The 72,089-nt window shown below is 36.3% G+C and overlaps 1 non-coding gene across 1 annotated transcript; it reads right to left on the bottom strand.

Moving 5' to 3' along the window:
• Positions 1-45,601: 45,601 nt before the first annotated feature.
• LOC115895919 lies at positions 45,602-45,707 on the bottom strand. The gene has a single exon (XR_004055980.1). It is a non-coding gene; the product is annotated as a U6 spliceosomal RNA (small nuclear RNA).
• Between the last annotated feature and the right edge of the window lie 26,382 nt (positions 45,708-72,089).

Here is a 72,089-nt window from a genome sequence, read left to right as displayed (position 1 = left end):
CATAGTTCTTTAGAAGGCTGTGTATGCTCAGAATCAGCATCCAATACATGGTATTGTTTTTGCCATAGCCAGGATTCACGGGTCCAGGAATCAAGGGGTGGAAGTGGAAGTGGCACCACTTACCATCACTCCTAGTGATCCACTAGCAAAATTTTTGCTTCCTGTTACTGAAACATTACATTCTGCTGGCCTAGAGGTCTTAGTTCTAGAGGGAAGAACACTGCCACCAGGAGACACAACAATATATATCTCCTATTAGTTCTGTCCCTCTAGAGAACCCTGACTAGAACAGTGACTATTGGAGAACATATATGCACTTAAAATATTATGGGATGCAAAGCAGTTCGGGAGGATTGTAGATCGTAAATTAATCACTAGGACTTTAGATCATGAAATGGTAATAAGAAAATCAGTATTTCCCAAAAATTTAACATTAAAGCCTGCATTTTGGTAAAAGGCGAAAGATTTATGCGATCTGAAGAGAAACTAGAGTAAAGCCTGCATTTTGGTTAAGGACTCTAGCTGCTTTTCATAAGGTGATATTAAAAATAGTTAACATTTGTTAAAGGTTTACTCTATGTCAGGGATAATTCTTAGCATGTTGCATGTATTATTTAATTCTTATAATAACATGATAAGATATGTACTGTAAACCAAAAATAAAATCCTAAGCTCTGCAACCAATTGAACAGACCCCTTCTTGCACAAGGAGACCCCAGAGAAACCCTAAAGTCTCAATTCTTGGCCATGACAAGAAGATAAGTTGGATATGCCTTGTAAACCACTCCCTTTTGGAGTTAGATACAAATGACCAGAATTAAGGATAAATTACAGATAGTAAGTCTGACAAAACAGACTCTTTGTGGCAATAAAGTACTAAATTATGAACAGGACTTAATATCATGCAAGTCAATGGTTAAGTCATACCCTTCCAACCATAAAATCTCATTAAATTATTTTCTTTTAAATTAACCCAGTAAAATGTGGTTTACTTTCCAAACGGACTCATATAGAACCACATGAAAGATAGCAGGCCCTGAAGGAAATCAAAATACTTTACCCTAAAATGTATTTTTTAACACATTTTGAAATGACTCTGCAAAGCCATCTTTTGTGGAGAAAACTCGCATCATTAAATCTCCATCAGTGCTTCCAGGCTTTTCTTTTCTAGGACTTTCCCAGGTATAGTAAAGATTAATTGAGAGTCTGACAACTTTGAGGTCTGAAAATAATCATTTACCATCTATTTTCTCTGAGGGCAACTACCTATGAAGCTTCATCTACGTGACAAGAGCCTCGGGTCCCCACAACTTCCTTATCTTAATTCAACCATTCCTTTCTACTGACTTCAAGCATAACTCTCTCAACCAATTGTCAACTAAAGAATCCCTAAAATCCACCTATGACTTGTAATCCTCCCCACTCCCCTCACCCCTCCCCCACCATCCAGAGATGTCCTGCCTTTTGGGGCTGAACCAAGGTATAGCTTTCATGTATGACTGATGTCTTTGCATGTAACTCCTATCTCCCTAAAATGTATAAAACCAAATTGTAACCCAACCACTTTGAGCAGACTTTCACGTGACTTCTTGAGACTGTTCCCCAGGCCATGGTCACTCATGTTGGCTCTGAATAAACCTCTTTACAATATTTTACAGAGATTTGTTTTTCCATTAGTAGTACTATAATAATTATTTCCATTTTGATATAAATTGAAGCACAGAAAGATTAAGTTATCTACCAAGGTTATTCAGCCAGGATACAATCCAAACAGTTTGGTTTTATTTCCACTGTTCTTGTCCACTATGTAAAATGGCTTTCCAAGAGATGAGAATTATTTTAGCAACAGGGACAAAGTAACTGCTGGGAGTCTGGATACAATATCCTAGTGGTGGTCTGAAGCTCATTGCAATCACCTTAATGAAAATCTCCTTCTCCAAATCACAACATTACCAGTGGTGAATCTGGCACGTCTGCAACAAACTTCATCCCTGCCTCCTCGGAGGGAAGAATTTAGCTGAAGGACATGAGGCAGAATGAGAGATGAGGCAAATTTTCGAGCAGGAGTGAAAGTTTATTAAAAAGTTTTAGAGCAGGAACAAAAGGAAGCAAAGTACTCTAGGAAGAAGGCCAAATGGGTGCCTTGAGAGATCCAAGTGCCCTGTTCAGCCCTTTACTTGGAGTTTTATACATTGGCATGGCTCTGGGATTTGTATTTCTCCTCCCTTGATTTTTCCCTTGGGGCAGGCTGTCATGCATGTTAGCCTGCCAGCTCTTGGGAGGGGCTGCCTGCACAGTGTGTTTATTGAAGTTGTGCACATGCTCACTTGAGGCATTTTTCCCCTACTAGTCAAGTGTTCCTAGGGAAAGGTCATATATCAGTTAAACTCTGTCATCTTGCCGATATGTGCATGCTTGATCCCGCTTGCCCACCTCCTGAGATCTTACAGAGAAGCTGCTGATCACCAACTCCAGGTTTTTTTTAATCTGTTGGGACACTGTCTTTCCCTGGCACCTGCTGCAACCTGACCATGACCCGATGATCACCTGACATTCCTGGGTGGTAGGGACCCTCTCCTCCCTGCTCATGTCTGCTTAGCTGTCTCCTCTAACAATACCTGAATCTTGGGTCAGTCTGTTCTCAGAAGCCTCCACTATCCATGGAATAAGTACCATTCCTTGGAGGTCTGTGAACCTATCTTCTTTGTGTGTCCCCAGATACCTAAGTGACACAAAAAATAAAGTATGGCATTAGAAAAATTAGGGAAATTTACATTTCACTTGCTTAGCTATCATCATCTGAAATGTGTGGCATTTAAAATCTGAAGTTTTTGAATTTTATACATATATGGTGTAAGCTCTGCAAAGAACGTTTATAGCATAAATAAGATTCCAATGAGGATATTTAACATTAGAAGAGTAATATATCCATAGAAAGTAGGGATCCTGATATTAGTCACAAGTTGGCAAAAACCTTATTCCTGACCCTGAAACATTATTACTAATTGTAATATCTGATCCTTTAGTAAATATTTTTCCCAGACTTCTCACTTCCTTTTATTTTTAGAGTCACCTAGCTAAAGTTCCACTGCTTTCCACTCACTCAATTTACACATGTTGCAAACTGGCAAACTGCCATTCATCTACTGTGTATATCAGAAAAATACACCTGCTCTGGTTGTATTCTGTCTACAATTCCATCTCTTCTCTGTTTATCTATTAGTATACACTTTGTAGCCGGGTTTTGCTTCTTCAACTCCTTATACTTACCTAAAAACTTATTGGAAATGCAGTATGATGGTATGTGATGACTTTCAGCAATTTTTACATCAAGATAGACAGAAAAATATAATATTTGTATACTCTGGGACTATTTGATGAGACAGCTCATGTCAGAGACAGTAAGCCAGGGATTCCAACTGCCCTATGCTTTGTCTAGCTGATCTTAGGGCTGAAAGAATCGAATCAACATAACATTCCACCTATTATTTATTTCTACACTTACTGAGAAGTCCTCATGTAGGGGCAAGCGTATGTTGTTTGAGGCCAGATAAATCAGGGTTTGCATTTTGACTTTGCTATGGCATAGCTCTGTGATTGTGATAAAATGACAATATTCTATCATCTGCTTTCTAAGCTATTAAATAGGAATAATAATATCCAAAAGGGAAATAATATTTCTGTGCCTTCTCCCACTGGTCCTACATCCGTCTGTTCCTTTCCTGATTCTCTTCTAGGATAGACGTTGGCAATTCAGATGATGAGAATCCTAAGATATTCACCAGGCTATATTAGTAGTAGCTAAGTTTAAAAAACATGAGCATATATTCTATTTCCTACCTTCTAATCTGTCTTCATCATGAAGTCAGACTGGAGCCTTGAAAGCAGTTGATGGAATGAAGACACAGCCAAATCAGATGTTTCTTCCCCTTAAAAGTTTGCCCAAAAAACTGCATTAAATTTAAGATATTTCATGTTTGAATAGCCACTATGTTACAGACAAGATTTAAGTCATGAGAGTCTTTTAAGAAGTGAATGGAATTTAGCTTTTGCTCTTAATGAGCTTAGGATTTATCTAAGACCAGAAAATAAGAACAATAATTGAAATAAAATTCCAAATACGGTATCTAAGTGTTGATATAGAATGGGGTTGGCGACATTGGAAATGTCTTTCCAGGCAGGAGTGGCTATAGCACCAATACAGGTGGCCTACTGTATGCTTTCAATCTCTTTCTCTCCCTACTTGTGTCTGTATTCTTTTCCAGGGTAGGGGGTATTTCTGTTATAACTTCCAGAATTTTGCAGTAAACAGAACTCTGCGAGGTTGTCCCTAGGCCTGTCAACTCAATGCCTCAGGCAACCATCTATACAGTATTCTTCTCGTACAGTGTCTCATTTGATCTTGGGCTTTTCTCCAAGGCTTACTAAGATCCTCAGGCCACATTTTGGAAAGTGAGGAACACTTTAGTCCCAGATTGCATTTATTCAAGATTCTTCAATCTTGTTTAGTGTTCTAGTGTACTCCCATAGGAGGGAAGAAGGACATAATACCTCTTCTCAAAGTCCCATACTTGTGGCTTTCCCTCTTGTTCATGTTTCTAATCCTATTTCAGGTAACCTGGGCAGAATTATCTTGTTGCTTTCCTGTTCACCATTGATGGCACACACTTCACATTACTATTCTTAAAGAGCTAATATCTGACAAGCAAAGCAAGGCTTTAGAACCCATACCACCTCCTATTCTAAAAGTCTACTTCTCATAAATCAAAATGCTATGCTTTTTAAATGACATACAAATATGGAAGGTAAATTTGGGAGAAGATCTTGATTGGTATTCAAGTATCTTCCCTCAAATTTAACATACACACATGCAAAATAATAGGATTCACTACTGATTCCCAGGAAGGTCAACAGATACTGAGTTTGATGTGTAAGCTTCTCAGATCTAGAGAGAAAGTCAAAATATTATTTTATAGAAATGAAAGTAGGAGTATGTCTCAAAGAGATAGCATTCACCAGGAAGGAAAAAACAAAAAAGACATAAATAGTCCATTCACAGGAGAAAACATCCACAAGACCAATAATCATATGAAAGAATATTCACTTTCAGTAATAATGGAAGATATGTTACATAAAAGCAATAATCAAGAATTATGTGTCTTCATCACTAACATTTATTTTAAAGCATGACATTATTCAAAACTGTCCAAGTGCTGTAAAACATGTATTCTTATCATTGATGTTGGAAGAATATAGAAGTACAACTATTTGGGAAAGTAATCTTAATAAAATATGCCCAGTCTTAAAACCATATATGTTCTTTAACCTAACAATTCCACTTTTAAATATTTATAAGAATACAATTATATATTAAAAAGAGTTTCTCCATGAAAATAATTATTTTATAATTCTATAATAACACTTGAAAACACTGTATTGGACATACAAATCACTTACTAATACGTATCTATTACTTTTAATCAATTGTTTTATATATAGTTATTTAATATATAATGCATAATATATGTTAGTATAATCTTGAATATCTATTATATCATATGTCATATATAGCTTTATATAAATATTATATCACATATGCATTGTGCATATATATAATGCATGCCATGTACATGCACAAAAATTTTATTACTTCTAAGTGATGATTTTTTTTTCTTTTTTTTTTTTTTATTATACTTTAAGTTCTAGGGTACATGTGCATAACGTGCAGGTTTGTTACATATGTATACTTATGCCATGTTGGTGTGCTGCACCCATCAACTCGTCAGCACCCATCAATTCATCATTTATATCTTGTATAACTCCCCAATGCAAGCCCTCCCTCCTCCCCCCTCCCCCCTCCCCCCTCCCCATGATAGGCCCCAGTGCGTGATGTTCCCCTTCCCGAGTCCAAGTGATCTCATTGTTCAGTTCCCACCTATGAGTGAGAACATGCGGTGTTTGGTTTTCTGTTCTTGTGATAGTTTGCTAAGAATGATGGTTTCCAGCTGCATCCATGTCCCTACAAAGGACGCAAACTCATCCTTTTTTATGGCCCAATTCCTTTATTGTGCTCTTTTTTATATTTATGTATTTTCCATGTTTCATAAAGCTATCAAGTGTCATTTCTATAATAGAAAGATAATTATAAAGAAAGAAAATAATGAGCAAAGTTTTTACACATTGGTGTAAATTTGTATAACTTTATTGCTAGAAATTTAAAATGTTGGTGCTGGAACAATTGGACATCCATAAGCAAAAGTAAAAAAGACAAAACATAGATAATACACATAAATATAAAAGTAAAAATCTAAGATTTCTTGGAGAAAACATAAGAGAAAAATCTTACTACCTTGAATAAGCAAAGATTTTCTAGGTAGGGCACAAAAAGTATGAATAATAAAGAAAAATACTGATAAACAATTTTATCAGTATCTAGTGATTAATAAAAAGTTTCAGTGAGAACGGGTTTATTAGATTTGGCATTTAGAACACAATTGATTACTTTTTCCCAAGACGAATTCAAGATTATAGCTAACTTTTATTGCTATTTCAGTGGAAGTGGTTCTTTCAAAGAGACAAGATCTGAATCTGATTTTAATTAATTAATCTCTTAGGGTACTATTTTGATAAGTGCTTTAAGCCAACACTAGTATGGCGATTCTTAATTTTCTTTTAATTCCAAAGGCTGATGTCTCCAGATTTTACTCCCCAAGTTATGGTGCATTTCATTTAGCAGTATAAAGAAGGCAATTTAAAATCCAAGGGCGGCACAGCGAGATAACAGTTTATCTGCAGTCTCTCAATAGAAGTGGGCATGATATGACACAATACCAAACAGAGGTAGATCAGCAAATTCATTCAGAAAAACAAAACTCAGAGGAAAAAGATCAATGTCCCTTTTTCTGGCAAAATGTCTAAAGAGAAGAAGAGAAAAATCATGGTAAGAAGAAAAGAAAATCATAGTTACTTTTTAATTGTTTCGGCAAGGCAAATCCTGTAATTTAAGGTACAAATAAAGAACAAAGTATCTATAATTTTTTCTTTTTTTATCTTAGGTGTTTATTTATATTTTTGAGAGTAATCAAGAAAAAAAGGCTAGAAATTTCTAGGTCCACTATCTAGGAAGATGGGAATTTAAGTGATACATTTACATCCTTGTTGGATTAAAGGAAAAGAAAAATTGGCAAGGGCATACGAAGGAAGCTGACACATTTTCAACAATAAGCAAATTTAGGAAATTTGTTGGTGCTGGAACAATTGGACATTCATACGCAAGAAAAGACACAAAATAGATAATGCAGATACGTGTAAAATACAAAAATCTCAGTTTCCTTGAAGAAAATTTAAGAGAAAGTTTTTACAAGCTTGGACAAGCAAAGATTCCATAGGCAGGACACAAAAAGTGCTAATAATAAATACAATTACTGATAAACTTTATCAAAGTTAATATTTCTGTTTTTAAAAGGCATCTAAGAAACTACGAAAACAAGCCACAGACTGAGAAAATAGTTGCAAAACATATAAAAAGGTTTGATTTATAAAATACATAGTCTCTTTATTCAATAAAAAGAAAACAAGGCAAAAATTAAAAATAGGTAAACAGTGTGACAGATGCTTCACCAAAGAAGATACCTAAATGATAAATAAACACATCTCAACATTACCCCCAATAGGAAAATAAATATTAAAATTACGTTGAGATACTACTACGCTCTTACAATTAAGGATAAAAAATAATTTTAATGGCAATACATTTGCTAATGAGGATACAGGACAGCTATAATTCTCATACACTGTGGGGGATGGGCAGAACAAAAAATAGTACAGCCACTTTAGAAAACAAATTTGTAGTTCTTTATAAAATTAAGCATGTTCTTATCACACAACACAATCCTAACTATTTACTTAAGATAATAAAAGCAAATGTCTGCTCAAAGATCTGTATATGTAAGTTGCAGTAGTTGTAATCATAATTACCCAAACAGAAAGCAACACAAATATAAATGGTAACTAGAGAAACAGTGGAAAACTACTTTACTAAAAAGACGATAACAAGCAACGAACTACAGGTTCATTTGATAACAGAGAAATCTTAAATGCATTTCACACAGTGAAATAAGCCAGACTCAAAAACATACGTACTATATCATTTTATTTATATCACATTCTGAAAAGGGATGGGTCAGTAGTTGCCAGTTCCTGAGTCTAACTGGCTACTAAAGATAATAAAGATACATTTTAGGCTGATGGATATATTCTATATCTTGATGGTGGTGGGAAAATTCATGCCACTGTACACCTAAAAATGATTGATTTTACTCTATGTAACTTATATCTCCATGAACCTAATTTAAAACAAACAAAACAAATTTGCTAGAAAAGAACAAAGAGAACCCCATGAGAGTCAAGCAAGAGATTTCTTGGAGTATATTTCTTGACAACCTTAGAGCAAATTTTTCATTTGTCAAAAGTGTGTAATAGCAGAGTTGGGATTTCACTCAAGTAGGTCTAAAAATACATAAAAAGAGAATCTCTAGAGAATTCTAGTAATCATGGTGGAACTTAGGTTTTACTTCCCAAAAGTCAAGTTCAGTAATATATTTGGCCTACTGTGTCCTTATTTTTAGGGTAATTTCATGTCTCCATTTTCCTGGAACATCCTCATTTATGGTTAATTTAATTAATATAGCATAGCATTTTTCTCTCAAGTGTCCCTATTTGGGCAGTAAAGTACATGGTCACCTAACTTAAATATGTATCCTTTTAGATGTTCCACAGATATATGTAGAAGAATGGCTTTCTAGGTATGGAGTTTCTAGCAAAAGATTAAATTCATGTTTAGTTATCTTAAAAGAGAATATTATATAAATTTGAAAGTTGATCTTATTGTTACAAAAAAGGAAATATGCAAGGTTATGTACTCAGTGTTTTTAATAGTCTATCATACATCAATTAAGAGTTTGTTGAACATACTACAAGTCCTAACCAGCATTTTTTTCTATTCATTTAGTTACTTTTTAAACTAGAGAATTACACCATTATTGAAAATGAGGTCTGAAACCATATTTAGAGCTGGCACCTCTCTATTCCTATCCTGCAGAGCATCAGCAGATAGCTAAGAAAGAAAGAAAGAAAAAGTATGAGGTCAATGATGAGCTCTTCTCCAGAGCTGCTGGAACCAGAGGGATTAATGAGATCATGATACAGATTCTTAGGTCATTGCTCTTAGGTCTTTGCTCCGAGGATGGAAAGAAAACACAAATTAGTGTGGCATTTAAACTATTCATTAAAAATTCCATTGAGAGAAAAAGATGGCCTCTTTTTATAGTTTATTCTAGGTCTTAAAAAAATAAAATGAACTTGAAACTATTACTGAATTCAAATGAAGTTGCCATGATGACAGGGCTAGTATATTGTCCCCACCACTGAGCTACTCCTAAAGACAAACTCCAATGAATGAATTAGATATTGCTTTTTGGTGAGTGGAAGCAAGATAAGCAAATTAAACTATTGGGAAAATTAAGGAATTAAACTACAGTTTTAAAGACCATTATAATGAAGTTTCTGTATAGATATAATAATATTCATCCTGTTGGCTTTCTCTGGGCCTTATTAAACCATACACAATATCAAACGTACTTACTCTTCTAGGACATAGTAACCCCTATTTGCTTGGAAAAGCAATTCTCCAAATCCCTGTGAAAAATCTAGATTCTTATATCTCTAGGTCTAAAATAGCTGGAATTCAAACTGCAATTTGGAGAATTAGACAACCATTAGTAGAGCAGCTAATACTCAGGAAGTGCTGGCACACTTCCAAAGCAATGCTCACATAGAAAGCTCCAGTTGGACTATTTTATGTACTGTTTAGTTATTTTCAACTATTAAGTAGAAAAGGCAACATAATTCACCCCAAGAAACAGGTGAGTCATTTACTGGTAAAGCTGATATAGTAGTAAAGTGCTCCAGGAAACATAGTGAGTGAGCAGGATTTTGGGAGAAAATGTAGTATAGAGGAAATTGCTAAAATATGTACTAATTTCATGAGAAGTAGGTCTTCATAACAAACTTTGATATGTGTTTGTTGTGTAGCTATGTAAAAATAATATGCAACAGAATGCTTATTCTTTTATATAAGAAAAATATATTTTCTTATATTTAATATCACATATAATGAGAAAATTTTCTTATAAGAAAATATGAGAGAATTCTCTATAAGAGAATGTAAGGAATTAGTAACTTATATGCCATGCCAATTGAGAGATATAATAATATTCAATAGGAGAATCAACATTCTTTTAATAAATGAATTTTAACCTTAAATACATTGTTCTTCAAGTACCTAATGTTCAAATATTTTAATATGAATCTCTTCCTAAAGTACCACTGTAGAATTAAATTAAAATATCTTTCTGTTCTTTAAGTAACAATACAATATCCTTGTTGACTATGATCTTTCATGTAATTTTATATTATTAGAATTAGTATTTTATAGATTGTCTTGCATTATCTTACTTTGTATTTAATTATTCTATATGAATTTTAAATTTTGGGATGTATTGATATATAGAACCCATCTTTGTAACACAGAGTTTTTTTAGTCAGCTGGAAAAGTCAATTTAAAATAATATTTGAATAAAACAAAATAAAAACATTTGTTATAATTTTATAATCGATGAATGAAATATGTTGCCAAGTGAGTCTTTTTCCCTCAGCTGACTATATTGCTTCCATATTAATCTCATTTAGTCAATAAACACCAGAGATCATGAGGTATCAGGCTCTGTGTCACCATCTTCAAAGCTATCAAATTATCAGATGACTTCAAAATCTTCCTAAAATCCAAGGTTTTTACCTCAATTCAGTGCCAGTGCTCTGACAAGTGACTGTGAGTATATGTATATATTTGTACTGTATGACTTGTGACTGAATGTTTTTCTAGAAGTTCCAAATTTTCTATATTGGGTAAGTATTTTCATCTAAATAAGAATAAAATAAACCAACACAAACTGAGCCTATCATGCTGAAACCTAGGCTCCGTTGTAAACTAAAGCAAACTAATTTTATTAGGACCACAGAAAAACTCTGAGCAGCCTTTCAGCTGCAAATGGTGGCTCAGAAACTAGGTAGTCCAAGGGAATCTAAAAGCAGCCCAGTAGGTGCTCAGCGCCAAGCCTGCAATAGGAATCAAGGACACAGCACCAAAGTCTTCATGGAATGAAGCAGATTCCACAAGATAAGCTAATTCTGTTCAGGAGACAGTATAGCTAGGGAAATAAAAAGGAATTTCACAAACTCAAAGGTGAGAATCAGTCTGAAAGTGGAGTATCTTTTGTAAATTGCTTAAGGGGATTGCAGAGGAAGTGGTGTTCACAAGAGAGCAAGTTGGAAAAAATAAAGAAATGTAATGAGTATTAAAATTGAAGCTGACATCCAAGAGTTAGATCATCATATTGTAATCATAAGAAGTAGAAGAATGTTCAACCTAAAGCATTTGAGCCTAATTTGCTATATTTAGCCTTTGTTTATTTATACATTCAGAATATAGAATAACAGTGAGAGCCAAATCTGTAACTCACAAAGACAAAGTAATCATGCAAATTCATGAAACCTCTTAATGAATGAAGAAAAAGGGTTTTTGTTTCAGACTCCTCCCACAAAAAGCTAAAAAAGAAATAACGAAAAACAAAACAACAAAGAATGAGAATTTTAAAAACAAAAAGAAACAACAAAAGAAGTCCAGTTACTACCATTCCTGTGAAGTTTCTTCAAAACCAATAAGAATATATTTCAAAAATTATACATTTTGAAAAATAAGTATACAATATAGTATTGTTAATTATAGGCATTGTGTTTCACAGCAGATTTCTAGAACTTGTATTGTGTAATTTGAACTGAAGTTTCCTTTTGCTGCTGTGGGCTTTACCAGATGACATAGGCTAATGTGTATTTTCTTTTTCCAATGGTAGTCATGGAATTAGAGATTCTACTTCCCTGCTACTTTCCCTTATTTTTTTATTTTTTTATTTTATTTTTTTTTGGTGAGGGACTCATTTCCATTTCTTGTTTATTGATATTTCCCTTTCTTATTTTCAAGAATAATACATACTTATTCATTTATTTTTATAATTGTTATATTGTTTCTGAGTTAGGCAGATGTAGGGAAGATTGCAGTCTACTATTCTGGAATTAGAAATCTTAAGAAAATTATATATACAGCTGGAAATAATTCAGTAAATGTAATGAGAACCAGAGCTTTGTCAGTGCTACTTTTATTCACAATAAGAGATGAGCAAAGAAAATTGTTATTGCCCAATTGAAACCACTTATATGGCTAGTTGGTTTTCCTATAATATTATTTTTAATATTCTGCAATGGGAATTAGAGTATGTATTTATTGATTCCAAACTTCTGCTGCTTATTTGTAAAATTTTAAGAGCTAATTAGATTATCTTTAAATATTTGCTTCCACATTGAATTATGCATTTGATATCACTCCAAGTCCATTTAATTTGATAGAATGTCTGGAATCACACCCTATCATGAAGTAAAGCAACCCAAACTCTTGCAAGAAAACAATTTAACTAATGTATAAGTATTAAAAAGGAAATTACATCTGAACGTACAAGGTTGTGTGCAAACCAAAAACCAAGTAATTCAGCTTTTGTATCTTGATATAAACAATATACATCCAACCCACAATGTGACCATTTATGTTGGAGTAAAGATAATAGTTTCCTTACATTGATCTACACGAACATCAAGATTTGCCTTTTTCTTCTCCAGCTGGTGTAGAACCAGACAGACACCCAAAGGTTGAGAGCTCTGATTTAAAGAAGAAAGTTTTATAAACAAAATATGTATTTTTTCTATTTCATTAAAAATATCATTATAGAATAAATCACACAACACCAAATCAATCCTTCTTGAAAGGTACAGCAGATGTGGGAACTGAAGCCCCAAATAGCTTTGTTGAAATGCTGAGATGTCATTTAAAAGTGAATTCATACCTTAAGACCATATAACATTAAAATGTTGTGCTCATCTGGATTTTTCAATATTTCTTATTTGAAATCCTGCTGTCATGACAAGAGGAAAGCATAAATGCTGAGTATGTTTATCAAGGTTTGTTCAAAAATAAAATTATTAACATATACTGAATTCTTCCTATATGCCAGGCATTCTGCTGACACTTAACAGACGTCTTAAAAATGTACTTTAAAGTGGTCAGGATCCTATTCTTATGGTAGGAATAAAATCTCAGTGGAGACTTTCCTCATCCCAACCCAGGTATGTTGACGCAGATATAGCTAATGGTTGAGTCACATGTTCCAAGACAGCAGTTATCAATGAGGTGACTGGATCCAAGAAATTATAAAGTAGAGGCTTGAGCAAATCTACTTTATGCAATTCAGAAGTTCTCAGTCCTTATCTAAAGGGTGTTTTGTTCATTTGCTTATTATTATAATCATTATGATTATTATGCACATATTCCAGCAGTCCACTACATTCTGTGGCATACCAAAGAAGTTTGAAGTCACATCCATCTCCTTGAAAAGTTTAGATAATAGTCTTATTGGCAAGCAAAACACACTAATAACAAAATATTCAGGTCTAAAACCTACAAAAACATACTGGAAGATTATGTAGAACTAAGACACAAAGGCTGAGAGCTTATTTAAAGAAATAAGCTTTATTATGTAGAGGTGAAATAGATTTTGAGATGGACTGAGAAAAATGTGGAAAATTTAGCCTGGTATGTATGAGAGAACCTGCTTTTTGGGTGGTGGGAAAGGTACAAATTTTGTCTCCATAATAAAAATAAGCAGGATTTGTTCATAGAATACAATAGTATAGTAGAGATGATATTGGGGAGTATTAATGCATTCATGGGAGTGGATAAAGTGAGCTCGTCCTGTGAAGAACTTGATTACCAAGCCAATCAATCTAAATATAATAGTACTATAATGAGAAGTTTTCTTATGTAATGAAAGAAGAGAAGAAAAAAAGGAAAATGCTGTTTTGTATCAGACACAATTCTGGGTTTATCTGGTGCGTTTATCTCAACAAATCTGAAAAAGTAGGCATTATTGTGAACTGAGAGAGTAAGACAGGGACTTGTAAACCAGATAAATTACCCAAGGTTAGAGAGTGGATTATGGTAGAACCAGAATTCAAATCCAATGTGTTTATTCTTAACATCTATGTTCTTCCCACAGAGCAAACAATAGCCAGAGATTTATATTTCTGACTCATCTTATATTTCAAAAATACTCATACATACATACACATGTATATGTATATTTCTATATACACACATTTTATGTATCTGTATATAGTCCTCAGTCTATGAATATATATGTGTTTATAATACTTCCAGTGCAAATACATACATGTATAGAAATATGTATATATACATATATATGCACACACATACATATATTCACAGTGAGAGGTTCATTTATTCATTTAACAAACATTTATTCAATAACTAATATGTGTGAGGCAAGTTGAATGACTTAAAAATCTGAACTTTTCCACATCATTTCTGCTAGTTCAAGATTTAGCAAACCCCAATGCTTATCTTATGTATAAAGGAATCTTGGTTTATGCAAAGGAAATAAGCATTAATATACCCTCAAAGTTTTAAGTGTTTGTTTTTTGTAAGAGTATTTTACTATGATATTCATTTTATCTTTTGAGTAGATATCTTTGGTTAGCATTTAAAACAACACTTTAATTTCTTAAAATTGTTTTATTGCTAACCTTCAATTAAAACGTATAAAAGGGTCTGAAAATAAATTTAATGCCATGGATCCTTCAGAGGTCCAGTCATGTAGAATACCCAATTTTTCCCAATTATTACCATTTGCCTCCTTGTACAGAACATCCTGCAACATTTGCCAAGTACCTCTTAGAATCACAATCAAAGACTAAAAGTGAACCTCAATGATTTTTGGCTTATGTACGTAGTGTCTTCAGTAGCAGCTTGCAGCATTGATGTGCGCCAATGGAATGTTGTTTCCGGAAAGTGGGTAAATGAATCAATCACTTTTATGGGCTTAGTCTTTCTCTGCACATCACCTTGCATTATTAATGGTTGATTCAATTTTTCTGGCTAGAATTGGAGTTCTTTCTAGGGTAAGGTTAACTTCAAGTAGCTGTCTTATTATTTCCTGTATTGCCAACCATTCGTATTATTTAGACCCAGAACATTTCATTTCTCTTTTCCCTTTGTTTGATTATATTTTTAATTTCTATGTGAATTTCCAGAAGATACTTTTAGCTAGCTAAAAGAAAACCCCTTGTGGTACAATATTATAAGACAGACTTTGGAATTCGACACACCTGGATTTGATGCCTGGATCTATCATTTAAGCTCTATAACCTTGAACATATTAATCTCTCTCAGGTCCTATTTCCTTGCTTAGAAAATAATGGATGAAATGAACTATTCTATTGGAGCTACTATAAAAATGAAAGAAGATAGAAGTTTTCAGTAGGATTGTTGCCATGTAGTAAAACTTTTATAAATAATAATTTGTCTGATGCTATTGGGTTAAGCCATCAACAACAAACATGGCAATAATTCAAGTTTAAAAACACAAATGGGTCTGAATTAACATTGCACAATGATTTGTTTGTATTTTCTTGTTTTTCCAAATTCAGTGCTATATTCTACTTTCATATTTTGTGAGCAGTTATTAGCTAAACAACTGCTAAACATTTGAGTGCATTATGATTTCACCCATTATGGGGTTTATTTAACTCCATCTGAAGTAAAGATTAAGACCCAGTGAATCTGTGCATAATTCAAATAATATTTATTCACATGTATTGTGTGCTAGAGAAAATGAATGTATATGAAAGAAAGGGAATGAAAGTGAATGAAGAGGAAAACTAAATACAGTCAGGAAAGGCTTGATAAAGGACTTGCGAACTTGAATATGATTTTGAAAGGTAGTTATAATTTCTATAAACAGCTGAGGAAAAAAGCTTAATTTGTATAGTTTGTGAAGGAATGTATATGTTTGTGTCTCACAGAATTTAAAATTAAGAATACACACACACTACACAGAAACTCAGAAAACCTATGCTACTTGCTCGGGTGATTACTACTAGTCAGTGGTAAACTGATGTCTAGTTCTCCTGCTCCTGTTCCAGTATGTTTTTACTGCAATATGTTGAGTGAGCAAGCTTTCAAAAGCTTCTTGAATTATTCATATGGATATGGAAAATCCTATCTTACAGCATAAGGCCATTTCTATTTATAGATATTAAGACTATTAAAACTTTTTTCATATTCAGCCATCTCAATGACTAATTCGTGCATTATCAGTTTTAGTAGTGCCATAACTGGATCTTATAAGTTCGTGAAGGGCAATTGGGTGTGTGGCTTCCCAAATCCCTGTTCAGTGATACCACATTTGTAGCTTAAAACCAGCCAAACTGGTAGTATGTGTACCATGGAAAATAAGGATTTGTTTGTTTTTCTGAAGATCTAGTTGGTAAACACACCACTGGTTGGAATAGTAAATTCCATACAGTGCCACTATTAAAATAGCAAAAAATATGAAATTATGTTTATAACTGTATATAAATTGACTTTAAAGTGAGACGTGGAAAGGTCAAAAAAATGACATCGGTCTTTGAATTAAAATACCAGAAATAGGCGGTGTGCGGTGGCTCACGCCTGTAATCCCAGAACTTTGGGAGGCCAAGGGGTACAGATCACGAGGTCAGGAGATCGAGACCATCCTGATAAACAAGGTGAAACCCTGTCTCTACTAAAAACACAAAAAATTAGTTAGGCGCAGTGGTGGGCGCCTGTAGTCCCAGCTACTCCGGAGGCTGAGGTGGGAGAATGGTGTGAACCCGGGAGGCAGAGCTTGCAGTGAGCCGAGATCACGTCACTGCACTCCAGCCTGGGTGACAGAGGGAGACTCCCTCTCAAAAACAAAACCACCACCAACACCAACAACAACAAAACAGAAATAGAGAAATTATTAGTTTCTACCAGAGGGTTCTCTCATAAGTGGAGAGGAACAGTCTTTTGAAATACAATGCATATGAACTTTGCAATTGTAACAGTTTGTTGAATATATATGTAAATTTACACAAATTAAATAGGAATACTTTACCATGAATAGATACATTTTATCCCAGAAACTCAAGGACATTGCTATTTCAGAAAACCTATAAATCTAGTTTGGTATTCATCAATTGGTGAACTAAGAATAAAATGATTATTTTAACAAATGAAAATAAGGCATTTAAGAAAAAAATCTCAGTAACTAAGATAATGGAATATGCAAGCTATCTATAGAAAAATGCAGGCTGGGAGCTGTGGCTCACACCTGTAATCCCAGCAGTTTGGGAGGCCGAGGCGGGTGGATCACTTGAGGTCAGGAGTTCAAGATCAGCCTGGCCAATATGGTGAAATCCCATCTCTACTAAAAAAGCACAAAAATTATCCAGGCATGGTGGTGAGTGCCTGTAATCCCAGCTACTCAGGAGGCTGAAACAGCAGAATTGCTGAACCCATGTGGCGGAGGTTGCAGTGAGCTGAGATGGGGCCACTGCACTCCAGCCTGGGCGACAGAGCAAGACTCCATCTCAAAATAAATAAATAAATAAATGCAATACTCTATTTTATTCAGGTAAATAATTATAAAATGTGCTAATTCAATACAGTCAATAAAAGCGTGCTATTTTATTTCTATAGACCTAAATCTGGAAGATTATGTTGAAAACATTAACCATTAAAACATTAAAAGAGATCACATTGTAGATGATTTTTATTTATTCTTTAGAATGTTCTGCATTTTTAAAAAATGTCTCTATAGTAAATTATATAGACTACTTAGTTTATGAAAATTATGAAAACAAAATATACTGGAGACAAGAACATATTCATGACAACTACAAAAACTTAAAATATCCAAGAGTGACTTCAATGCGAGAAAAAATTAAAATCAGATAAATTTTAAACATATATGAATAATAAAGAGGACAAGGATGAAGATGAGAAGGAGAAGAGGAAGAAGAAATGGAGAAGTAAATTTTAGCATACAGATAAACAGAATGCCACACACATACTTGTTTAAATAATTTAGGGCTTACTACCTAGGGAAAATGCAACAAAATGTTAAGAGTAGCAACAAAATATATAATTTTAGTTAAACAGTAATATAAATTTTATTAATGTGCTAATGTGAAATAAAAAAAGAACTTTAACAGCAGCCTGTAAGTGGTGTTTTCATATGTGACTGTTTTTCCTTTCATTCAGTTTTTGAAAATATTTTCCAATACAGATGTATACTGTATTTGGAGATCTTATTCCAATTACAGTCATATTCTGAGATGTACTACGAATTAGGACTTCAACATATAAATTTGGAAGGGTGACACAATTCGGGCCACACATTTGGTATGTTCCCCATTTAATTTGGAGAGCCCCAAGAAAATGAAGTATCTGTTAATTTAATGAATCTGCTCAGGTCCTGTGCTCCCTAAGTGAGGGCCACCATCTAAAGAAGCATTTGTGAGCTACAGACCACCAGGGGCACTGCTGCCGTTGCCTTACATGGCACTCCTTCCTTTCCCATAATGCTGCCCCCCAGACAGCTCCATACCAAATACAAAACTGTAATGATTTCCCGTGAACAAGACTTCTGGAAGATTTGTCAAAATTGAGAGAAACGTTATTTTATAAGGCTAAGATCCAGCCTATGAGACCAGCTTCAGAAACATCTTTTTCCTGGCTCATCCCGCCCTTGTGATGCATTGAACTATTGTTGTTTTCTTTATTACTCTATACCAATATCCGTACTATACCTCAGAATGGGCAGAGTATGCTTTCCTGATCCTTGATATTAGGCTTGGCCGTGTGACTTTCCTTGGTCAGGGGATATTGGCCTATGCAACAGAGGTAGAGGCCTTAAATGACTTTATAGGATTCGGCTTGTTTCTTGTGCCCCAGGGATCTGCTGTGAGAAGAGCTTCTCCTGGTAACTGATGCCCTATCAACCTGGTGTCTACAATAAACACACGTGGGGTAAATTGACACCCAACCTACCTGGAGATAGGCCCAGCGGACCCACAGTCTGAAGTAGATTGCCCAGAGGAACCAGCTTAGATTAGCCAAACTGCATTCAGCCTCCTGAGCATGTGAATCAATGCTTCTTGTTGTAAACCATTGAGTTTTACAGTGGTTTGTTACATAGTGTTATTGTTGGTCATGGCCAACTGATACCATATGGGAGAAATGCACACAACTGTCATCCTCAGGTCCTTTCCACCATCCATGTAAAGAAAATGAACCGAATAGACAACTGAGAGCCATCTGTTCATTGGTTCTTAAGACATGCTCAGATTCTAGCGTCAAACTTATTGTCCGAATCAGTGAGGAATTGTATTGTCCAAATCAGTGAGGAATGCAGCTTTATATTATTTCATTATTGAAGGTGAATATCTCAGGTTACTATGAGTTCAAAACATATCCAGGGACTCATACAGCTTACTAGGTCTAGAAGGTACAATAGAGGCCATACTATAACTCTCTTCAATGATGCAATATCCTAGGCACAGAAAGGAAAAGTTACTGACAGGAGGCCACACCATAAGACAGTGTCAGGCTTGGGTCTGCTGTCTCCTAACCCAGCACTCTTCTATTGCAACTTTCATAATTTGTAGTTGGTTATTAGGAAAAGTGTCTTGTGATTTTTTATTTTTATTATTTATTTATTTATTTATTTATTTATTTATTTATTTATTTATTTTTACTGAAAGCTTCCTAAATAACAACAAACTTGTCTAGAAATTTCCTGGACATTAATCGTGTCCGTTATCTTTTCATTTTTGTAGCTTCTTTCAGGGTCAATAAGATGATTTTGACACAGATTTTGATGTGAAACATAACTCAAAAGGAGTATCTTAGTGAAAGAGAGTAAAATCCAATGAGGATAATAAACTACACCAAATATAAAGATCTATAAAGAGATCTGAGAACTTCTGAACAGTCATTTACTTAAATCTGTTAAGTTATTCTACATGCTAATGTGTCATATTAACTAGGAAGATGTACTAAAAGGATTCTTATTAATAGTTATTTGCTCCCTGTCAAGTTTTAATATTTTCAGTTGCTGAAAAATATGTTAGAGTTCTGGGGGGGTGGAGGAGATAATGCTCATATTCTTCCAGGAGAAAATTCAACAATACAAAGCAAAATATAGATCTCTGTGAAGGAATTGTTTGCTGTTATTTGTATTTTTCTACAAATTCTGAAAGTGTAGAATTAAACTCTGAAGACATAGCAATGGGGATAAGAAACAAAATTATTAAGCAAGGTTGGCTTTGTATTCACAGGCAGAATGAAGTTCAAGGTTTGCATGTAGGTTTACCTTTCTTTCAGTGCAAGACACTATTGCCTGGTTTTATGAGCTCAGATTCTCTAGTCAGACTGTCTGCACCTGATCCTAGACTATGCCAATTATTACTTGAATCATCAGAGTAAGCTGTTTGACCTCTGTTTGACAGGTTTCTTCATTTGTGGGCTGAAGGGAATAATGATAATATCTAATACAGAGAGTTGTTTTAAAAGATTAAACTCATTCTATAGGTAATTTTTCTTTAGTTGTACTTGAGATACATAAACAAGCAAAAGTAACAAAGATCTTTGCAGTCATGAAGTTTATATTCTAGAAGTCATAGCCAGACAAAGAAGAAACAAGAACCCTAATAAATGAGTAATGATATACTGTGTACTAGAAAATAATAAGCATGGTGAGAAAAGCAAAAGTTAAACAGAGTAAAGAAAATCAAGTGTGTTGCATGGAGGGGTGGGTTGCAATATTAAATAAACGGATGGACTAGATTTCACTGAGATAATGTATTTTGTGCAATGAACCGAAGAAGGGGATGGAGAAGTCATGCATATATCTGCAGAGAATATTCATGGATGAGAGAATAAGCTTAAACTTCTAATATGGGACCAGGAGAATGTTAGAATGTGGAAACTGAGACTCAAGAAAATTAAATGCCTTGTTTAAGTTTATATGAATCCACAAGAAAGAGTACTTTGACAGCCTGGAGTATAATGAACAAAAATAAGTGTCTTCACTTCTGAGAAAACTCACATAATCACCATCTCCTAAGTATGAGATTCCCCATGAGATCCACTCTGATAATGTATACACCATATAATAAATGAAGGCACTGATTTTGTAGGACAGTCCTTTTCAAGAATGTCCAAGATAATTTGAGATGCTGGACACTCTTATGCTTATCTTCTTCAAGGTTTTAGTCTCAGAAGGGAGAACTCAAATACTCATGTGTATAAATGCTCAGCAGTCCTTCTGGCCCAATAAACAGTTTCCCACTGTAGCAGACAGATTCTAAAGTTACCACAACTATCTTAACTTCTTGGTACTCAGGCCTTGCTATCTTCCCCTCCCCTTCAGTATGAGTGTGACCTGTGATTTGCTTCTAACCAACAGAATACAGCACAGAATATTACATATACATGGTCATATTTCCTAAGATAGTAATGTCTATCTTGCTAGAAAACTGTCTTCTTTGCTAGCTCTGAAGAGGCAAGCTGTCATGTTGCGAACTGCCCTAAGAAGAAGGCTACATGATAAGGAACCGAGAGCAGTCAATAACCAACAGCCAAGGCCAGGCATGGTGGCTCACACCTGTAATCCCAGCACTTTGGGAGGCCGAGCCGAGTGGACTGCTTGAGGTCAGGGGTTCGAGACCAGGCTGGTCAACATAGTGAACCCTGTCTCTACTAAACTACAAAAATTGGCCAGGTGGGATGGCAGGCGCCTGTAATCTCAGCTACTTGAGAGGCTGAGGCGAAAGGATTGCTTGAACCCAGGAGGCAGAAGTTGCAGTGAGCCAAGATCTTGCCACTACACTCCAGCCTAGGTGACAGAGCAAGACTTAGTCTCAAAAAGAAAACAAATTGTAGGGACATGGATGCAGCTGGAAACCATCATTCTCAGCCAACTATCGCAAGAACAGAAAACCAAACACCACATGTTCTCACTCATAGGTGGGAATTGAACAATGAGATCACTTGGACTCTGGAAGGGGAACATCACACTCTGGGGCCTATTATGGGGAGGGGAGAGCAGGGAGGGATAGCATTGGGAGTTATACCTGATGTAAATGATGAGTTGATGGGTGCTGACGAGTTAATGGGTGCAGCACACCAACATGGCACAAGTATACATATGTAACAAACCTGCACGTTGTGCACATGTACACTAGAACTTAAAGTATAAAAAAAAACAAGAAAGAAAGAAAACAAAATGAACAAACAAAAAAACCTAACAGTCAGCAGGAAACTGAGACTTTCAATCTCACAAACTGTGAAATCCTGTATTCACTCAGCAGCCATACAATATTGGAGGAAAATCCTTCCCCAGTGGAACCTCAGATGAGAAACCAGCCCCAGCCAACACAGACTGTGGCCTTGCAGATGACTTAGGTAAATTGTACTCAGATTCCTGACCCACAGAAACTATGAAATAAATGCATATTTTTAAGCCACTATTTTTGTGGTAATTTGTTAGATAGCAATAGACAGCAAATATACTCACTCATCTTACTAGAGACCCATTTAAAGCCAGTTGTATAGGAGGGAACCGAGGAGGTCATAGGAGTATACAAGTTAGATCTGGTTCAAGACAGAACCTGCAAGAGTGGACTTCAACTTCTGAAGACATGGCAGCGGGATAAAGAAGCAAAATTATTAAGCAGGGTTGGCTTTGTATTTAAAGGCAATATGAAGTTCACAGAGTTTTGATTCATTACTCTACTGTGCAGAGCGTAATGAACCAAAACTACCAGGTCCCAGATCACCGAATGATCCATTCGGTGTTCCCACTGCTCACCACATTTGAACTCTTAGGCAATGACTAAGCAATGACTGATGATATTAAAGCAGAGACATTTCTGCTTAATGTGGGACTCCTCTTTGGGACTCCCTATGAACCTGGCTGAGATTTTCTCAGAGTTTCATAGCAGTTCGAGTCTCTTCCTTCATTCCCTCTCTTATTCCCAGTGTCAGATAGTCCTTGTGGTCTAAAGCCATTTCTCTCTCTTTTTTGTTCTGCTCTCCTTTGTTCTTCAAAGGTGCCTCCCCCAGTAAATCTCATGCCTTTCATTCTATCTTGGTATCAGCTTCCCTGACAACTCAAATGGACACAAGGACCTTTTGATACATTTGTGATTGTTCTTAACTGAAATTTCAGCATCAGACTAGGCTACAAAGGCAGTCTCATATAGTGGGAAACACACAAAGAGTCAGCAGAGCAACATTCATCCCCAACTCTGCTACTACCAATAATCCCTGTTAACACTGATCATGTCCCTATGTCCCTTGAGCTTTCTTTTGGTTAAAATCAGAGTGTTGAATTAGATGATCTTTGAGTTTTTCCTTTTCCTTTATTATTTTCACTAAATGTAAAAAGGGAAGCAGATACTAAAAATGACAAAAATAAGCACAGTATAAAAGTGAGGAGCATACACAACTGAGAGATAAAGAAGAAAACAGACAAGGAGAACTGATGAAAGGATTAGAAAAACACACACACACACACACACACACACACACAATACTTTACTGATCACTGCAAACAGTCCTGGTTTCCATCCTGATACTTTTCATTTCTTTTTTAAATTTTTTGGAACTAGTGTTTATTTAGCTGTTATAGTTACAGCGGGCTCACTTTAAGCCATCTCACTCTGCTAGGGAGTTCAGACGGTAAAATCCCCAGGGTTTATCTAAGGTGAAGACCAGTTTTCTGTGCTTTTCTTTTTCCTTGTGTGGTTCCCATGGACCCAGTCTGCTTTTTCTTCCTCTTTAGCTATACACAGTCATTCCCTTGGGGCTCCTTTCCCTCCTACATTTGCCTCCTCAGTGGTTTATCCTTTCTCCAGCTCAAACTTTTCTTGGTACATTCAAAAACAAATACATATCCTTTCGGTTTTCAAGTTTTTACTGCATATTCCTTTGGGGAAACAGTCAGAAGATAATACAAGGACAAACACAGGGGCATTTGGAGTTTTAAGAAATCTTACGAAGTTCATAGTTTCACTGTGCATGGTCTGTAGTCCTTGCTGCTGTGACTTCTACACAAAAAGGCACATTGGATTCAAAGTCTTTTCTCAGTGTTTCCTCCAGTTTCCATTTCCCTCTGATGTATTCCTTTCTCTAACTCTGAAGACCCACTTCTCCACAAAGCACCTTCTTCCCGGTTGAAAAAAAAGTTGGGATCCTGGACAGAAACACATAGAGATAAAACATGTCCATTTATATGCCCACTAGAATCAAATATGTTCTAGTATATAGATAAAAAAGAGTTGTTGGCAGGTGATATTTTCCAAAGGTGACCACGACAACATCTCTCATTCCTCATGGTCTTCTACATGCTATGTGATCATGGCAACAAGTCTTTGAAAAGTGATGACTATGTCTTTTCCCCCTGAATCTAGAAGGGATTGTGACTAACTCTATCAACACAATATTGTAGAGATGACATTATGTGACATTTCAGACTAGGTTATTATAAACAGAAAAACTTCTCTTTTCTCTTTGGACATTTTGCACTGCATCCTCAGAGGCCACTTAAAATATCTGACTGTCTTAAGGCCACACGATGCTATGAGGAAGCCCAGGCCACATAGAGAAGCCTTATGAAGATGATCCAGATGAAAAGCCCAGCTGAGGTCTGAGCCTACAGCTAGCATCAACTGTCTGTTGAGAGGGAAGATGCCTCCAGATATTTTCAGCATCCAGCCATAGAGTGCCCACCCCACCTCGCTGATGAGTCTTTCCAGCTAAGGTCTCAATATGAGGGGAGAGGGCAGAGACAAATGATTTTCTTAGTTTGAATTCATGACATACAGACTTCACAAGATGATTAAAAATATTTTGTGGCCAGCTGCAATGGCTGAGGCCCAGGCAGGTGGAACACCTGAGGTCTGGAGTTCAAGACCAGCCTGGTCAACATGGTGAAACCCTGTCTCTACTAAAAATACAAAAATTAGCCAGGTGTGTTGACAGGCACCTGTAATCCCAGCTGCTGGGGAGGCTGAGGCAGGAGAATTGCTTGAACTCGGGAGGCTGAGGTTGCAGTGAGCCAAGATCAGGTCATTGCACTCCAGTTTGGGCGACAAGAGAGAGACTCCATCTCAAAAACAAAATGAAAAAAACATGTAAGCTGCTAAGTATTGGCATTTTTTATGAAGACACAATAACCAGAACATGGTTAGAAAGAACGCATTCAGTTCAGTTGTGATATTCTGAAGTTATTGTTCTCATTCCCTGCCTAGATATCTGGTATGGTTCTTTTGGTTTCTATTTTTATTTTTTTTTTTTATTTTTTTAGTTTTTTCATTCTAAAACCAGAAATTTGCCTTATTGTCATTTCGTAGACTCCTGATATATCATTTTTTCATTTAACTTACCTATAGTTGTTTTCTTTTCCGTGCAGCCGATGAATATAAGCTTGTTCTGTATACCTTTGTACTGATACCGTATCAATGAAATACATTAACTAGAAAGCATGCTTCTAATAATGGTAACAAGAGATCTTTCTTAAATCTCCATTCCCTACAGTTATTGGACTGAAATTTCTGGCAAGGATAAATTTATTATGTTAGGTAGCATAGAAACCCAAAGCAAATGGGACACAGAACAGTTGTATGTTAATGAAGGGGAAAAAAGGGGGAGTTACCAAAAAACACAGATTACATATAGTTTTTCACACTTCGAGTTGAAGTGTCTCATCTAAAGTTCCCAGATATCATTTGGAGCCTCACAATCTATTAGGAATTTCTTTTTCAACTAACAATAGCCTTATTAGTTTCTAAGTTAATTGATGTTTGGACTCTTTTCAAATAGAACAAATTCAGTGTTGACTTGGTTAAATTATTTCTTTGATACATACAAATAGAAAACTAGCTCTAAACCCATTAGCTTATTGCTGTTATATAACCTTAAAAAGTTTTACAGTTTAGTGAAAAAGAAGCTATAAGTCCAATTGATTTTTTTACTGTAAAATGTTAATTTAGTGTGATAAACTCTGATATTGCTGTTGTATGACATGGTCTTCTCTCAGTGTCCTCTTGCTTCAGTGTGCCAGATGAAAAGATAATTCTTCCAAAGCACATTTTATACTATCAGTCCTTAGTCAGACATATCACAATATCATTTTGTGTGAAGGTATAATTCCTGTATTTAGTACTTTTTTCTCATGACCATAAAAGAATATTCAGTGTTAATAATAAAACTAAGTTAAAATACAGTCACTACACTTCTGTATTACTCAGAGTTCTAGAGGGACATAACTAATAGAATATATGTATATGTGTATACATGAAAGGGAGTTTATCAAGGAGAATTGACTCACTTGATCACAAGGAAAAATCCCATGGTAGGCTCTCTGCAAGCTGCGAAGCAAGAAAGCCAGTGGTGGATCAGTCTGAGTCCCAGAACCTCAAAAGTAGGAAAGCCAACAGTACAGTGTTCAGTCTGTGGCCAAAGGCCCAAGAGCCCTGGCAAACCACTAGTCTAAGCCTAAGAGTCCAAAAGCTAAAGAACTGGGAGTCTGATGTGTGAGGGCAGGAAGCATCTAGAAAAAGAGAAAGATGAAGACTGGAAGACTCTAATTCTGTGCTTCTATCTTCTCCTACTTGCTTTATTCTAGCCACGCTGGCAGCTGATTAGATGGTGTACACCAACTAATCGGAATGAGGGTGGACTTGCCTCTCCCAGGCCACTGAATCAAATGTTAACCTCCTTTAGCAACACCTTCATAGACACACTCAGGAACAATACTTTGCATCCTTCAATCCAATCAAGTTGACACTCAATATTAACCATCACGAGTTCATCCATTCAACTTGAACCCATATGAATTTCCTGAAATAATACATAAGCCTCAAATAAAGACAGTAATAAGCTCTTAATTATGCCTAATGTAATACAGCTGTCCTTCGCACAACTGGAAGCACACTAATCCTTAAACTAAATGCTATTACATAAAGTTATCAACACTTAAATGCTGATATGAAGTCAATAAATTTTATGTCACATGATAAAGGAAATAAACTAAAGATATTTTCTTAGCACAAGTGTATATATGCACAAATATGTTCTTAAGAAAAGGAAGAGGACTAGTTTACAATCCCACCAACAGTGTAAAAGTGTTCCTATTTCTCCACATCCTCTCCAACACCTGTTGTTTCCTGACTTCTTAATGATTGCCATTCTAAGTGGTGTGAGATGGTATCTCATTGTGGTTTTGATTTGCATTTCTCTGATGGCGAGTGATGATGAGCATTTTTTCATGTGTCTGTTGGCTGTATGAATATCTTCTTTTGAGAAATGTCTGTTCATATCCCTTCCCCACTTTTTGATGGGGTTGTTTGTTTTTTTCTTGTATATTTGTTTGAGTTCTTTGTAGATTCTGGATATTAGCCCTTTGTCAGACTGAGTAGGTTGCAAAAATTTTCTCCCATTCTGTAGGTTACCTGTTCACTCTGATGGTAGTTTCTTTTGCTGTGCAAAAGCTCTTTAGTTTAATTAGATCCCATTTGTCAATTTTTGCTTTTGCTGCCGTTGCTTTTGGTGTTTTAGACATGAAGTCCTTACCCATGCCTATGTCCTGAATGGTACTACCTAGATTTTCTTCTAGGGTTTTTATGGTATTAGGTCTAACATTGAAGTCTCTAATCCATCTTGAATTAATCTTCGTATAAGGGGTAAGGAAAGGATCCAGTTTCAGCTTTCTACTTATGGCTAGCCAATTTTCCCAGCACCATTTATTAAATAGGGAATCCTTTCCCCATTTCTTGTTTCTCTCAGGTTTGTCAAAGATCAGATGGCTGTAGATGTGTGGTATTATTTCTGAGGACTCTGTTCTGTTCCATTGATCTATATCTCTGTTTTGGTACCAGTACCATGCTGTTTTGGTGACTGTAGCCTTGTAGTATAGTTTGAAGTCAGGTAGCGTGACGCCTCCAGCTTTGTCCTTTTGACTTAGGATTGTCTTGGCAATGCGGGCTCTTTTTTGGTTCCATATGAACTTTAAAGCAGTTTTTTCCAATTCTGTGAAGAAACTCATTGGTAGCTTGATGGGGATGGCATTGAATCTATAAATAACCTTGGGGAGTATGGCCATTTTCACGATATTGATTCTTCCTATCCATGAGCACGGTATGTTCTTCCATTTGTTTGTGTCCTCTTTGATTTCACTGAGCAGTGGTTTGTAGTTCTCCTTGAAGAGGTCCTTTACATCCCTTGTAAGCTGGATTCCTAGTTCAACCATTATGGAAAACAGTATGGCAATTCCTCAAGGATCTAGAACTAGATGTACCATATGACCCAGCCATCCCACTACTGGGTATATACCCAAAGGATTATAAATTATTCTACTACAAAGACACATGTACACGTATGTTTATTGCGGCACTATTCACAATAGCAAAGACTTGGAATCAACCCAAATGTCCATCAGTGACAGACTGGATTAAGAAAATGTGGCACATATACACCATGGAATACTATGCAGCCATAAAAAAGGATGAGTTTGCGTCCTTTGTAGGGACATGGATGCAGCTGGAAACCATCATTCTTAGCAAACTATCACAAGAAGAGAAAACCAAACACCGCATGTTCTCACTCATAGGTGGGAACTGAACAATGAGATCACTTGGACTCCGGAAGGGGAACATCACGCACAGGGGCCTATCATGGGGAGGGGGGAGGGGGGAGGAGGGAGGGCTTGCATTGGGGAGTTATACAAGATATAAATGATGAATTGATGGGTGCTGACGAGTTGATGGGTGCAGCACACCAACATGGCATAAGTATACATATGTAACAAACCTGCACGTTATGCACATGTACCCTAGAACTTAAAGTGTAATAAAAAAAAAAAAAAAAAAAAAAAAAAAGAAAAGGAAGAGGAAATACTCATGACAATTACAGTCATTGTTTCTGCAACTGGTTACGTGGTCATAGCTGGTATTGATAAATACCATCTTCTACTAACTAGCCTGTATTCCCGTTGCCCTCAACAAGCGCCTCAGCTGGTCGTGGTTTTCTACCTGATGGAGTGACCCAAACCTTCATTCCTGAAGGGTCTGGGTCATTTGTAGTCCTGCCTGGATTGGGCTGTTGCAGTTTTCCATTGACATTAATCACAGAGCATGGTACTACTAAGAGATGCCTTAATGGATCTCTTCAATTCCATGCATACTCTTCCTTACCTCCATTGTGGAGTAGTAGACTGATTTCATCTTCATAGTTCAGGTCAGTCACCCCAGCCAACACTGTAACTCTCTTCTTATCCTGTTAACTTAGAGGTAGGAGAAGCCCAACATGTCCAGGTGGCAATTGTAATTTTCAGTTTAATGGAATCATTGTGTCTATTGGTGGCAGCATTCTTGCCTCTGGAACTAAGACATTTAGGCCAGCAGAACATAATATTGTCGGAACAGGGAGTAAAAATTTTGCAGTGAGTCACTAAAGGTGATGGTAAATGGTGCCACTTCCACTTTCACCCCTTGATCCCCTGGACCTGTGAATTCCAGCTGTGGGGGAAACAGCACCATATATTTGATGCTGATTCAGAGCATACACAGCCTTCTGGAGAACTTTGCCCCAGCCCTGCAAAGTATTGTCACCTAGCTGGTGGGTAATTGTGATTTCAAAAGGCCATTCCATGCTTCTATCAAACCAGCTGCTTCAGGGTGAAGGGGAACATGGTAAGACCAGTGAATTCCATGAGCATGAGCCCACTGCCACACTTCTTTAGCCATAAAGTGAGTGCCTTGGTCAGAGGCAGTGCTGTGTGGAATACCATGACAGTGGATAAGGCATTCTGTGAATCTACAGATTGTAGTCTTAGCAGAACAGTTGTGTGCAGGATAGGCAAACCCATATCTGCAGTAAGTGTCTATTTCAGTGAGGACAAACCACTGCCATTTCCATGATGAACAGGTCCAATACAATCAACCTTGCACCAAGTAGCTTTCTAATCACCCCAAGGAATGGTGCCATATCGAGGGCTCAGTGTCAGTCTCTGCTGCTGCCAAATTGGCACTCAGCAGTGTCCATAGCCAGGTCAGCCTTGGTGAGTGGAAGTCCATGTTGCTGAGCCCACGTGTAACCTCTGTCATTGCCACCATGGCCACTTTGTTCATGGGCCCATTGGGCAGTGGTAACAGGGGTGGCTGGGGAAAGAGGTTGAGTAGTGTCCACAGAATGAGTCATCTTATCCACTTGATTATTAAAGTCCTCTTCTGCGGAGGTCACCCTTTGGTGAGCAAACACATGACATACAAATATCTACAGAGTTTTTGACCACTTAGAGTTCCATCCACATACCTCTTCCCCAAATTTCTTTATCACCAATTTTCCAATCATGCTTCTTCAAGTCCCTGACCATCCAACCAAACCGTTGGCTACAGCCCAAGAATCAGTACATAATCACACAATGGCCATTTCTCCTTCCAAGCAAAGTGCAAAACCAGAAGCAGTGCTTGAAGTTCTGCCCACTGGAAAAACTTCCTTTTGCCACTGCCCTTCAGGGGTGTCCCAGAAAGGGACTGTAGTGCTGCAGCAGTCTACTTTCTGGTTATGCCTGCATATAGTGCAGGACCATCTGTGAAACAGGCCCTAGCCTTCTCTTCCTCTCTCAGCTGATCATAGGGAACTCTCCATGAGGCCATTGGTGCAGGCTGGCAAAGAGTAGGCAGGGTGGCAGGAGTGGAGACCATGGACATTTGAGCCACTTCCTCATGTAACTTACTTGTGCCCTCAGGAACTGCTCGAGCCTGATCATGTATATACCACTTCCATTTGATGATGGAATGCTGCTGTATACACCTACTTTATGGCTAGACAGTTCAGAAAGCACTCACTTCATGATAGGCAGTTCAGGTCACATGGTGACTTGATGACCCATCGTCAATTGTTCAGTTCCTACCACAGACCAGTAACAGGCCAAAAGCTGTATTTCCAAAGGAGAGCTGTCATTTGCAGAAGACGGCAGGGCCTTGCTCCAAAATTCTAAAGGCCTCCACTGTGATTCACCTACGGGGGCCTACCAAAGGCTCCAAACAGCATCCCTATCTGCCACTGACACTTCAAGCACCATTGGATCTATTTAATCATATGGCCCAAGTTGCAGAGAAACTTGAACAGTAGCCTGGACCTGTTGCAGAGTCTTCTATTCTGGACTCAACTCAAAATTGGCAGCCTTTAGGGTCACTGAATAAATGGGCCAAAGTAACAGACCCAAATGAGGATAGTGTGTCCTCGAAAATCTAAATAGGCTCACTAGATGTTATGTCTCTTTTTTTTTTTTTTTTTTTTTTTTTTTTAGATGGAGTCTCACTTTGTCACCCAGGCTGGAGTTCATTGGCGTGGTCTCAGCTCACCGCCAACTCCGCCTCCCAGGATCAAGCGATTTCTGCCTCCGCCTCCCGAGTACCTGGGACTACAGGTGTGTGCCACCACACCTGGCTAATTTATATATATATATATATATATATATATATATATACACACACACATATAGATAGATAGAGAGAGAGAGAGAGAGAGAGAGAAAAAGAGAGAGAGACGGAATTTCACTATGTTGGACAGACTGGTCTCAATCACCTAAATTCATGATCCACCTGCCTCTGACTTCCGAAGTGCTGGGATTACAGGTGTGAGCCACAGTGCCCAGCCAACATTATGTCTCTTTCTTGGTTGTAGGAGGGGCCAAATGCAGCAATTTATCCTTCACCTTAGAAGTAATATCTTGACATGTCCCATACCACTGAGCCCCGAGACATTTTACTGAGGTAGAAGTTCTGTGAATTTTAGTCAGATTTATTTTCCATCCTCTCATGCACAGATGTCTTACCAGTAAGTTCAGTGTGTTTACTACTTCTTGCTCACTCAATCCAATTAGCATAATGTCATCAAGATAATGGACCAGTGTGATGTCTTGTGGGAGGGAAAAGAGGTCAAGATCTCTGAGAACTAGATTGTGACACTAAGCTGGAGAGTTGATATACCTCTGAGGTAGGACAGTGAGTGTATCTGCTAGCTGAAGGCAGATTGCTTCTGTGGGACCTTATGGACAGGAATGGAGAAAAAAAGCATTTGCCAAATCAATGGCTGCATACCAGGTGCCAGGAGATGTGTTAATTTGCTCAAACAACAAAACCTCATCTGATACAGCAGCTGCAATTGGAGTCATCACTTGGTTAAGCTTATGATAATCCATGGTCAATTTCCAAGATCCATCTGTCTTCTGCACCGACCAAATAGGAGAGTTGAAAGGGATGTGATGGGAAGCACCACCCCTGTGTCTTTCAAGTCCTCGATAGTGGCACTAATCTCTGCAGTCCCTCTAGGGATGTGACATTGTTTTTCTTTACTAGTTTTTTAGGTAGAGACGTCTCTAATGGCTTTCATTTGGCCTTTCCCACCATAGTAGCCCTCATCCTACCAGTTAGAGAGCCAATGTGGGGTTCTGCCAGCTGCTAAGTACATCTATGCCAACTCTGCATTCTGGCACTGGGGAAATGGCCACAAGATGAGTCCAGGGACCCATCGGACCTACTGTAAGTTGGATCTGAGCTAAAACCCCATTAATTCTCTGACCTCCATAAGCCCCTACTTTAACTGGAGGACCACAGTGACATTTTGGAGTCCCTGGAATCAACGTCAGCTCATGGCCAGCATCCAGTAGTCCCCCAAAAGTCTGATCATTCTCCTTTACCCAATGCAAAGTTACTGCGGTAAAAGGCCAGAGGTCTCCCTGGGGAAGGATGGGAGAAAAAACACTGCATGAATTGTTGGTAGTGCAGTGAGCTCCTTCCTCAAAGAGACATGACCTCCCCCTTATTCAAGGCATTGTGTGTCTGTAAACTGGCTCAAGTCTGGAAAGTGATTGAGGGGCTTGTAATTCCCTGTTTTTGTAATTCAAAGTAGTATTTTGTCCACTCAACCTGGAAGTTTTCTGCTTATATAATTTAAGTAAGAATGCATTAAGCTTCCTATCAATTTCACTTCTAGAAACAACATTATTAATTAACCAAAGACACAGCTGTACCTGAGTCAGACTATTCTGATTACTGCTTTGCCTCTGTTGTCCATTGTGGTAGCTATGTCCACTTTGCCTTTGAGGGTTGAGTGCCACCACTTGGCCCCCGACACTTTGGGATCCAATTATTCCCCTTACATTTAAATTTTGTAGTTGAGTGACTGCAGTTCCCACTGTAAGAACTGGCATACAGAAAAGAGTCATCACACAGCTCTTCAAGGATGCAGATCCTGCCCTCTCAAATCTATTTCATAAGGTATTGGTGAAGGCTATGTCTTCTGGACCCTCCCAGCTGGGATGAGTAGGTCTAAAGTAAATAATCCACTCCAGCATCCAAATCTCTGTAAGTCTTTGGATGCCTTCCTCTGCTTTAAACCAATAGAGGTCAGGCATTTCCAGCTCACTCACAGTGAAGTGAGGTTTTAATCCATATTCGAGCTAACCAAGCAAATAAACTATTATAACCTTTTCTGCATCTATTGAGATAATCATGTGGTTCTTGTCTTTGGTTCTGTTTATATGCTGGATTACGTTTATTGATTTGCAAATGTTGAACCAGCCTTGCATCCCAGGGATGAAGCCCACTTGATCATGGTGGATAAGCTTTTTGATGTGCTGCTGAATCCGGTTTGCCAGTATTTTATTGAGGACTTTTGCATCGATGTTCATCAGGGATATTGGTCTAAAATTCTCTTTTTTTGTTGTGTCTCTGCCAGGCTTTGGTATCAGGATGATGTTGGCCTCATAAAATGAGTTAGGGAGGATTCCCTCTTTTTCAATTGATTGGAATAGTTTCAGAAGGAATGGTACCAGTTCCTGTTTGTACCTCTGGTAGAATTCAGCTGTGAATCCGTCTGGTCCTGGACTTTTTTTGGTTGGTAGGCTATTAATTATTGCCTCAATTTCAGAGCCTGCTATTGGTCTATTCAGGGATTCAACTTCTTCCTGGTTTAGTCTTGGAAGAGTGTAAGTGTCCAGGAAATTATCCATTTCTTCCAGATTTTCTAGTTGATTTGCGTAGAGGTGTTTATAGTATTCTCTGATGGTAGTTTGTATTTCTGTGGGGTCCGTGGTGATATCCCCTTTATCAATTTTTATTGCGTCTATTTGATTCTTCTCTCTTTTCTTTTTTATTAGTCTTGCTAGCGGTCTGTCAATTTTGTTGATATTTTCAAAAAACCAACTCGTGGATTCATTGATTTTTTTGGAGGGTTTTTTGTGTCTCTATCTCCTTCAGTTCTGTTCTGATCTTAGTTATTTCTTGCCTTCTGCTAACTTTTGAATGTGTTTGATCTTGCTTCTCCAGTTCTTTTAATGGTGATGTTAGAGTGTCAATTTTAGATCTTTCCAGCTTTCTCTTGTGGGCATTTAGTGCTATAAATTTCCCTCTACACACTGCTTTAAATGTGTCCCAGAGATTCTGGTATGTTGTATCTTTGTTCTCATTGGTTTCAAAGAACATCTTTATTTCTGCCTTCATTTCGTTATGTACCAGTAGTCATTCAGGAGCAGGTTGTTCAGTTTCCATGTAGTTGAGCGGTTTTGATTGAGTTTCATAGTGCTGAGTTCTAGTTTGATTGCACTGTGGTCTGAGAGACAGTTTGTTATAATTTCTGTTCTTTTACATTTGCTGAGGAGTGCTTTACTTCCAATTATGTGGTCAATTTTGGAATAAGTGTGATGTGGTGCTGAGAAGAATGTATATTCTGTTGATTTGGGGTGGAGAGTTCTATAGATGTCTATTAGGTCCGCTTGGTGCAGAGATGAGTTCAATTCCTGGATATCCTTGTTAACTTTCTGTCTCGTTGATCTGTCTAATGTTGACAGTGGAGTGTTGAAGTCTCCCATTATTATTGTATGGGAGTCTAAGTCTCTTTGTAAGTCTCTAAGGACTTGCTTTATGAATTTGGGTGCTCCTGTATTGGGTGCATATATATTTAGGATAGTTAGCTCTTCCTGTTGAATTGATCCCTTTACCATGATGTATTGGCTTTCTTTGTCTCTTTTCATCTTTGATGGTTTAAAGTCTATTTTATCAGAGACTAGGATTGCAACCCCTGCTTTTTTTTGTTCTCCATTTGCTTGGTAGATCTTCCTCCATCCCTTTATTTTGAGCCTATGTATGTCTCTGCATGTGAGATTGGTCTCCTGAATACAGCAGACTGATGGGTCTTGACTCTTAATCCAGTTTGCCAGTCTGTGTCTTTTAATTGGAGTATTTAGTCCATTAACATTTAAGGTTAATATTGTTATGTGTGAACTTGATCCTGCCATTATGATATTAACTGGTTTTTTTGCTCGTTAGTTGATGCAGTTTCTTCCTAGCCTCGATGGTCTTTACATTTTGGCATGTTTTTGCAATGGCTGGTACCGGTTGTTCCTTTCCATGTTTAGGGATTCCTTCAAGGTCTCTTGTAAGGCAGGCCTGGTGGTGACAAAATCTCTAAGCATTTGCTTATCTGTAAAGGATTTTATTTCTCCTTCACTGATGAAACATAGTTTGGCTGGATATGAAATTCTGGGTTGAAAATTCTTTTCTTTAAGAATGCTGAATATTGGCCCCCACTCTCTTCTGGCTTGTAGAGTTTCTGCCGAGGGGTCTGCTGTTAGTCTGATGGGCTTCCCTTTGTGGGTAACCCGACCTTTCTCTCTGGCTGCCCTTAAGATTTTTTCCTTCATTTCAACTTTGGTGAATCTGGCAATTATGTGTCTTGGAAAAATTCAACAGCCCTTCATGCTAAAAACGCTCAATAAATTCGGTATTGATGGAACGTACCTCAAAATAGTAAGAGCTATTTATGACAAACCCACAGCTAATATCATACTGAATGGGCAAAAACTGGTAAAATTCCCTTTGAAAACTGGCACAAGACAGGGATGCCCTCTCTCACCATTCCTATTCAACATAGTGTTGGAAGTTCTGGCTAGGGCAATCAGGCAAGAGAAAGAAATCAAGGGTATCCAGTTAGGAAAAGAAGAAGTCAAATTGTCCCTGTTTGCAGATGACATGATTGTATATTTAGAAAACCCCATTGTCTCAGCCCAAAATCTCCTTAAGCTGATAAGCAACTTCAGTAAAGTCTCAGGATACAAAATCAATGTGCAAAAATCACAAGCATTCTTATACACCAGTAACAGACAAGCAGAGAGCCAAATCAGGAATGAACTTCCATTCACAATTGCTTCAAAGAGAATAAAATACCTAGGAATCCAACTTACAAGGGATGTAAAGGACCTCTTCGAGGAGAACTACAAACCACTGCTCAGTGAAATCAAAGAGGATGCTAACAAATGCAAGAACATACCATGCTCATGGATAGGAAGAATCAATATCGTGAAAATGGCCATACTCCCCAAGGTTATTTATAGATTCAATGCCATCCCCATCAAGCTACCAATAAGTTTCTTCACAGAACTGGAAAAAACGGCTTTAAAGTTCATATGGAACCAAAAAAGAGCCCGCATTGCCAAGACAATTCTAAGTCAAAAGAACAAAGCTGGAGGCATCACGCTACCTGACTTCAAACTATACTACAAGGCCACAGTAACCAAAACAGCATGGTACTAGTACCAAAACAGAGATATAGACCAATGGAACAGAACAGAGTCCTCAGAAATAATACCACACATCTACAGCCATCTGATCTTTGACAAACTGAGAGAAACAAGAAATGGGGAAAGGACTCCCTATTTAATAAATGGTGCTGGGAAAATTGGCTAGCCATAAGTAGAAAGCTGAAACTGGATCCTTTCCTTCCTCCTTATACGAAAATTAATTCAAGATGGATTAGAGACTTAAATGTTAGACCTAATACCATAAAAAACCCTAGAAGAAAACCTAGGTAGTACCATTCAGGACATAGGCATGGGCAAGGACTTCATGTCTAAAACACCAAAAGCAAGGGCAGCAAAAGCCAAAATTGACAAATGGGATCTAATTAAACTAAAGAGCTTTTGCACAGCAAAAGAAACTACCATCAGAGTGAACAGGCAACCTACAGAATGGGAGAAAATTTTTGCAATCTACTCATCTGACAAAGGGCTAATATCCAGAATATACAAGGAACTGAAACAAATTTACAAGAAAAAAACAAACAACCCCATCAAAAAGTGGGCAAAGGATATGAACAGACATTTCTCAAAAGAAGACATTCATACAGCCAACAGACACATGAAAAATGCTCATCATCACTGGCCATCAGAGAAATGCAAATCAAAACCACAATGAGATACCATCTCACACCAGTTAGAATGGCAATCATTAAAAAGTCAGGAAACAATAGGTCCTGGAGAGGATGTGGAGAAATAGGAACACTTTTACACTGTTGGTGGGATTGTAAACTAGTTCAACCATTATGGAAAACAGTATGGCGATTCCTCAAGGATCTAGACCTAGATGTACCATATGACCCAGCCATCCCACTACTGGGTATATACCCAAAGGATTATAATTCATGCTGCCATAAAGACACATCCACACGTATGTTTATTGTGGCACTATTCACAACAGCAAAGACTTGGAATCAACCCATATGTCCATCTGTGACAGACTGGATTAAGAAAATGTGGCACATATACACCATGGAATATTATGCAGCCATAAAAAAGGATGAGTTTGAGTCCTTTGTAGGGACATGGATGCAGTTGGAAACCATCATTCTTAGCAAACTATCACAAGAACAGAAAACCAAACACCGCATGTTCTCACTCATAGGTGGGAACTGAACAATGAGATCACCTGGACTCGGGAAGGGGAACATCATACACGGGGGCCTATCATGGGGAGGGGGGAGGGATTGCACTGGGAGTTATACCTGATACAAATGATGAATTGAGGGGTGCTGACGAGTTGATGGGTGCAGCACACCAACATGGCACAAGTATACATATGTAACAAACCTACACATTATGCACATGTACCCTAGAACTTAAAGTATAATAATAATAATAATAATAATAAACTATTATAACCTTTTCTAACTCCCCAAACCGCAACATTATATGCAGAGTCCTTACTTAGTGGGGCTGTATCAATAAATTCAGCCTGATCCAACTTTATGTTCCTTCCACCATTATCCCATACCCTAAATATCCATTCCAATGCCTTCCCTCCAGATTTTTGCTTATATAAGTTAGTAAACTCAAGCAGTTCTTTCAGAGTATAGTGCATCTCCTTGTGGGACACACTCTAAGCCTCACCTCTAGGACCCTGCTGGGACTTGAGTCTAGTATTAGTTCTAGAAGCAGACAGAGTTGTTGGGGGTGGTTCCTGAGGAGAATTAGCATTGTCTTGCCTGTCAAGTGCCTCAGAGGAGGCCATCACTGTTGCCCTAGGCAGTGCATGGTTAATCTCCTCAGACAAATGTGGGAAAGCTGATGGCAGCATGGGTGATGAAGGGGATGTTCTACCACTTGCGGTGGGGAGGCTGTTTCCTCTGGCAAAAAAAAAAAAAAAAAAAAAAAAAAAAAAAGGCTCATCAGAATTTAGGACCTCAGTGCCCCCAGCCTCATCAGGGTCCTCTCACAGGGCCCCACTCCAAGTTGCAGGGTCCCATTCTTTTCCGATCAATGGTCTCACTTTAACAGTGGACACCTGGCGAAGCTATACATACATCTTTTGTTGCAGGTCAGCCACTTGCACAATAAGAGCCTGTGTCTGATTTTCCACAATTTCAGCCCCTTCTCCACAGGAGATAAGATTCTTACTCAGGGCAGTCTTAGAAGATTTGAGGCTCAGTATGTGCTTCGGGAACTGAGAGACAGAATCTCTAAGTTCATCATTTTCTTTCTTCTCTTTGTCCACTGAACTTAGGAGCAACCAAACAACTTCATTATATTCCTTGGTTCTCTGCATATGGTCAAAGATATGTATAGTCGCTAAACTCCTTGCCTCTCAAGGGTGGTGAATCAGGAGTATCAAATACATTTATTTTGCATAACTCTCTAACCAGTTCACCCCAAAAACTATCAGTGTTCTCCACACTATTAGAAGTAGAGTCCTTAGCCTTTTGGGGTCTAATCATATTAAGCAGCCAACTCCAGAATCCCCCCAAACAACTAAAAATCTACATCCTCAAAATTCTCTTCCTCTAGAACCAATCCTGGCACCAAAATCTGCATTAATCAAGGTTCTCTAGAGGGACAGGACTAATAGGATAAATGTATATATGAAAGGAAGTTTACTAAGGAGTATTGATTCACAGAATCACAAGGTGAAGTCCCACAATAGGCTGTCTACAAGCTGAGGAGCAAGGAAGCCAGCCTGATTCCCAAAACCAGAAAAGATGGGAAGCCGACAGTGCAGCCTTCAGTCTGTGGCCAAAAGCCCAAGAGCCCCTGGCAAACCACTGGTGTAGGATCAAGAGTCCAAAAACTGAAGAACTTCGAGTCCAATGTTAGAGTGCAGGAAGCATTCAGCATGGGGGAAAGACGGAGGCCAGAAAACTTAGTCTAATCTTTCCACGGCCTGCTTTTATTCTGGCCACACTGACAGCTGATTTATTAGATGGTACCCACCAAGATTGAGGGTGGGTCTGCCTTTCCCAGTCCACTGACTCAAACGTTAACCTCCTTTGGCCACACCCTCACAGAAATACCCAGGATCAACACTTTGCACCCTTCAATCCAGTCAGTTGACACTCAATATTAAACATCACAACTCAGAAATAAAATAGATGTAGCTCACTGGTCCAAAGTTAACATAAGAAAGATGATGACACAGAAAAGAATTAGGTCTATACTCAAGGCTCAGCTGTATTATTTAGGAAACAAACTTGGGATTTCCTTTTATACTCTTTGCTTATACTCTTTCTCCTCAAATGTCTTTCATTTCACAGCATTTTTCTTTTTTAAGTTTAGTTAGTTAAGTAAAATTGAATTAGAGAATAACTCAACCACAAAGACTTTGTATTTTTTTAGCTGATGCTGATATTGATGAGAACTACATATGAACATAACTATGTTTAGAATCACAGCCTGCCCAATGTCAGTGAATCACTCTGTCTCCAGAAGTTGTCCACAGGTCACCCACAACAATAGACCCAACCACCTGTCAATAAATTATGTTCAATTCAAGAAATGTTTATTCAGATTACTAGGTAGGACTCATGGCATAAACTTTGAGTTATAGGTGATTTCTCTAAAACATCTTCTATCTACAGAAATTTTATATCTGTTCTTGAGAGGAGAGTTAGCCAGCAGACAATATTCACTTGGACTATATTCAATGGCTGAGTATATTAATAGCATTAATAAAATAAAGACAGATGTTATTTTTGCCCTTCTTTAATACAAGCAGCCTTTATTATGCAATGCTTTTATTAATTGAAGTACAGCTTTAATTTTAATTAAAATTTTCCTAACGCTTGTACAAAGAGAGTTGAATTGCCTCCATAAGATGGCATTATATACATAGTACAATATGGGCACTAACTGGGTTGGAAACAACAGAACAATTAGAGAGATACATTGAATATTAATAAACTATGTCTAGATTTTCATTTTACTGCTTTTTCTATTATTTCTAATGTGGTAAAGTATTACATCTCTTCCTTCTCTGTTGAACAAAATATTACCTTAAAACTGCTCTTCTGATTCAATGTCTAAAATCATGAAATAAAAAAACACCTTAACTCTAATGTTGTTTTTTTTAAAAATGAGAAGCTTATTTTAGGAGAAGTCATCTTTTAAACATTTTCTGAGTTGAAATCAGAAAATCTGAGTGCTGGAGAAGAGATTCAATTCCAGGAAATCTGAGGCCAAAACTTAACAATACGGTATGTTACCTTACAAATGATGTAATCAAATAGAAAGACAAATAATAATAGATACAAGAAGAGAATGAATAGATGATGGATTAATAGATTCATAGAGCTACAAGTATATAAATGTTCATTACTTTGTTGTTTATAGCAATACAAAGTTGGAAAAACATAGTCTCACTATAGAGAATTAGTTAAAAATAACATCCACATCAAAAGCCTTCTATACAATTAGCAAAAATGATGACTCAAAAAGATAGTTTTGTTAACATAGTAACATATCCTTCATATATTTCTGCAAGAAAAGTGAAATGTTAAAAACAGGTTCACTGTGATCTTATTTTTGTAAATACACATCCTCTTCCCCTCAAAATCCTAAAAGCTGCTATTCAAACAACTAGCCATATTTTTAAGATCTCTAGATCTCCAGATAGAAGATTGTTTATTTTCTTTTAGCTTTCTTGATTTTTAGTTTTCTGTAGTAATCAGGAATAATCATGAAGGAAAACTTCATAAATTCAATTAGAAACTATCTTAAAATAATTAAAATAAAAACACTGCCTTTTAATATTTGTGAGATTTGGCCAAATCATAATTAACTCTGAAATTAACTTCATACCTTATAGGTTTTTGAAGAAAATAATTAACTATTCAAGATCAGATATTAAAAGAAAAATAAATTTTGAAAAAAATTAGTAAGAATATTATAAACATGAAAGGAGAAATAGGTATATTTGAAAATAACATCTAAGAGTGGCAAAATATAAAGTGTTAGAAGAAATATATACCTCTTATAAAAACCTGATTAAAAATACTCCAACAAAATATTAGAAATTTGAAGGAAAATGTAAAATAAGATGGATAGATTATGGTGGTTAAGTTTGTGGGCACAGGTGTCAATTATGTGAGGTTGAATTTTAATTTCTGAATGTACAAGATATGTGATTTGGGGCAATTTACTTAACCTAGTTTTTCTTCATCTAAATAAACAGGGATAACATTAATATGTCTCTGATAGTGTTATTTTGAGGATAAATTGAGATAATATAAATAATGTTACTACTCATGGTAATAACTTATAAAATATTGAAGTAATTGATTTTCTAGAATTAAAATTCATTCAAAAGGAGAAGAAAATATCTAGAAGCAAATAGTCTACTTTTCAAAGATGAACTTATCTTGATGAACCTTTATCTTAGCATTTTGCTCACGATGATCTCCCTCTCTCCCTTTCTCTAAATCTTAATTTAAACTTTATTTTTAAGTTATCTTTTCAGTATTTATGGTAGGCTGAATAATGCACCCCCACCAAAATATCCATGCCCTAATTTCCAGAACTTGTGAATAGATCACATTCCATGTCAAAAGGGGCTCTATAGATATGAGCAAGGTTCAGAAACTCTAGGAAAATAATGTGGATAGCCTGTGGGAACTGGAAAAAGCAAGGGAATGAATTCTCCCCTAGAGCTTCCAAAAAGAAACGCAGCCCTACAGACATCTTGATTTTAGCCTAGTGAGAGCTGTGTGAGGCTTCAAAACTATGTAACTGTAAGATCATAACTTGAGTTGTTTTAGGCCACTGTGTTGGTGGTAACTTGTTACAGCAGCAATAGAAAATTAACACAGTATTATATTGTGATATTCAAATACAACCATGGTCTTGTTTCCCCAGCTAATAGAAGCTCTCTGAGGTCAGGCAGAGAATTCTACATCTCTGTCTCTAACCTGTAGCAACTAGCATGTTGCTTTACATATAGATGGGAGTGCTCAGTATTTATTGATTTCACTCTCCTCTTCTCTATTATACTCTACAATTTATTTCTCTGTACTTCCAGTGCATCTCAAGTAGTCAGGCTTATTTGGATTAATGTAGGTAGGTTTTTAGTTACAGGGTTTGGAATTAGCACATGCACCCCAAGGGCAGAATCCCCAAGTCCCTTCAGAAATAGCTTCCCTTCATACAGACTCTGCCATCTGAAATATTAATGCAACAATCATCTTTTATTCTAATCACAAGCATTTCCTCCTAATAACCCATGATTTCACTAGCTGCTTGCTTTAATTACTGTATAGGCACTCATGCACCACAAAGAAAATATGAATTACACATAGACTACACCATTTCCTTCAGAGAAGTGCACTGCTGATTGATGTCAAGGCCATAATCAGATGCCATAGTGGCTGGGCTCAAAAGATAGACTATTTATAGCAAAACAAAATATACATATTTAACAAAAGAAAAGTAAGAGGCAACTAGAAAGAAAAGACAGTCATAAAGATTTATGGTGTGCTTACACAAATTTTTTTTAAAAAGGTATAAATGTAGTTTGAACATTAATACTACATATTTTTGAATAAAAATCACATATAATATTTTTAAATTATTTTCAAGTTGTTTTTAAATTAAACATTTTGAAGAGAGTTATTACCTAGTATTGAACTTGGAATGTAATTGTGAAATAATTTGTTCAGCCTTTCAGCCAAAGCAGGAATCCATTCCCTAATTTTCATATATTGACTTATTGATTTAAGTTATTTGTTATTTGTTTGTTTGGTTTTGAAAAAAATAGCAAAACCTGAAATATGAATGATGCTTAACAGATCAGACTGTGAAGTCAGGAAGTGAAGAAGTTCAGAAAATAATCATTGCTTTAACTTTCAACAAATGTCATTATCAACTACGGGGCTGGGAAAGCATAATGACTAGCCAGGAGCATAGCATTAAAGGTGTGGGAAAGTAATGAGAGACTTAAGAATGTTTGAAGCAGTCAAAAGAGGCATGTTCTGCCTCTGTTATTTATTTGTCGTGTGACACATGGAAGTCACTTATTCTCTCTTAACCTCAGTTTTGAAGTTAGAAAAGAATGATAATAAAAATGAAATAATCTTAAAAATTAATATCATCTCTGTGTAAGTGATCTCTCTAAAATATTTTCTCAGGTATTAAATTGGTATAAAAGAATTTAGTTTCATCAAGTTATATTGATTTATAGTATATATTTATTTCTTTTTAAACATACTTTCAAATATTATTTTAGATTCAGAGGGTACACGTACAGGTTTTTTACATGGGTATATTGAATGACATTGAGGTTGACAGTATGATGTATCCCATCACCCTGGTAGCATAGTACTCAATAGGTAGTTTTTCAATGATTCCCACTCACACCTCCCTCCTCTGTCTAGCAGTCTCCAGTATCTGCTGGTGCCATCTTTATATCCATGAGAACCCAATGTTTAGCTACCATTTGTAAGTGAGAATGTGTGGTATTTAGTTTTTTGTTTCTTTTTTTGTGTTTCTTTACCTAGGAAAATGGCTTCTAGATTCATTCATTTTACTTGTAAAGGACAGGATTTCATTCTTTTTTTAATGTCTGTGTAGTATTTCCTGGTGTGTATGTACCACATTTCCTTTATTCAATCCACCGTGACTCCTTGTCTTTGTTATTGTGAATAGTGCTACAATGAACATATGTGCATGTCTTTATGGTAGAATAATTTATATTCCTTTGGGTGTATACCCAGTAATGAGATTGCTGGGTCAAATGGTAGTTGTATTTGTTCATTTTCATACTTCCATAAAGAACTGCCTGAGACTTGGTAATTTATAAAGAAAAGAGGTTTACTTGACTCACAGTTCTGCATTGCTGGGGAGGCCTCAGGAAATTTACAATCATGGTGGGAGGGGAAGTAGGCATGGAACTTCTTCACATGGCAGCGGGAAAATGTGTTAATAAGTGAAGTGGGAAGAGCTCCTTATGAAACCATCAGATCGGATGGAAACAGTGGCTCATGCCTGTAATCCCAGCAGTTTGGGAGGCCAAGGCAGGTGGATCATCTGAGGTAAGGAGTTCAAGACCAGTCTGGCCAACATGGTGAAACCTTGTCTCTACTAAAAGTATAAAAATTAGCAGGGCGTGGTGGCACATGCCTGTAATCCCAGCTACTCTGGAGGCTGAGGCAGAAGAATTGCTTAGACCTGGAAGGCGGAAGCTGCAGTGAGCTGAGATGGTGCCACTGCACCCCAGGTGGCAACTGAGCAACACTCCATCTCAAAGTAATAGTAATAAACCATCAGATTTTGTGAGAACTCACCGTCATGAGAACAGCATGGGATAAACCACCCCCATGATCCAATCCCTTCCCACAAGGTCCTGCCCTTGACATGTGGCGATTATGGGGATCACAACTCAAGATGAGATTTGGGTAGGGACAGAAAGTTTAACCATATCAGTAGTTTTGTTTGAAATTATTTGAGAAATCTCCAAACTGCTTTCCACAGTAGCTGTACTAATTTACATTCCCATCAACAATGTATAAGCCTTCTCTTTTCTTAGCAACCTCACCAGAAACTGTTATTTCTTGGCTTTTTAGTAATAATCATTTTGAGTGGTGTGAGATGGTATCTCACTGTGGTTTTGATTTGCATTTCTCTGATGGTTAGTGATGTGTAGCATTTTTTCTTTTTTGTTGACTGCTTGTGTGTCTGTCCATGTTTATTGCCCATTTTTAATGAGGTCATCTGTTTTTTGATTATTATTTTGTTTAAGTTCCTTATAGATTCTGGCTATTAGATCTTTGTTGAATGCATAGTTTTTAAATATTTTCTCCTATTCTGTAGGTTGTCTGTTTACTCTGTTGATAACTTCTTTTGCGGTGCAGAAGTTAAGTTTAATTAGTCTCCCTTTTTGTTTTTGATGCCATTGCTTTGAGGACTTAAAAAACATGAAATGTCTCATGAATTTGCTTGTCATTCTTGAAGAGGGCCATGCTAATCTTCTCTGTATTATTTCAAGTTTAGTATGTGTGTTGACAAAGTGAGCATTTGTTTCTGAATTATAAAAATATTTTTGCAGAAACTATGGTTAGAGTCTAAGTTTCTTTTCAAATAAACATAATTTTTAAATCAGCATTTAGAAATCCTAAATGTAATTTTTTGAAAATTTTCCGGAATTACATTAGTGAAAATGAGTCTTTACAATTAATTATTCAGTTTTAAATGTTATGAAAAGCTAATTTGTTGTCAATACAAGAGGTTCCACTCAAAAATATTCTATAAAATGTTAAATTGGTAATAACAGTTACAGTAAATTCAAGACATTTAGAATATTATCTGTCTTAAAAACTGGTCAAAACTTTATCAAAATGTGTTTCATAAAGGTAAATCCATTTGTTTATTTGTATATTCTTGCTGAGAAGACCTAGAAAAAGCTGGAACAAAAAACAAATCTGTTTTGCTATACCAAAGAACTCTCAAGGCAGAGAGAAATTACAAGGCCAAGGTCTTGGAGAGAAGGGAAGACTATGCAAAGAAATTGAGAAGTTGAAGACATATTATCCCTAAAGGCAAATGCCAATTACACAGATTACTGAGAAGCTGAGAAGCCAAACAAAACATTTAACAGATTCATGTACAGCAAAGTCAAAAACTGTAGTCCAGCACCAACTAAGAATTAGAGGCTGTGGTAGACATCTTAGGTTCGGGTTCAGGATCAAAAAGTACCTTATCTTTGGAATATTAGGAATAAGAGGGAAAGAAAACAGAGCATTTGGCATTGAAACTTTAAACAAAAGAATGTAGAAGAAAGATGGCAATAAAGATAAGAAGATAAATTTATAAAATAGAAAATAAAGATACAATGGAGATGTGTCTACAACACGAAAACTAAGATTCTTTGAAAATACAAATACGCTATTAAATCTCTTGTAAGATTTATCAAGACAAATAGAGTCTTAACCTAAATAATATTAAGAATAAAAATGATGTAACTTTATAGATTCTATAGACACTTAAAAGGTCAAAAGGTGATGTTAATAAAAATGAATTGGAAAATGTATGTTAAATTAACATATTCATATATAAAATTACCATAATACACAAATAAATAAAAGAGAAAAATCTGAATAGTCCCCTAACTACTAAAAAATAAAAGTCAAATCTATAATTTAAAATTCTTCTGCAAAGAAAACTCCAGGCCCAGATAGTTTTACCCGAAAATTCTATCAAATGTTTTAAAAATAATGTACATGGATTTATACACATAAACTCTCCCAGAGAACAGAAGAAAAGAAAATAACTTCCAACTTATTTAATGAATCCAGCATAATTTTGATCTAAAACAAGCCAAGAACCTGAAAAGTAAGAAAGGGAATAGATGTCATGAGTTCTAAGTTAGAAGTTAGCAACAAAAAAAAGAGAGAATGGAAAGAGTGAAAGGGCTTCTATATTGCTGGAGAAAATATTTGCCTCAGAATAAACGAGAGAGAACTTCTGTAAATCAAGAAGAAAATTTCAGGCAGCTCAATAAATAAATAAAAGAGTCACTTGATTATCTAAATGGGAATTAAGCATTATAACGTCATTAGCAATGAGAGAAATACTACTGAAACAATAATGGAAAGCACTGCACATAAACCAGAATTGCCAAAATTAACAATCTGACAATATCAACTTCTGGTTTGGGAAAGAACACACTAGCTGGTATTGGACTTAGCCTATTGATATAAATAACTACGCAACTGCACGTAATATATAAGCCTTCTGTTTTCAGACACTGGGTAATAGGCAACACCAGAATGAGACCCTTGAGAGAAGGACAACACATAGTACGAGCTCCATGTTATCCTTGGTTTTATCCTGGGACACTTTCCAGAACATGGCAAGGGGAAGTAAAGCACCGTGAAGATTGGCAATTTATCTGGGTAGTAGCGGTAGAGCTTTCAGTTTGAAGATGTTAAAGCAATTGGAATTTGCAGGGCAAAGTGCAGAAGAGGAAGAAGCTCCAGAAAGGGATAAGCAGAAATTCACATGGAGGTTATCCTAGAGTTCTAACTGAAGTATGGGTTGTGTATACTCAGAGAGTGGAATCCATGAAGCATAGCAGAAAGCAACTGTTGAGCATCTGAAAGCCAAACCGAGGTTTAAAAAGGTCATGCAGTGTCTGAAAATATTGGAGTTCACCATGCCTGGAAACACTGGAGTTCTACTCAACCCAGAGTGAAAGTCTGCACTGAGCACCTTGGACATGCAGCTGAACCTCAAAAAGTCATGATTTAGGTGAAAGAGCCATATCCTAGAATTAAAGCCACAACTTAGAATTATGTTTACCCTAATAAAACCTAAAATCAAGCCGAACAGGATCAAGAGAATTTAATTGATTGTCATACAAAATTCAAAAACCTTTAAAATAGCACAATATAACATAAACTCCTTAAAATGTATCAATAACAATGTCCAGAACACAATCAAAAATTACTGAACTTGTAAAAAATTTAGATGTTAAACTCCTTGTTACCGTTCGTAGCGCACTGAGACTGTGTTCATTTTTTCAAATCAGTTTTCTACTTATGCTTCAGTGTGAATAATTTATTTTCAAATGTACTTAATTTCACAGATCTTTTCTTGTCTTATAAATAATGTACTGTCAAAGTTAAAATAAGTTTTTATTTATATTTTCAAATTTTTATTTATTTATTCATAGTTTTTTATTTCCAAGTCTTACATTTGGTTCTATTTTAGTTTCCTGTAAGCAATAAGCTTCTGAAATTCTTCAGAAAGAAAGGGACCCACATCTGGTGAGGGTCTTTGTGCTGATAAATCCCATGGCAGAAAGTCAAAAGTGCAAAGAGAGAAAAGAGAGAGAGAGAGCGAGCATGCAAGAGGGGGTCAAACTTTTCCTTTTACTAGGAACCCACTCTTACGATAACAAACCACTCCCATAATAGCAGCGTTAATCCATTCATGAAAGCCATGCCCCCATGACCCACACTCATTCCTTTAAGCCTCACCTCCCAACACCTCCTCATTGGGAATCATGTTTTCAACATATGAACTTTGAGGGACACACTTAAGCTACAGCATGTGGTGAGAAACATCAATGCACAAATCCAAGCAGTAGAGCAAATGCTAAAATGAATACATATAAGGAAAACAACACCTGGGTACACTGTGATTATCCTACTGGAAAGCAACAACAAATGGAAAATCTAAAAACTATACAGAAGAAAAAAATAAAGACACATTATATTCAGGGAAATCATGACTAGAAAAAAAGGCTGATTTCTCATCATAACGATGAAGACCAAAACATAATGGAAGGTCATTTTTTAAATTGCTGAATGACAAAAGAAGGAAGGCATCAACAAAAATTATACATACTTCAAAAATGAAAGTGAAACAATGATAGTTTTGGATAAATTATAGGTGAGATAATTTCATCACCAATAGGTTATACCTGTAATAAATGCTAATGGAAGTGCTTCAGAAAAATAATCCAACTTTTTATCGGATATGTTATAGGTTGAATTGTGTCCCTCAAAAATTCATATGTCGAAGTCCTAACTTTAGTACCTCAAAATGCAAACTTGAAAATAGGATTATTTCAGATATAATTACTTAAGATGAAACCACATTGGAGTAGAGTGAACCCCTAATTCAATATGACTGAAGTACCTATAAAAAACGGAAATTTAGACACATCTGATCTATGATTTCAGAAGCAAGTTAGTGGTTCATACGGGAGGAGGGAAGGTGTATAACATGAGACAGGTCACAACTCTGTTTCCTGGCTTAGATAATCACTATGGACATTCTTCACCTTGTGATAATTCATTAAGCTGTGTATTTTTGATTTATGTATGTTTCTTTATAGATATTACATTCAATAAATTTGAAAGAAAAACAAGTTAACAATGGAGCAAATGACAATGATATAATTCTACTCAAGAATTACACTAACACTCTTCTAAAGGGCAAATAATGTTTCTGTTAGTTTTTCTTTTTTTAACTTCAGAGTTATGTGACCTTATCTATAGGAAGTACAATCTGTTGTACATAATAAAAACATAAATTTTAAAACATACTTCAAATCTTGCCATAGCCTACTGAAAACTCCCAGTGACTTCTTGTCACTAAGAACAAAAGCCACAGCATGAAAGCCTTCATATGATCTGGCCCCTAGTTGTTATTCTGACTTCATTCCTTATTTCTCACTTTGTTCCAAAACTCTAAATTCCTCCCTGAACCTTGCTTAAACATACTCAGCAGGCCTCCACTTCAGGGTGTCTCCCCTTTTTACTTAGTCTAGAGTGTTCTTACCTCACAAGTGTGTTCCCTGGCACCACTGTTTTAATTGTGGTGTTGCTTAAGTGGCACCTCCCCAGCAAAGTCTTATCTGAACACCCTATTTTAAATTCCACCCACATCTACCAGGTACACTCTCTCTTCTTACTCAGCTTATTACTGGCATTATGTTTATGTATTTGCACATAGGCACAAGAAATTTACCTGTGTGCACATCATTTCTTTGTTAGCATGTAAAATATGCCTGGCATAGAGAAGGCATTCTACATACTTTTGTGAAATGACTAAATGAATGAATACATGAATTAATGCATGAATGCAATGTTTTCAGCAAAGGATTGGGAAAAAGACTGGAAAACTTTAATACAGTTTACCAATGTCAAGATACTTTTACACTGTGGGTCCACCAGCCATAAGTTTAGCCAAGTGAAGGCAATTTGTTTACACAAGGGGGCAAAGATGTGGAATTACTTATTAATTGAATTTCTGTGAACTAGAAAACACAGAAGCCATTGTTAATAATGCTATTAGCTGACTGCTCACATTACGAGGTATAGCTCAGAGCACTCCCAGGGGAAAGAAAATAAAAAAGCCTTGTTAAGAATGTAGTATTCTGCACAGGTTGTTGTTAACTGTTAATTAATTTTATCTTCTCTGGGTACTAAAATCTTTATCCCCTGGCCTAAGTATTCTTATACGACATCTGGTAGGCCTCTTTTAACTCACAAATCTATAATGAATTTTTTGAGAATAACTGAAACTAAATTGAGACTCCTTGGAATTGGGTGTGTCTAATTGAAACACTATGTACGTATAATTACTGAAAAGGGGGTAAAACATAATTTCTGATTCCTAACAATGGTCTCTAATCCAACATTATCAAGAAACAATTGTTGTCCTCTCTGAATTTTCTTCTTAATGCATAGTTTGGCTACAGACATCTGCTGTCTATGCTGAATGTCTTCTTCCTTCAGGAATCTTTCAGATTAATAATTACAAGCATACGATTTGAAGTTAGTCAGGATTGGCTCCAAGTCCCAGTCTTGAAATCACTAGTTGTGTTATCGTGAGTGACTTACCTAAATTCTTCAAGATCCAGTTCACCTTTTAAAAAAAGTGAGATTAACTGTACATATTTTTTATGATCATCCTTATTATGAGGCTTAAAAGCAATAAGATTGTGAAACATTCAACTCTGTACTTGGCATACAGTAATCACTCAATAAATGTAAAGTAGTGTAAGAGCCAAAAAGAAATAATATATTTATAGGATAAAATAATTTAATATATTAAGCTTATGTACTTTCTCCATATCAGACATTAAGTATTTAATATTTATTTGTTAATTCCAAAGGGAGACTTTGTTTTCTCTAGTATCCTCTGCAACTTTCCGTCTTTTGTTAGAAGGCTCTGTGTCTATTACCAGCCACTCTGTATTAATTAGAATATAATTCTTTATTAAGTCAATAAGAGGCAAGACTCATAATCACCTTTTTGAAAGAACAGTCTCCTCTTGTTTGAGAAAGAGCTTTCCATGGTTCGGAGGCATTGCCACCATGGTACTTCCTGTGTGACAGTATCAAACTTTCCCCAGGAAAGAGTAAGTCAAGGAGCTACTAGTTCATCCAGTAATGCTCCTTGTCTGGGTTGCATGGGTTCCTATACACACGAATAGTGCCCTCTACTTGATATTTGGCTCAGATTTGCCAAGGGCTTTTGCTGTTGCATTACATTTGCTCAGTCCAGTTATGTCTCTTATATTTTGAGACTTGGAAATGGAATGTCAGCTCCTCAGTTCCAAAGGCACCACCTGAGGCTGTTGTGTGATTCAAGTATTTTCATCTCCTCCTGCTCTTTTGCTTTGAAATCAGTAAGGTTATGTGTAATCAAAGAACAAATATAATCGCTCAAAGGAAAATTAGTAGCTGGTAAATCTAGAACTAACCCCCCATATGCGACTTCACACAGAGATTGTTTTTCATCTTTCTCTGCATGTCACATAGCTCATCTAAATAAGAAGTACAAATGTTTTCAAAGGCAGCTCCATACATAGCTCTGAAATAATGGTTAAAAAGGAGTTTTTAATGTATTATCAGTTTTGCCCACCTGACTTTTCATTGAACCCAAGATACATTAATGATGTGAATGTGCTTTTAATGTTTTTTTATTAACTGGATAAAGTTACATCATTTAGAAAAGAGTATTTGAATATTCATAACATTATATAGTAAATATGCATGATTGAGAAGGACAAATTCATCAGTAGTTGAATATCTACTCCATGGAAAATATTGTAATAGATTTTATGAGAATACAAAGATGAGTGAAAACAGTTGCTGACCTCAAGGATTACACCATCAAGTTGTAGACAAGGCATAACTCTATGGAACCATAACTTTCAAATACATGTACTTCCATGCTAAAAACTCAAATTAGTTATTTGAGGAAAATCCCATTGTGTAAGCCAGAGTTTGCATTATGTATATCTGGGAAATATGGCATTTGAGTAAAAAAACCAATTCCTTTTTGCAAATGGTCTTAACATTGTGTGGAAGAAAGATTAGTAGGGGAAAAAAGTCCCAAACATCAACTCAAGAGATTACCTGTTGTAAACTGGACGTTTTGCTAACTCTCAAGGTTTTACATATCTGTGTTTTACATATCCCATCACCTACCATCTCTAGTGGGCAGAGATACTTTAGTACCAGCCCTGCTTTCAGAGCTATTGTGCACTTGCATCCCTGTTTCCCTGCTAGGTTCTCACTAAGGCTCAATTTCTCTCTCTGGAACCCATTATTAATTCTGTTGCCTTCATACATTCTCAACTTGGAACTCTACTTTCCTGAGTTCTACCTTTATATGATATTTGAATTTTTTCAAGAGTATGCCTTTATTCTTTGCTTCAGTCCCTTTTCCTGCACTTAGTATTTTCTTTTTTTCTGTTTGCTGCCTTAGTGAAAATGTAAAAGTTCATAACCACATGAAGCATTAGAAACCACTTTTCTGGAGCTATTACTCATGACATGATGGTTGGTTTATAGCAGTGATTCTTATTCAAATACTAATATACACAGGAAGAACCAAATAAGTCCTAATTTATAAAAATTAAAATGAACTAGAATAGCATTTCAAAGAGAATTCCACAGGTATCACAAGAAGTGCCTGGTATATTTGCAAATGATCAATTTTGATTAGAAATGACTATAAATTTAGAAAGGATATATATCTTTATGTCTAGGATGGTCTAGAACTTTCAGGGGTTACAAAAAAATCTTAGTTTCTGAAGATGAATAGGATTGAGAAGGTGAAGAGTGTTGTTCTAGTTGAAGGAAATCTATGAATAATGGTGGATACCTAAATGTTTTGTAAGTTGAACTTCACTAAGAATAATAGGGTATATGCAACTGAGGTCTAACTCTGCCAGAATTGTAGGCTTGGATCTGATTCTTCTTTCCTCTGTTTCCCAGGTGAATTCTTGGCAATATATAGAGAGTATTTGTATGTATGTATATGAGAGAGGATGGTGGTGGGGAGGATGGTGGGGAGAGAGAGAACGTATGTCTGCGTGTGTGTGTTTGTGTGTGTGTGTATGTGGGTGTGTGTGCATGTGTGTGTGGGCACCCATAGGTTTCTTCATGAGGTAGTCAGATACTGTTTCATTATATGCCTCTGTGCTGACTATGGGGATTTCATTCAATTGAAAAGTAAACGTAATAAAGCTGTAGAGAAAGGAATACTACTATATTAAAGGATAAGCTTTGAAATATATTCCAAAGAACACTGTTAGGGGCTTAGGGGAAATCTCATTTCACTTGCTAACTTTTCTAATTCAGGCCAGGTATATAACCTGTCTCCTGAGAGGATAAAGCTATGCTTAATAAGCCTGAGTGAGACCAGTCAACACCAAGCAGAAAATGATGACCCTTCTCATCCCTTTTGTGTTCAGCAACAACGTGAAGGTTAAATAGTAGGGTGTCTGTTATATCATTGACACTACAAGTATTAATATTAAATAATGTGCTCACCTCATTGTCATTCCTAGTTCTTTTCATGGGTGTTTTGTGGCAGCTAGGGCTACTCATGCCATACTTTTCATGGGACTATTTCAATACTTTGCATTGACCTATCTGATTTATAATTTTTCTGCATACAGATTTTCCTTTTTTCTAGGCATTTTAGCTTTGCTTGCCCCCATCAAGGTTTTCTTCACTTGTTTTCTTCATTGTGTATTCTGCAGTCTCAGATTTACTCACTGCTCATTCATTACTCTTTGAGAAAACAGAAAATACATCATCGAGATGAAAAAATAGTAGAATCAGAGATGGAAATGAAAGATGGTAATGTGATAATTATACCTCTAATGCCTTTCTTCTGGGCTCCAGAAATTTTAAAACTCTCAGGCTTTCTTAGCGCCTTCCCACAAACAAGTTTGAGGGGAAAAAAACTGCTGATGACATCCCAAAAAATTGTATTATTATTTCCTTACATAAGACAAACAAAAAGTCTTTAGAGGCCGAACATCAAAGATGATGAGCAACAGAAGCATATTCAATACCATCAGATCTAAGTCCCTTTCAAGAGCACCTTCCTCTCTCTCTAAAGGGCACAATCTTCTTGTCTTCAACTCTATTAGAGAGTAGTTTAGGGAATGCAATTTTTCTACATCTGTAAGTCCTTTTTTTTCACATGAACAATTGAAAGACAACATCGTTCTTTCATCTTGTTTTCAAGGACTCTTGAGAAAATGGATGGCCATTATGTTTTTCTGCAATATTCAGGTTAAGCCATAGTTGCAATTCTGCCTTGTAAATGGCATAAATAAAAAAGGCAACAATGATAGATGGATGATAATCTCCATGATTCTAGAGTGTGAATTTGAGATAGCAAGTACAGCAGCAGTACTCAATATATGAATCATGGAAGATACATATGAGTGCATCAAATGACTACTCCTAACTCCATGTCATAAATCAGCAAACCAGAGCCCAAAGAAATGAAGTGCTGTGAGTTGACTTCACAGTTTTCTCCATGATTGTTGAGTGAGAATTCAACTCAAGACCCTGGTTTCCTATGGTAAATACTTCAAGAAATAAGTGTTATATTCACCTATGAAAAATATAGCTCAAAGTACAGAGGTTTTAAAATATAAATGCATTTTGAGTTTTCATTTTAATACATTTCATAATTTCTTCATTTTCTTCAAGCAAACCTGAAAATGAGAAAGGAACCAAAAGAAAACTTTATCTACCACCAATTATGCAAATGATTCTTTAATAGTCTACTAACTAAATATTTTTGGTAATTATTATTTACACTAAAATCTGTAGTCATATCACCATGGGAAGGTCTTTGACAGAAGAGCTCCAGAAAATAGATGCTACTTTTTTTTTGGGGGGGGGGGGGCTTCAAGAAGAACCTATTACCTTCCTAGGCTTTTTGGTTATGTTAATGAAGTAATATGAAATTTATGAAAATAAGTTGAAATAATGCATTGCCAGTCCAATAAATCTAGAAGAAAAATAATTCCAGATGCATTAATGAACCTTTATGAGAATGTTGAACCACACTTAAATAGTTGTCTTTCCAGAGAACTCGGAGAAAGGTGCTATATGAGGACATATTTCATCTTAGTCAGAAGTGGGCATTAATCAGTCTATCAAGTCTTTTTAAACCTCTGTTTGGCTTTCAGATACTCTAACAGTTGCTTTCTGCTATGCTTCATGGATTCTACCCTTTGAGTGTACACAACCCAGACCTCAGCTAGAACCCAAGGATAACCTCCATGCAGATTTCTGCTTATTCATTTCTGGGTCTTCTTCCTCTTCAGCACTCTGCCTTGCAAATTCCAATTGCTTTAACATCATCAAACTGGAAGCTCTATCTCTACTGCCCAGAGAGACTGCCAATCTTCATGGTGCTTCACAACCCTGTGCCATATTCTGGAAAGCATCCCAGGACAAAACCAAGGATAACATGGAACTCATGCCATGTGTTTTCCTTCTCTCAAGGGTCTCATTCTGGTGTCGCCTGTTACCCAGTGTCTGAAAACAGAAACTTTATATGTTGTGTGCAGTTTTATGGTTATTTACATCAACAGGCTAAGTCCAATACCAGCTAGTGTGTTCTCTCCTGAAGCAGAAGTTGATACTGTCAGACGGTCAGCCCATATGTGTCTATTGTGTCTGTGGCATGGAGGAAGCCTAATGTCATGAGACAAACACTAAGCTAAAAGCCATAATAAACTCAGTTCAAGTCTTAAAATGCCATTTCTTATGTGTATGACTCTGGAAATGTCATTTACCTTCTTTTAGCTTCAGTTTCACCTCTGCCAAAGAGAACAATATTACTTATCTCATAGGAGAAAGTGAGGTTTCAACAAGATGGATATAGGACCGATATATTAGTTCTATATTTTTTAAATTTAAAGTTGACATGATTTTGAAAACTCAGGATAAGTGACTCCTAAAATAACTCTTGAATAAGAAATCCTGTAATTTAAAATAACTTTAATCATTTGAAGAAGCCCCAGAATGTTGCCCACACCCCAAGAAATTTATCTTAATCCCTAGTCAATCAAATGAACAAAACATACAATAAAATAATTAAATGCATAATGCTGCCTTTAAACTCGAAATCTGCCAGTGACCTCAGAGCACACAATTATAGGAAATAAAGGAAACTTAGCAAGGTATTTCTTGAGATATAAGTGAATATAATTTTATATTTAAAATGTAGCATGATGACTGTGGTAACAAATCTAATAATTCCAATAAGGCACGGGACTGAGTTGTTAAGTTGCAAACAGACAAAGAGGGTGGGCTACCGTGAAAACAGCATGAGAACCAGATATCCATGCATTCAAATAGTTTCCTTCCATGTGTTATATGACACTGGACATGTTATTTGACCTTTCTGGCCTCAAATGCATTTTCCACAAAATAGAGAAAATAATATCTAATCAGTAATATCAACATGAGAGTAACACAGGCTATGATATGCAATATCTCTGGCACAAAGTAGGTATTCTGCCATTATTGGCAAATTTCCACCATCCTTAAAATGTTTTTCAATTTTTTCAGTCTCATAAAGGACATAATAAACAAGAGTTTTTAAAAATGATATTAGTTTAATCCATTAGTTTGCCAGTAAATAAATGGGATTCAGAAGTAAAAAGGGGCAAACATTGTCTCCACACTTGAGGAACTGTGATAGTGTCTTGCATACATCATTTAGAAATTGTTCCCAATATGTTGCATGCATTGATCAAAGGGTTTTTCTGTGCTAGAAATATATAGAACCTGGAGCAAAAGAATGTATTTCTGCAAATATACCTTTGCATAAGTAAACAAAAGTATTCCTGTATGTAACATTTTATTTTCCATGTAGCACAGTTATGCCCTTAAGTTGCAAGTTTATGCATTAATAATATTACCTAGTAGTAGTAGTAATAGTTATTAATTTAACTCTTACTTATTAAAGAAAAATGCCATTTCTCACTCCAGGTATCCAAGATCAGAAATTTCGAAAGCATACTTATAGACTTTCCTCAGTCCTTCATTTATTCTACCCTAGCGGGAGTGAAGTGAAAACTGAAGGGTAACTTTGGGAAGAATAACTATAACTTCTTGGCTTATTTTCACTTTTTTCTTTGGTTAATAATCTATCCTCAAAGAGAATACATTTTTTTTCTTTTCTTTGTGCAACCCATGAATGGGAGAGGATGTCTATTTCTCAAATTCTGAATTGCCAAGTAGTGCGCTTGGCTAACCAGCCTAGAGGTATAATTGCCAACCCAGTCCCTGACATTATTTTGGCTTCCATTTTGATTTTTTCCTCCTAACTTGTTCAGTTTTTACCAGGGATGAGGGGGTGAAATAATAATTTTAAGTGGCTTTATTGACCCTAAACCCTAAATACATAGGCCAGAAATATTAAAAAATAAAACCAAAGAGTAGAATTTGGGGTAGCAAAACATACACTTGGAGAAGCAATTAGTAGCTTAAAGATGAGTGGTTTGGGCCTTGGTCTTCTCTTGTTGGTAATCTTCAGAGGTTAATTTTAGATCCAGATGGGTTTTAAGACATTGACCAAATTAAAAAGTTTAACCCCATCCCATAGTATTTTGACTGTGGTAGTTAATTGCAACTGGCTGTGTTTTTGTCCAAGGGAAAAAACACTATTGAGATTTAAACAAAGGCCCCTGGATCTAAGGAAAGACTTCAAGGGGGGTGACCAATGAGAGATGATTTGAAACGGGGAAAAGAAGATGGGAGCCTCAGCTAGGATCCACAAGGCACTCAGCTCTCAGTAGAGGCAGACTCTATCAGAAAGACTCAAAGCTCCAGGGTCTTAGCAAGAATAGGGATCCAGATTTGGGATGCTGCAGACCCTTCTTCAGGTGCAGCTTTTTCTAAGGAAGTATGGCTGAGGCAAATGTTCCATTGCAAGGAATAGGCCTCTTAGATCATAGCAGACGAAACAGTCTTTGCTGCTTTTAAATTGCTGGGTAGTGAAGTCCTGCATATGTCTCTGAGTACTAGAGATGTTTTAGCTTTAAATTGTTATTGACAGACATCTCTAGACCAGATGCTCCAAATTCCATTCTGCATGTAGGGCCAAGAAAATAGTAGGAGGGCTTATCATGAGGAATGCCATAAACTCAAAAAACAATTTGCTATTTCATGGTTTTAGGGTGGCACTGGATTGGACACATCCAGTTTGAGGAGGAAGTTTTGTTACGAGTAGGTTTCTTGGCAAGAGGCACTGGAAATAACCATTCTGGCACAAGACTGAAAATATGTACTTACAAGAGTATGCACCTGGCAACTGAGCTGCCACCCTTGAAAACTTCTAAACTTTGTAAGTAGATTGCGTGTCACTTTTGGAAACGAGAGGCCAGTGCATAAACTGATTATCCCTTCAGAAATGTGATTGCAGGACACCAAAATTAACTTCTTGCTAGGAGAGTTCTCCCAATTGAGTTTAAATTTACAAGTCATGGATTTAGAATTTAGAACACCTGGAACAGTCTGAGTGGCATCCTGGCAAGACTACAACCAAAACAATTACCTTCTCCAGTCAAAAGGAATTTCTTCTCTGGTCTTTGGCATCATTAAACACTTAGTTTTGCAAACATTTTTTTTTTTTTTCCTGGAATAACAGCTTTAGAAATAACTATTCACTTCTTACCTTAATTGGAAAGATATAATGATTTTTGTTTCTTATTAACTCTTTGAACTCTACAAAGAGAGGCCCTGCAAATACTTTTCAGATCATTAAACATTTTTTACTTATGCTAGAGAAAAACAATGTAACTGCTGATAGAAATCAGTTCTACTCCAGCATGAAGAAAATTCTGGCTGGGACTAAACTGAAGAAGCTGAAGGTATTCAATATTATACTTTTATTTCTTTGAATTTTGATTAAAAGAGTAACAGAATTTGATTTTTTGTACTATGAAAGTGGCTAATATATTTATACTTTAATTTCTCTCTGAGAAGTTAATAATGGGATCAATTTTGCATACAAAAATTAGCATCTTGACACTGGCATCTTGAAATATCTTAATGTTGTTTAATCTCACTACAGAATCTCTAATGTATTATGTTATAGGCCAGAAAAAATCTTGAATAGAAATAGATTATGCAGTGAAGTTGGACCTTCGTTACTAAATGGCCTTAGATTGGGTTTAATTAATACATGATTTTAATCCATTTCAGAACTTTGGAGATAAGCTCTCTATTGTCCACATCTGATCCCAAGAAAATGCTCAAAAGAACAGTGGTTAGTATGTTGGAGTGACATCTTGAAAATGAGAGACTGTCCAAATACAGCACACTGCTAATCACTTTCCTTGAGAGATGATAGGCCCCCATTTTATCAAACCCCATGCTTTTATTGGAGCGAAACCCAGGGTGACTCTTTACTCCTAGTTCCATGAGGAAAGATTTCCTCGAACATTCCTGGCCTCTTCTACTGTCACAAAGAGGAATAACAGCCACAAGCCTGTGTTCAAATCCGACTTCCTTCACTTAATAATTGTGTGGTACTGAGAAAAATTAACCTCCCTCTGCTTTCCATCTCTCACTTACAGAATGTGGACATCAAACATGTTTACAAAGATGCTGTATGGATTAAATCAAATTCTACATGTAAAGTGTTTAGAACAGTGCCTATCCAAAGTACTGTGTAAGTGTTAGCTACTATTTGTCAAATCTCTCTACATTTTCTTTATTGTTTAACTTTTACTTTAAGCTCAGGAGCACATGTGTAGGTTTGTGACATGGGTAAATTTGTGTCATGGGGCTTGTTGTACAAATTATTTCGTCACCCAGGTATTAAGCCTAGTGCTCACTAGTTATTTTATCTGATCCTCTCCCAGCCCTCGCCCTCTGACATGCTCCAGTACATGTTGTTCCTGACCATGTGTCCATGTGTTCTCATCATTTAGCTCCCACGTATAAGTGAGTACATATGATACTTGATGATATGCTTTGGCTGTATTCCCACCCACCCAAATCTTATCTTGAGTTGTAGTTCCTATAATCCCCATGTGTCATGGAGGGACCTGATGTAAGGTAATTGAATCATGGAGACAGTTACCCCTGTGCTTCTGTTCTCATGATAGTGAGTGAGTTCTCATGAGATCCGATTATTTTATAAGGTGCTTTTCCTTCTTATGCTTGGCACTTCTTCCTGCTGCCATGCGAAAAAGGATGTGTTTACTTCCCCTTCTGCCATGATTATAAGTTTTCTGAGGCCTCCGCAGCCATGTTGAACTGTGAATCAATTAAATCTGTTTCCTTTATAAATTACCCAGTCTCAGGTATCTCTTTAATAGCAGTGTGAGAACAGGCTAATACACGTGGTTTTCTGTTCCTGTGTTAGTCTGCTAAGGATAATGGCCTCCACCTCCATTCATTCCCTAAAAAGGATGTGATCTTGTTCTTTTTTTATGACTGCATAGTATTACATGGTATATATGTACCACATTTTCTTTTCCAATCTGTCATTGATGGGCATTTAGGTTGATTCCGTGTCTTTGCTATTGTGAATAGTGCTGCAATGAATATACACAAGCATGTGTTTTTGTAATAGAACAATTTCTATTCCTTTGGGTATATACCCAGTAATGGGACTGCTGGGTCTAATGGTATTATGTCCTTAGGTCTTTGAGTAATTGCCACACTGTCTTCCACAATGGTTGAATTAATTTACACTCCCACCAACAGTGTATAAGTGTTCCTTTTTCTCTGCAACCTCAAAAGCATCTGTTATTTTTTGACTTTTAGTAATAGCCATTCTGACTGGTGTGAGATGGTATTTCATTGTGGTTTATATTTGCATTTCTCTAATGATCAGTGGTGTTAACCTTTATTTCATAAAATTGTTGGCCTCATGTACGCCTTTTTTGAAAAGTGTCTGTTCATGTCCTTTACCCACTTTTTAATGAGGTTGCTTGGTTTTGTTTCTTGTAAATTTGTTTAAGTTTCTTATAGATTCTGGATGTTAGACTTTTGTTGGATGCATAGTTTGCAAAAATTTTCTCCCATTATGTAAGTATATGTTTACTCTGTGGTAGCTTTTTGTTTTGTTTTGTTTTTGTTTTGTTTTGTTTGTTTTTCTCTACAAAAGAAACAGTTTATTGTTTCTTTAGTTTAATTAGATCTCATTTGTCAATGTTTGCTGCTATATACCAATAGATGTTGAACACATATACCAATAGATATTGAAGCAACATCTATTGAACCAACTATATTAACTATACAAATAGATATGAACCAACTATACCAATAGATGTTGAACACATATATAATTTTTGAACTTCTAATTAAAATTATAATCAAATTGAAGAACAATAGAGTTATTTAAATATAACAAAGACTTTATTAAAACAACAATTATTACCATAGATAGAGATACCAAAACCATTTTATTTAAATTCAAAAACTATCCGGGGTGCCCATCATCACCATTATTATCCAATATTGCTTCAGAGCTTATAGAAACTGCAATTAAGAAATAAAATAATATTTTTAAATATAAAATAAATAAGACTTTTGTGGATGATATTGTATATATACAAAACCAAAATACTCTTGTCAAAAGGTAAACTGATAGAATAAAATAGATGACAAATTGCTTGAACATTTAATAAAAATCAGTAATGGAAGTTTCTAAGTAATGAACCAATTTCTAAGTTAGTATTGAACTTTCAGCAGCAGAAGAAAGCAAAATACTTTTTCATTCATATTAACTATAAAAATTATAAAATGCACATGAATAAGTATAATAATAAGGGTATGGGATCTATATGTATAAAATCTTATTGAATGATGTAGAACACAATGAGCCAATTAAAATCAGATCATATTCCTGAACAGGAAGCTTTATCATTAATATGCTAGTAGTTCAAAATTCATGAGTAAATGCTAATATAATTCTAGTAGAATCCCAGGAGAGTTGGATTTCTGGGGAAGGAAAAAGAGAAGTTTGAGATAAACTGGTAGAAAACACAACAACAACAAATCCTTATAGTTTACCTGGAAGACTGCATGCCTAGAAATCATCAAGAAATTTTGGAAAAAAAAAAAAAAATAGTGGAGGGCGGAGCAAGATGGCCCAATAGGAACAGCTCCAGTCTCCAGCTCCCAGCGCAAGCAACACAGAAGATGGGTGATTTCTGCATTTTCAACTGAGGTACCGGGTTCATCTCACTAGGGAGTGCCAGACAATCAGTGCTGGTCAGCTGCTGCAGCCCGACCAGCGAGAGCTGAAGCAGGGCGCCGCATCACCTCACCTGGGAAGTGCAAGGCGGAAGGGAATCCTTTTTCCTAGCCAGGGGAACTGAGACACACAACACCTGGAAAATCGGGTAACTCCCACCCCAATACTGCGATTTACCAAGGGTCTTAGCAAAAGGCCCACCAGGAGATTATATCCCACACCTGGCCAGGAGGGTCCCACGCCCACGGAGCCTCCCTCATTGGTAGCAGAGCAGTCTGACATCTAACTGCAAGGCAGCAGCGAGGCTGGGGGAGGGGCTCCCGCCATTGCTGAGGCTTAAGTAGGTAAACAAAGCCACTGGGAAGCTCGAACTGAGTGGAGCCCACAGCAGCTCAAGGAGGCCTGCCTGTCTCTGTAGACCCCACCTCTGGGGACAGGGCACAGCTAAAGAAAAAGCAGCAGAAACCTCTGTAAATGCAAACGACCCTGTCTGACAGCTTTGAAGAAAGCAGTGGATCTCCCAACACTGAAGTTGAGATCTGAGAATGGACAGACTGCCTGCTCAAGTGGGTCCCTGATCCCTGAGTAGCCTAACTGGGAGACATCCCCACTAGGTCCAGACCAACACCCTGCACCTCACACGGCAGGGTACACCCCTGAGACGAAGCTTCCAAAGCAAGAATCAGACAGGTACACTCACTGTTCAGCAATATTCTACCTTATACAGCTTCTGCTGCTGATACCCAGGCAAACAGGGTCTGGAGTGGACCACAAGCAGTCTCCAACAGACCTACAGCTGAGGGTCCTGGCTGTTAGAAGGAAAACTAACAAACAGGAAGGACATCCACACCAAAAGCCCATCAGTACGTCACCATCATCAAAGACCAAAGGCAGATGCAACCACAAAGATGGGGAAAAAACAGGGCAGAAAAGCTGGAAATTCAGAAAATAAGAGCGCATCTCCCCCTCCAAAGGAACGCAGCTCATGGCCAGCATTGGAACAAAGCTGGATGGAGAATGACTTTGACGAGTTGAGAGAAGAAGGCTTCAGTCCATCAAACTTCTCAGAGCTAAAGGAGGAATTACATACCCAGTGCTAATAAACTAAAAATCTTGAAAAAAGAATGGAAGAATGGACAACTAGAATAATCAATGCAGAGAAGGCCATAAACAAACTGACAGAGATAAAAACCATGACATGAGAAATACATGACAAAAGCTTCAGTAACCGACTTGATCAACTGGAAGAAAGTATCAGCGATTGAGGATCAAATGAATGAAATGAAGCAAGAAGAGAAGTCTAAAGAAAAAAAGAGGAAAAAGCAATGAATAAAGCCTTCAAGAAGTATGGGATTATGTGAAAAGACCAAATCTATGTCTGATTGGGGTGCCTGAAAGTGAGGGGGAAAATGGAAGCAAGTTGGAAAACACTCTTCAGGATATCATCCAGGAGAACTTCCCCAATCTAGTAAGGCAGGCCAACATTCAAATTCAGGAAATACAGAGAATGCCACAAAGATACTCCTTGAGAAGAGCAACTCCAAGACACATAATTGTCAGATTCACCAAAGTTGAAATGAAGGAAAAACTGTTAAGGGCAGCCAGAGAGAAAGGTCGGGTTACCCACAAAGGGAAGCCCATCAGACTAACAGTAGATCTGTCGGCAGAAACTCTACAAGCCAGAAGAGAGTGGGGGCCAATATTCAACATTCTTAAAGAAAATAATTTTCAACCCAGAATTTCATATCCAGCCAAACTAAATTTCATAAGTGAAGGAGAAATGAAATCCTTTACAGACAAGCAAATGCTGAGAGATTTTGTCTAGGTTCTGTGAGAGGCTACCTCATCCCATAGGCATTTTCTCAAATGGTACAAAGGAAAGTGGAATCTCTTTTATATCTGATCATAAATTACCTGTTGTTGACTTTTCATAAACCACCAGATATTGTTTACAGGCTATGTTGAGCTTTTTCTTCTTCTCTTAATGGTAAAAGTGTTTTAAAACTTTTTATGGTCTAATTTACCTTTACTGTTATTCCATTTCCTTAGAAGTCAAGGCACTAAGTAAATTAATGTGTGTTTTAACAGATAGGGTCTATCATAATAATAGAGATTAGGACTTGAGGAAGCTTACCAGCTAGTATCTAAGTATCTTTAAAGTTTGTGAAGTCTTTATGCACTTTACATGGCATAATTTTGAGTATAGCAAGAGCCTTCTTTTTCTATTTTGTTTCTCTTGAGCTATGTGCAAAGACTTAATGGATCAATCAGTTTGAAGCCTGTATGCTATCCTACGGAAAGAATACCTTGGCTGCCGTTCAGAAAGCTGTGTTCTTCACCTTTTGCCCTGTGTTTGTAGTTGGCAATACAGATCAAATAAAGGAAAAACAAAAACATCATATTACAAACTGTGACTCATACACTAATTACAAGTAAACACACACACACACACACACACACACACAGGCACTATTCCTTTGTTCTACACCTCTGCTTCAGATTGGATCTGATCTCAAAGCTCCATAACACATGGAAATATTATAATCAAATGCCTACAATGTGTCAGGCACACAATTACTTCCACATGGGTTGTTTCATTTAATTTGTTCTCACTCTATCATGTAAATATTATTACCCATTTTACCTTTGATAAAACAAAGATAAAATAAGAGGATTTTACATAAATGTTCTAAACATTATCTACAATTAAGTCTCTGCTGCTTTTTAAAAATAAAAGTAGAATTTCAGTCTGAGTTGAGACCTCTAAAAAATATAGTACTTTTTGAACACTCTCTTCTTGAAACTTAAGAATAAATAATTATATGTTCATTGCTAAAGATACTCCTGCTGTGGAAGAATTGAGTATAATGTACAATATTTTACATAGCATATTGTTTAATTGGTTGTGGAGACTCATTGACAATGTCCCTGCAAAGTCAGCTTAAGAAGAAACAATTTGAAAACAATAAAAATAAAAATAAATGGTAAATGTTATTTCCTCATTTAATGGTAAATCATTTTTCTTCCTTTCATGGTAAGGAAAGAAAAATGATTCCTTAAATCTCTGTTACTTTGTTGCTGTTGTTATTATTATCATTATTGATATCAATATGAGAAATATTGGTTATTAAAATACTAATTGCTAGCAACATAAATGTAATAGAAGTCTGTGTAAATAATAAAAACAATTATTTGGCTTATATAACAGATAAGTTCAGAAATAGTTTTCAAGTAAGGCAGAATCTAGGGATCTGAAAGCTGTCAACAAGGCTTTGAAACTTTCCCTCCATCTTTCAGTTCTCCTTCTTTGTTGGTTTCATTCTCTGTATGACTCTGTTCATGTAGGGGTATAGAGTTTTCTTCTAGCAATTCAAGGCTTAAATGGTCCTTAGTGCTTTGCTCTCAGAAGATTTCTACCATACATATATAATATATATAGAAATATAGACAGATGATATGAGAGATAGACAGAGCTATGATATGTTATGACATCTAAATATATCACTGTCCACATTATATTCTGATTAAAACTGCTTGAATGTCCCAAGTGCACAGATGTTTCTGACAGGGATCAGAACCATATAATGTGTGGGTCTCATACACATTTCTGTGGAAGATTATCAGGGCTGTTCTTGAAACCAAAATAAAAGAGATAGATCTTAGACAGAAACAGTGTTCCAAAAACGATGAAAGATATACATTTGATAAAAATGCTTAAATTATACTATCTACATTTTTAATGCAATTTTTAGGGTAACAGGTGTAAGACTAAATATTCAAATCCTTTAATTTTCTCTTCCAAATGCCTACATTATTTTCATGTGTAAATACATTTTAGATCTAACAATGCAGGACATAATGAGTAAATCTGGTGAGCCATGTGTTGGGAGGAGGGGAAGGAATGAGGAGACAAAGGTCCATGTAGTTAGTCACCAGTGAACACGCATATAAGTTAGGTGCTCCATTATAGAAGTTGAATTTGGAGTGGAAATGCCCACACAGTTCCATTTTAGAAGTCTGCAAGGAAAAAACTACCAATCTGGAGACTCATATTAGGAAATCCAACAACAACAAAAAATGGGAAAATACAATGATGTTTAGTAAAAGAGTAGGAGTTTAGTGAGACAAATTGTGTGCCAAAGAAAGCCATTTAGAAAGGTCTAATGTTAGGAGAGATTATAAATCAAAGTTCAGAATTGTCTCATTAAAAGGAGACCATAATCTTATTTAATATTTATTAAAATGTTGAGAAAAATACTAGGAAATTATCAATATGCAATGCTGATATGTCATTGTTAAAATGAGTTTCCTGTCACTAAAATAAACACATGAAAGAGATATTTAAAGGTAAATATGATGAGGTTTATTCTCCAATATTATTGCCCTCTTTTCTTTTTAGGGCTTTCCTAACGACAGCATTAAGCTGTCAACATCCTCAACATCTTTTTATGTTTCCTAAAAGTAGACTAATATTTGTCTTATGTAATACCCTTTTCTAAAACTTCTTGTCACCTCAAACAAATACCAAACAACACCAATCATTCAAGGAAAAATTACTTCACAATGGTATAAAATTTGATAGATTTCCTTTAGAAAGTAGAAGCCTTCTTAATAACTGAAATTTTAAGAAAAACATAAATTCCTTGAAGAATGTCAAAGCCTTTTTTTTTTTCATTTATAGCTCCACAGACTAATATTGTGGCATATGTGGTATATGATAAATATGTGTTATATACCTAAAATGCAAAAAATAGCTACAAAATTTTGGATTTTAGCACATTGCCTAGCATATGTGCCTTGTTTTTCTCGCTCAGAAACGAGTGCCAGAATTCTGATAATATAATTATCTCAAATATTTCAGCACACGATTTTAATGAGCAAGCCCATGGACCTGACAAAACTAAACCCTTCATCTCAAGTAATGGAGCTACTAATATTCAGATTTTTAAAAATTCAGATTTTTGTTCTTTAGAGAGACTGACATTTTGTTATCAGTTTTAATGATAGAAAGAATTTCCTGTAACTTTTCTTTTAATTTGTCTCCAGTTAACAGCTTTGTAATTTACAAAGTCCTCTAATGCAAACTGAAAATAGTAACTGTCTACATCCATGATACAAACAAGGGATAATACAGGAAGTATTCACTTAACATGGTCCGTAGGTTCTTCGAAACTGATTTTAAGCAAAATAACATATAATAAAACCAATTTTAACATAAGCTGATTGATATAAACAAAAGTCAAGTTCATACAGCATATTTTTGGCCACAAAAACATCACCAAATTTCTAAATAAAGACCCCAAACACTTCAAATATCAAATATTGAAATAAATGTGAGCTACATATATATTTATGAAAGATTCTTAAAAACAAATAAGATAATTATTTCAGTTCAGGGTAACAGGTGGCAGGAGCCTATCCCAGTAGCTCAGGGTTGCAACGTGGGAACCAACCCTAAACAGAATATCATTCCATTGCAGGGTGCACTCAACACACATAGCCACATTCACTTCACTGGGACCATTTAGATGCTGTAACGAACCTCACTGGACATGCACAGCTTTGGTGTGTGGAAGGAAACTGGAGTACACAGAGGAAACTCATGTAGAGATAGGGAGAACATGCAAACTCGAGGACCTGCTGTATGTCATAAGCTTCCTAATTCTCCATGCCATCCAGATTTACCAATTCTTTCATTCCATAGAAATTTAGTAAATAATTATTATATTCACAGTACAAATGCCTGCAAATATTGTTTCAATACAGTAAAGTTAATTGCAGGGTGAATATGGAAGGGAAGAAACTCAGACTAATTTACTTTGCTTTCTTCTGCCTTCCATCTCAGAAGAATCATTTTGAATAGAGAACTTCTCATACATTTTCATTTCCTTATCTAAAAGTGGGACCATTGGTGGCACTCTGCATTTGATAGCTTCCTAGATGATTCAAATTTGATGTGTATAATTATTTGTTTAAGTTGAAAAGTTTTACCTTTCCCTAACTGGCTATGAAAGTTTATATAAGTATATGCCATGTTTTTATGTGTGTATGATGGACACAAGTGGATTTAATTTGACACTTTGTTCCAAGATCTTGGGAGTATCTGGTCCCCTGGAAACATGTATAGCATATATGTCTAGATGTTGCCTGTAATAAGAAGACAAAATCCTATAGAATATAAATCAGAAAATAAGACGGAATTCCCAAAGAGGAATGTTAAAAGGCTCTTTCTTTTACCATTTTTAACACTTGTCCAAAGGGTCTGTTAGGGTGATTGAAGGAGGGACAAGATGGGAGTTGGTGTAGAAGATATTTTCTCAAAGCACTGCTCATAATAAGTGGATAAAAGATCTCTTTCACATTCACCTTGGGGTGTGTGATTTTCTTCAGGATGCCAGTGGCCATTCAGATGTTTATCTTCACATTAGCTCAGAACCATGACTCAATGTGAATGGAGAAGAAAGCTCTTGGCAATAATAGTGACTACAGTAGAATTACGTGTGAAAGTTGTTATGGAGTTACTGATTCTTTGAGAATTAGGAAAGCTCGTAAGAGAAGTACTGTATTATTCAGTAGTTAGAAGAAGTTTACAAGAAGAAATAGTGAGGAGGTATATTTCAGGGGCAGTCAAAGAGTTCATCATTAAGCACATCATACATATGATAAAGTCAAACTAAGAAATAATAAATTTAAGGATAAACAAATTATCTACAGTTTTTTTCCATGAAACCAAACTCAAACCTCAATTTCAGTAAATGTTTTACAAACATGTCCATGGAAATGGGTTAAGAAACATCTGGATAGTTTCATGCCATTCATTACAATTATTATTAAAAAAAATTTCAAGAGAGCAGTAGTATAATTTAATAACCAACTATAGCTTCAGGTTCTCAAAAAGGAAGACACAGTTTTACAGGGCTTTTTAATAGAATCCATTGGAAGTGTGAATCTTTATCAAGACTATGTACAAAAGAACTGTATTCACCTCTCTCATGTGACTGTCCTCTCGTAATGACCCTTTTGCATTCCAGGACATCCCACATCCTTGGACTTCATCGGCCTGACCTCATTTATCCGGCTCCCAGCAGTGCCTGGCCCCTGTTCCCAATCACCTACCTACTGACATATCTCACCACTTTTTACTTACCCACTGAAAGCTTTTCTACTTTATTGCTCTGCCTTTGCATTACTGCTGCTTGTGACACCTTAACTTTAGGACTCAGTTTTTTCTATGGATCACTGCTCAACTCAGGTAATAAACTAGAGAAAGGTATTCCATAAAACTCAGCTAGTGTCCTCCATGGAATGTAACTAATTGCTACCTGTAGATAACATTTTCATTTTGTAAGAGTAACAATTTTTCAACTTTATTACAGATTATTAAAACGACTAAAATGTGACATTATAGTGACCTACTAGGGCATAATGGTTCAAACTAGTCACAGGAATGCAAAACATGTAAGACTACAAATTTCTCCAAGAATCTCTAGCTTACTTGTTTCTTGTGTTTCCTCTGCTGTGATTCTCACTCCCTTTGCAATAGGGGAACGTGTAATCATAAATCTGTGTTGGCTGCAGTGTCAAAGCAACATTACACTGGGGGAAGAATCAAGTCCCTGCTCTATTGGAGCCGACAAAGACAATAGCATCAATCTGACCCTTTTATAACCTCATTCTCCAGCCCTCATTTGTCTCATCTCTGATGGAGAGTGAGAGCAGATCCACCTATCATGTTTTTGCCCAATAAAGTGGCATGTGTTTTCAGAACATCTTGTTTTCATCTTATTCATATTTTGACTTGGCATTTATAGCAGTTGGGTTAAAAAAAAAGCCACAGTCTGATTTGTCTGCAACAGACAGTCTAATTAAATTGGAGGGGAGGGACAGATGCACAAAGCTGCTGAACTGCTCATAATACAAAACATGGCAGCTTCAGTTTGGAAAATCTAGTAAGATGGTGCCAACGATTTCTGCTCACTGAACTAGCTAAAGTATGTAATTATGTTAAGTTATCTTATTTTAATTCCAATTTCACATATATTGCTGATGCATTTGGAAAGAGCTTAGAAGGCCATTATTTGGGGTGTGATCAAAGAATTATATAAACATTCATAAATGCTATAATGTCTTTCTGACTCAGTTTTTTTAAATATTAATAATGTTTTCCAAAATAAATATTTATACATAGGATTTTTTTCATCATCAAATTATTTATCCTATATGACTCAAAATCAACAACAGTCCTTCTCTGATACTTACAAACTGCATGAAATCAAGAGCTCCAAATGTTGTTTTTCATATTGCAAAGTTGAAGCAAACCTTTATAAACATGAACTCCTATGAATAGAAGCAGAAACTGCTTGTGTCTCCAGTGCAAAATCCTTTTGGTTGAACTGTTTTACAATCTATACTTCCAGTATAACGTTCTTCTTTCAGATTGCTGTGGCCATCCACGTTGTTACTGTGAGAGTTTGCTAATCTAACATTGATCTATTTGTCCATTTCATCCTATCCTACTTTGTAACTCCCCAAGATTACAAAGCTTGAAAGCATCACCATCATTTTTTAGTGTGAAAAGTACATTAGCATATTTGTAGGTAATACAAGTTTTACATAAAATGTACTTTTCAGAATAATTTACAAGGTGCATGCCCCAATCTGGATGTAAAAATTTTCAAGAAATGATTGCTACAAAATCATTGCTTTAAAAAATTCACTAAAGAGTTAATGATATAGAGACCATAACTAAGATAAACTCCAGAAAGTGCCAAACTCTTAATAGATGAGAAGATATTTATGTCCATTTTATCTTTAGAAAACGAAACAAGAAATGACAACAACAAAAAAGGCAAGTTAATGTGATTCATGAGCAAGAAAGGCGTCAGTCAATGAAAGCAGACTGCAGAGATGGCTCAGATGGACTTTAATGAAATATGATAAAAATCTGAAAGTGCTAGTGAAAAAAGTGTACAACATGCATGAAAAAATGGAAAATGTCAAGAAAGACATGGAATCTATATTAAAAAGGAAAACACTAGTTATGATAAATATCTCAATTTATAAGGATAAATGCTTATAATACTTTTATGTAGTTTTAACAAATACAAAATACATTCAAAATTATTAAAAGAAAAATAAGATACATTGGCACAACTTATCTTTAATTGTTATTCAGGTAAAATATGTTTTAGAAAATAGAACAATGTAATGCCTGTTAAAGTTGAAAAATTTAAAACAAGTAGTAGCCACCACTCCTTTCTGAAATCCCGCTAAAAAAAAGTAATTTTTTAAAAGAGAAATATACCCAAAGAATAAAGAGAAAAACATGCTGGAAGCTGAAATGCAGTGGAAAATATTAATAGTAATTGATTTAACAGATTCAAGACAACTGAATCCTAA

Source organism: Rhinopithecus roxellana, chromosome 2 (genome assembly GCF_007565055.1).
Source record: "Rhinopithecus roxellana isolate Shanxi Qingling chromosome 2, ASM756505v1, whole genome shotgun sequence".
In the NCBI taxonomy this organism is placed as follows: Eukaryota; Metazoa; Chordata; class Mammalia; order Primates; family Cercopithecidae; genus Rhinopithecus; species Rhinopithecus roxellana.
The sequence above is the reverse complement of the archived record's forward strand: the minus strand, read 5'-3'. Positions and strand labels throughout refer to the sequence as shown.